Below are 57,196 nucleotides of genomic sequence, written 5' to 3' on the forward strand. Positions count from 1 at the left end.
AGCCCTCTGATCGGAAGGTCGGTGGTTCGAATCTGCGTGACGGGGTGAGCTCCCGTTGCTAGTCCCAGCTCCTGCCAACCTAGCAGTTTGAAAACATGCCAATGTGAGTAGATTAATAGGTACCGCTTCAGTGGGCAGGTAACGGCGTTCCGTGTAGTCATGCTGGCCACATGACCACGGAAGTGTCTTTGGACAAACGCCGGCTCTTCGGCTTTGAAACGGAGATGAGCAGCGCCCCCTAGAGTCGGACACGGCTGGACTTAATGTCAAGGGAAACCTTTACCTAAGAGTTCTTTGCCTAGAAATATCTTAATTAAATAAACATGCAAATCTTCCTTCGAGTACCCTTTTGTGGCAAAGTTCTCTGATAAGACCATATCACAAACCTAAGATGTTTGAACAAACATTCTGTGAGTATTTGAGTTAAAGAAATGACTGGAAAATATACCTAAAAGTAATGGCCTTTTTAGATTGATAAATGTTTGAAATAAATTATTTTGGTTTCTGCTAGCATTAAGGGTAGTGTAAAGCCCTGTTGTGGTAAACCTAATCCATCCCACTGAAGTTCTTCCTAGTAATCGCTGCTACTTTTTCTTCCAGCTTTCTAAGCCATGATGTGCTTTTCCCCTCATGATAAATGGGCAGTTGCTGTAGCAATGTTACAAGGCATCCAAATTTCCTCTCTTGAGGAAATACTTCTTTTCTGGAATTGCATTTCCCCAGCACTTAAAATACACTTAAAACTATTTTTTCCCTTCTGCTAGCATTCTTGTGTCTGAGATGATTGGACAATAATTGTACAGGTGTCACGGCTTTCTGCCACCTAATCCCTATGATAGCTCTGCTAATGTATAAAATGTGATGGTCCTCTACCCCCATCAACTTACTGCTTCCCCCTTTAAGGGGCTTATATCAGCCTAGCCTACTTACTTAAATACAATAAATCAGTAACATGCACTTGAATAAGCAGAAATTCCAGTCAAAACTTTATTAGTATTTTTAATTCCATCTCCTTTTTAAAACAGAGCATCACCAGAGAAGTCAGGAGTCTTTGTGCTGGATTGGAACAGAAGTGCCTGAAGGCTAATGCTGATCTGGCTGGGAGGCAGAGAGGTTACGTGAGTAAATGCCTACATGGTCCCATTCCATGCATGTTTACTTCTAAATGAATCATAACGAATAATACTAATTTTTGCTTAAATGAGCATGAAAGTTCTAGTTTTTCTGTGAGTCATAATCTTTTTTATGGCTTCCTCCTTTATTTAAACAGTGATGTGGCATCCTCTGGTTCGGCTGAAGCAGTAAAGAAATTTGAACGGCTGACATCTCTAGTTTGTTCTGTGTTAGAGGAATAGTTTCAAAACACCAGCCAGACCTACCTGTGTACCCCCGAGAGGCTCTGACTTTTAGCTTGTGAAAGAGCTTTTGCCAAGCACAAGGAAGGAAAAACCATCAGGAAGTAAATTGTTGGAGTGTCTCCAGGTGAGCTTTTTACTACCCTTTGTTAGAAGGGGCAAGCTTTGATTTGGCCTGGAAAATCTCTTGGAGAAGCTCTTGAATCATTAAATTAATATTTAAATCTCTAAGTTTAAACTTAAATCCTTCAGTTTCAAGTGGAGAACATATTTTAAAAAGGGGATCTCCTGGACTTTTCCAATTGTTCCCTATACTGAAGATAATCTAGATATTTTTAAAAAATTGTTTGCATTTGTGTCTATGTTTTCTAGGTGTGCCCCTTTAGCAAAGAATATGGTTGCTCGGAGAATTGGAGCTCAGGGGATCCTCATTCTCAGTTGGGTTTCCCTATGGGTAAGCTTCCCATTGAATAAACGGGACAGGCTATTTGAGAAGGAGGATGCCCGGCGTACAGGTGGCAACCTTATCCTAACACCACAGGAAGAACATTTCAATGACAAGCTCATGAACCTCAAAGAAACAGAAGTAATTAAAGCTATGCAAACTGGGCTGTTTCCACCTGCCATGCATTTCTTCAAGGCTAAAGGTCTCATTGAACAAAGTGCCGTTTTCAGCATCCTAAAAGAAATGCCCAAAGGTAAGGATCCCAACCTGGTCTCCCCTGGCATCTCCCAAGACTTTTGTGCTTAGTGGATAGACTGGATGGTTATATGGCTGCTCATGGATGACTAAAAGAAACTCTGTGGAGAAAAAGGACAATGAGTATTGTAGGTAATCTGCTGCTTTTCAGCTATAGAGCTTTTGCTTTCAAAAAAACTCTACCAAAATTAGTCACATTTTTTAAAACAAAATCAGCAACTTCAGATAAAATTATTTCCCCAGCTTGCGAGCAGGTTCCAGTTAAGCTACAAACTACAGACCAAAAGGCTGGATGTTTTCCTTTGATATTTACACAGTGTTACTTTATTATATGAAACATACACTTCTACTGTGTTAAACCTAATGTATACAACTAACCTACTTATCTGTGCCTAATTATATATATAGTTATAAGTGATAATGGCATAGTGAGACATGAAAAGTGACAATATTTAACAGTTACAAGTTTCCTTTTTCCCCTGAGTTTCTTTTAACTGCCCTCCTTTTATAGCAATAAAGGTCTCAACTCCTCCATACACAGCTGGCTGCTGTAGCTCTCCAACTGCAGGGGCAGTGGAATGGAGGGTGGCAGGGGTCTCGCAGTGTAGGGTAGCGAGCAGGACTGCAGCTGGTGCCAGACTGGGGCAGCTGCGGCTTCCCAGGATGTGGCAAGCAGCTCCAGAGCCATATGGTCACCCCGCAAGGCAGGGTGCAGGGCAGCCAGAATGGCAGAGATGGGGGGAGATAGGTGGGTGGGGGACTTGGAGGCAGCCCCTTACCTTATTGAGGCTTCCGGGGCTGGGAAGGATCAAGCCCAGAATGGCTTGGATTGGGGTGGGTCCTTGCTTAACGACCTGCGATTCTCAATTAATGATGGCATCTGGGACTGTCGGGATTGCAGTCGCCAAGCGATACAGTCACACGACATCTCGCTTTACAACCACATCGCTTAGTGACAGAAGCTTCCGTCCCAATGGTGGTCGTAAGTTGAGGGCTACCTGTACAGGTGTGGGTCTTTGCTCTCTTAAAGTCCCAGGGAACAATCCATAAGGAAGGAACACAATTAATAAGGAAGGAAAACTCAGGTCAACAGCTTTGAGACTTTCTTTTCACACAACTCCACTTGCTTGGCTTTTCCGTACAACAGGATTCTATAAAATTGGTTATCAGATAATGTATACCCAAGGTCCACAAGAATTTTGAAGAAATATTAATCCAAAATTGTAACCAATTTTTTAAAAAATCCTGTGTCATTTTAACTTCTAAACAAGAACAACCCCTATTGAACTAGACATTTTTTCTCCATTACTAGTTATTTCAGATAGATACTTAATGTGTTTAAATGCTACAACATACTGTATATCCTCTGGGTGATTCACAGAATGAGTTATAATTCATGCCTTTATTCATTGGGTACTGGAATGCTATTTTAAAGTAATGTGTATTTAATGGGATGGGCACACAAGTTACTCTGTTCGGACAAACTACAATGGGAACAGTAGCCTTCACAATATATTTCTGCCCTGCCTTTCTGCATACTAAGAATTCAGTTTGGTAGTACCGATAACAGCAGACTTTGCATGGCAAGTATTCAGATTATGTAATGGCCACTGATAGCTATTTTTGTTATTTTGTATTTAAAAGATTTATATGGCTATTTTTGTTAGTTATAGAATCACTAAATATAAGATTCTGAAATAACACGGGATCATCTAGTCCAACTTCCAGCCCGGTGTAGTACTCTGCTACTACAGTATCCCAATAGATGGCCATCCAGCCACTTCCACCAGTTCCCAAAGCCCTCTATACTGTTGAAGAATTTTACCCTGAAACATTTTCCAGGCTTGGGTGACCAGGGCTTGTGATATTTCATGGTATTAAAAAAGCGGTTTTCTTGCATTCTTGTCTCAAGTGTGGAACGTGATTGCCTTCTTATACATTTTATCTGGGCCTTGCATAAAATCTGCCTTCAGTAAAGTTATAGTGAGATCCCAACACAGAAAGAAGCTAAGCAGGAAAAAAAAGTCTTAGAGACAATATTGTGAAAGCTGTTCCCACACCATAATTTGTTCACTGCCTACAGTTAAAAATGCAAGTATTGCTAATTTTAAACAAAGAAAACCTTCCTTTGCTAAGCCTTTTGGACGATGATGCAGCCCAAGCATTGCAGCCTTTGCATGATGTTATTGGCCAGGGTCTCTGTTTACCATTTCAATCTAGCCTTGTGTAGGGCCAATTTATCTTTAAACAGAATTTCTTTCCCTAGCTTTCTACTGTTTGAGACAATTCAGCTAGTCAGTTACAGGCTTCATCACCAACACTAGTCAGTTTGCTGTATTGCACTGCAGTATAGATAGTTTCATTGTTCCAGCAAAACAATTCAAGCCATGGTCTTGTTTTCCTTTGTTCCACTTGCCTCTTCCTTGCCCACAGGTGGCCTTTTACATGTGCATGACTACGCTATCCTGAGTGCTGACTGGCTGGTATACGACGCTAGTTACATGCCTCACTGTTACATCTGCTTCTGCCCTAACTGGACTGTTCAATTCAAGTTTTCACATCCTTCTCCTCCTACAAATGTGCCTCCTTGCTCCAAGTGGATATTGCTGGAGACCTACCGCAAGAGTCTGGATGATGTGGCTGAATTTGATAAGAGGTGGGTGAAAGTATTTCTGATTGGTTTGTGAGAGAGTGAAATTGGGAAAAGTAGCTACAGCCAGGCAGCAACGCTTCTCACTCCATCTTCCTCATACCTTCATTCATTAACTTGCAATTTTACCCACAAGCACCCACACCAGTGTTCCAGCTGCCTGGCTAATTGAGCCACCACCACCACCCCGGCGTTTTCAAGGACCTGCTGGCATCCAGAGGCAGCCTCACCCCCCATCCAGACCATTAGCTTACAAAAGCAAATGCTAAGACAGCGTCTGTGGGGGCGGGCGGTGTAGGAGAAAAGGAAGTAGGAAAACAGCAAGCAGGCGAGGAAGCGGGAGGCGATGTCTGGAGATTGACAGCTATTACAGGCAGGCAAGAGGGCTATCAGTTAACTGCCAGGACCACAAACAATGGTGGGCAGCATGTCCTGGTGGGATTCCTCCCTGGAGCTCAGCTGGAGTGCCCCAAAGCAACACTGCTTAAGAGCAGAGTTTGGAGCTTAGCCTGGAGCTCGGCAGCAACTAGAAAAGGAACAACCACACTGAGGCAGCCCCTCATCCCAACTAGTGCAAGAACTTTTGGAAAAAGGCAAAGGTTGTATGCTACTTTATAGACTTTGAGACTTTTGTTTGAACTGAGTATTAAAAGACTGAGTATAAAGGCCTGAGTGTTAAAAACGTAATTACGTGGCAACGGCAACTTGCAAGTCCTAGATGGGTGGAGATGACCGAGAGCAATAGCCTGTTGTTGGGGAAGGTGTGTGCTGTAATAAAGCATTATGTACAGATTTGCTACGCTGTGTTATGTCCAGTCCTTGGAAGGCAAAGAACCCTCACATAGTTACAAGCAAATTACACGATTATGTTACCTCTCTCTTCCCCAACGTGGCATCTTCCAGATGTGCTGGGACTGCAACTCCCAGAGTTTGTAGCTATGGTTCCATTTGAAATGCGGCAGATTGAGGAAGGCTGGTTTGGAGCACCAGCTGGATAATTTTAAAGATGGAATACTTGTTCTGCATGTTTACTCCATCGGAGCCTCTTCCTGCATCTTTTAACCTAGAACCCATCACACTATTTCAGTGGAGCAGACATTGTGTTGAGGTTGTTTTAATCATATGACTCAGCATTTATACAACGTGTTCCCTAATTGCTCAGGGTGCCTTGCATTATCCTTACTGTGACCCCACATTAAAAATGTGGGGATGGAATGGTTGATAAGACAATATTTTAATCATCCATCTAAAGCTTCTTAGTGAATTAATGACTGAAGACAGAAAATTCAACCCTCACTTCTTTATAGATATATATCTTGCACTTCAAGCACATACTTTACATGCAGGTTACAGATTCAGACCCTGGTATCTCCAATATACTTAAAACTCTGGATAGTCATTGCCATTCAGGATCAACATTACTGGACTAGATGAATTAGTGTTCTGACTCAGTATAGTGGCTTGTATGTATCAGCCCTTTAGTTCTATTTTCTCAACATAAGGCAGCATTGTGCATAATGGAGCTTCGTCCAGGACATGGCAGTAGATTTGTCTCTAGAAACTCAACCAGCACTCGGGCTAACAACAGAGGAATCAAGGACAAGGCTGCTGGGAAAGGTACAGTATGTTGCTTTACTGCAGATACTAGAAAACCTAATGAAGAAGATCACATCTTGCAGAATCAAGCAGTCAAGCCCTCGTTAACAGCCCCATGGTTAAATCTTATAAATAAACATAATTCCCAATATATATGGGAATTGATTTTTTGCTGCTTATTTCTCAGCCTTGGATGTAGAGGGCATCTGCATCATGTTTTGATGACTGCCCTGCCGTGCCAGCCTCAGCCCTCACTCCAAGACCTACATGGTGTCATTGAATAATCTGTGTTCTGCATTAGTCAAACTCCACTTCGAGTTCTGTGTCCAGATCAAGGCATCTTATTTTAAGAATGATTCACAGAAACCGAAGATTGATGGAACTGGGTATATTTAAACATGGAGAAAAGGTGATAATAGCACTTCCTGGTATCATGCAGAAGACCAAAACTAATTCTGTACCCATCCCAAAGTACACAAAACAGAATGATGACCTTAAGTTACAGAAAGGGAGATTCAGGTTAAATGTTAAGAATATGTTCTAATGAGGCATTACTTCAATAGTAACACCAGTTACCTAGAGAAGCGGTAGGCTCCCTTCACTGGCATCTTTAAGTGGAAGATAGGCACAATCTGATGGAAGTACTTTAATCTGCATTCCAGCACTGTTTAGGTGACCCAAATGGCCTTTTTAACTCTATCATTCTATCATCCCAGCCAGACTTGGCCAGAAGAGATTACTGGATTTACACTGTTCACCACATAGCAACCCACTGGGGATTCATGTTGTCTCCAAAAATTGGTAACTCCAGTCTCTTGATCCAACACGCTGTTCTTCCCTCCTGCAATGGGCGACGAAGGTATCAAGCTCCAAATAAAAGATTTTCTTCCCCATATGAAAAGAATGGGTGAATGACAGCACCCAAATCTGTATTTCTCCTGCCACAAACAAAACAGAACAAAACAGAACAAAACCTTCTTTCTAGTGCTTGTAGAGTGAGATGAAACTTTTGGCTCTTTATAATGAACCACTCTTGTATTTCCTGTGACAAAGCTGCCTCCTGGATCAATGCTCAGTTTTTCCTGCATAGGATGACGCTTATGGTGACTTTAATCATAAAGCCATTTAGAAAGTCAGATTGACATAAACCTCATTATGCTCTACAGTTTGGATACACCAGCTAACTTAGAGGCAATAACTACAGTTCATGCATAGTAAGCACAGATAGCTCAGGAGTTTATTGCCTGATGAATTAAGAGGCAAATATTCAAGCAGGAAGTTATCCAAGAATCCATGGCTGGGTAACCAAGATGTACATGTTGATTTAGCTAGACTTTGTTTAGCTTTGTTCCGATGTTAATCTCTGCAAATGGAAGTCTTTCATGTTTTTGCCTGTATAATCTCAGTTGCTTGACTAACGAATAGGGTGGACAACACATGTCCTCCAGAATACATGTGGCCCTTGAGTTTCCTTTTGGATCTTCTAGAATTCACAGAAATTAGACCATTACATCTGATGACAAACTGCTAATTCACAGAGGTATATTTTCCCTCTGTTTTCAAAAGGAAAAAAAAAGGCTTTAAGTAGATTTAAGCCTCTAAGTTAGCTGGCTTATCTAAGCTGAAAAAAAAAGTTATAAAATCATCACCCACCCAAACATGCAAAAATCCCATTCCTGCCTACCCATATGATATGATGTCATTGTATTATAATCCCACATGCTGTGGCCTTCAACTGCTATTTTTTAAAGTCCTGCTGCTAGCTTTCAAAAACTGGCCAACTCAGCTTTACGGTTAACCAACCAGATGGACTTTCCATGAGTAATGGTTTATAAGTCAATGTTAGTTTTAAATGGGTTTGTGGTCTAGCATTCTAGCTGCCCACTCTTTGTATCTTTAGATAGAAGGGGCCTTATCCTCTGAGTTAGAATTAAGCACTATTCTCTTGGTTCTTGCAAATATGACCTCAGTATCTTTTCCTTTGATGGGTTTGAACAAGCAGGTTCTTGCAACTGTATTTTGTTCCTGAAATATGATTTCTCCAGATGGTTCACTATGTCCCAGTGAAATCCAAAAGACTTGTGTCCAAGACAGTATGTCTGGATGTAGCATAAAAATGCTGTTGAACTTTTCTGTAAAGATCGGAATGTTATTGCCATGTAGAAGTCTGTGTGTGTGTGTGTGTGAGAGAGAGAGAGAGAGAGAGAGACCCATGGTTACATCAGATACACAACATGCATTCACATTGGTTCAAGTCAAGCAAGAGTACCCAATTTATTCAGTCCAGCAAATGTCAATTTACATTCATATCCATCACACAATTCCCTTTCTGGGATAAGCAACTTAATCCATAACACAGAGAAGGAATAATAAATAGTAAGCAAAGGGAATGAAAGGCATGAGATAAGAAAAAGGAAAGGAAATACAGTTAAATCTAATTTATAGAACACTTAATTTCCCCTCTCCGTACTTTCTTATCTTTGCAAACCATCCTCAATTTAATTCTGTATACTTCAAATGTTGCCTTTTATTCTTCAAGTTTCTCTCCTTCTGTAGATCTCACCAACTCCATCCAGCTGCAAGTCTGATTCTCCTTCCTCTTGACCCATTCACTCCTCCTTCGTATATTTGTTTTGTAATTTAGTTCTCATTCATTCTTTCATTATGGCCAAACCATATCAACATACCCCTTTCACACTGATCACTCACTTTTGTGTTCAGTCTACATTCATTCTTCACCCATTCATTCTTGACCCCATCTCTTTTTGCTTTATCACACACACTTCTTAAGTACCCCATTCCCACTGCATTCAACTTACTTTTATGTTTCTTCTGACATTTCCAACTCTTCATGCTCTTATACCCAGCCAGTTTTGCTTCTTTTGACAAATGGGGATTCCTGACAACAAGCCATGTACAATCCACTCCCTTTCTGCCAGGGTTTGCATGCCTTAAAATTTCTCCATCCATTTTCCTATCCATGGTAAACATTCTGTGAAGGAATAAAAATTCATCATTTCTGTTTGGCTCACTTTATCTCAGAGACACCTTCTCTTTTCTGAGGAGAAAACCAGGGCAGCTTGATTCTGCAAGAAGAAAATGTTGCTGAGGTTAAAATGTTAATGGCAATACTTCCATACTTGGCACACATCAGTCCTAAAATTGGAATTCTACATTATCTTAGTAGGACTGAGACATGGTAGGACTTATTTTGAGTAAATATTATCAAGCTGCCTGAAACTTGTGAACAATTTTTTAAAAAATAACTGTACTTTAGGGTTCTCTTCCTTTTTGCCAGTTCTTTATAAATATCTCCCTGCTGAGCTGAAGGAGATTTTAAAATTATAAAATGTCTTTTAAAATTGCCATTCTTTGCAATTTTTTGGGCCCTGTACTTCAGATAACTTTGTAAAAGACGCCTCTCTGCACTTCATTCCTGGTTTCTAGGGTGATGTTTGCTATGTGGCTACATAAGCAGTTCTTCTCAGAATAGACCTGAAATGGCCGTTACTGCCACATATAAACTAGTAGAAGATGCTGCTGTGTGTGCTATGGTTCATTTCCTTTCTATTATGCTGCATTGTTTGTGGAGTAGTTTCTTGCATTGCCCAATCTTTTGTCTGCCAATGTAACGAAAGACCCCCATTGTCATGCACAAGAGGGCAGAGTTAACGTTGCTGTGGAAACCTTAACTTTGAATTCCCTGACTGGTAGACACTTAAAAAAAAAACACCCTGAGTGAATTAGGGCTACTGGATTTTTAGTTTCCTTCCCCACTCTTTTTAATCTAGTCCCCCCATCCCACTTAATAAGGGAACGAAACATTACATGTGGTTGAGAGCACAGGGAAGGACTTCATAGGTAGGGAAACAGAAACTGGCCCATTAAATGTGTGACAAAGAGACTCCATTTTGTGCTACCCCATCCCATCTGTTGACCAGACCCACCACTACCTTGGTTTATGATAACTGGCAGTGCTATCTCTTGCAAGTTGTAGGAGCACAAATAATAATAACAACAATAACAACAACAACACATCTGGAGTACCCCTTGAACACCATCGGCGTTGACAGAAACACCATCAGTCAATTGCAAAAGGCAGCTTTACTTGGAACAGCTTACATCCTGCGACGATACCTTTAATGTTATTAAATAACAACATCTGTCTATCCCAGGCCCTTGGGAAGGACTTGGTAGGTGGACAAAAATGCCAAATCCATTCTAAACATCCAGCTGACTGCGACCAACCATAATGATGGCAGAGATGATGTAGGAATTCAGTCTAGGTCTCACTTGTGTAATTGTGTGTACTTTCCATTGCTTAGGCTCTGATTAGGAAAGGCAGCAAACAGGAACTATTTTCAGTTGTCATAGTGAAAGAATGTGGTCTGGGCCCTGGGTGAGACCCTGGTTTATTATGAAGGGCTCGGATGGAGAAACAGCATGAGCCAAGCTTGATTTGCATATTTTACTGCACACAATGAGCATATTTGCATGTTACTCACTTGGGGGTGTGATATAAGTCAAAAGACACTTGATTGGCACATTTTTATGATGAAATAAGCCGGAATTGCTTCTTCCAAAGGAGAAAATGCAAGAGTACTGATGAAAATTGAACAATTGTTAACAAAACTTATCTATTCGGAGGCTTTAGAACAAATATATGTGAGTGGTAGAAATTGCTCAGTATTCAAACTCATTTTGGGTAATAGAATCATACGGTTAGATGGGATCTTAGAGGTCATCCAGTCCAGTTGCCTGCTCAGTGCAGGATCCACTCGAACATTTCTGACAGACCACCCAACTTCTGTCTCAGTATTTCTCAACCTTGGGAACTTTAAGATGTGTGAACTTCAACTCCCAGAATTCTGGGAGTTGAAGTCCACACCTCTTAAAGTTCCCAAGGTTGAGAAACAGTGTTCTACCTGAAGCCCTGCAAGAAAAATCAACACTTCATGTGGCAACCCATTGGGCTGACAGCTAATATATCCAGGATGTTCTTCTTGTCTTTCATTGCTAAGTATCAAGATAGAAACTAGAGTTAAACAGATGTGGTATATTTAATGGTACAATCAAGTCAGTTGAAGACCTAGTGGGTGCATTTGCACATTGTTTGAAGCTTGGTTAGTGTTAACCTTCCATATATTTTTGTGACATGATACATTGTCTGAATCTAGCCTATTTCTCTAGTTTATGGTTCATTATGTATTACGTGAATCCAAAATGTAGGCTAACCCAGTAGCTACTAGGTTTTACTGAATGTTTCACAGGCAGCTTTCAAAAGCATCTTTCCTCTTATTCCTTCTGCTCAATTTCCTAAAAAGAAGCTTTTCCCCCACCCCACCCCCAGAACCAACAGACATTAGCGCTATCTGCATTTTTACACCCTGATGCTAATCTCATGAGATGCTAATTCTTGCAAAGGAAGAATTAACTATGTGAGGGAGAAGCAGACCCTGGATTAAGTGGGTTGGTGCCTTCTGCATAATGTCTGTCTGAGGCTTCCCATGAGAAGAGCAGATATGCTTGATCTGGGATTCCCATCAGAGGTGGACTTCCCGCTGACTTGGTACCAGTAGGATCCTGAGCATTTTAGCTGCTGCAGCTTGGCTTATTAATAAGTCTTATTTCTGGCCAAATGTTTCTTCTGCAGTTCTATTTTTAGTAGCACAATTCTCAGTTTTAGCATATCTTGTGGTTTCTCTGAGCATGCTCTTACTTCTCTATAATTGTAATAACAGTATAATTGTTAGCAGCAGTAACAAATCAGCATTCCAGTTTACTTTCATGCAATTTAATCACCTTTTCTTTGGCTTCTTATGTTCCCCTCTGGACCTGAGACATGATTGTGGCCAGTTATTCATGTGGAATGGATTCTGCCCCATCTTCAGCATGACAGCCCCTAAGACCTTTGAGAACAGCTACCATGCCTTCCTGAGTCTTCTCCTCTCCAGGTTAAGATACCCAACATTTCCAAACTTTCCTCATAATCTTTTCTTTCCAGGCCACTTGTCATCATGGGTGTTCTTCTTTGGACCTACTCCATTGCCCAGAACTAGACACAATGTTCTACTGTAGGTGTCGCGTCACGCGACCAGTCCTTCGCCCTTCGGTCTATGGGATTCCCTGGGGGGGAATGAGCCAACGATTCCCTCGCAAGGGTGAGGTCGAAAAAACAACGGTAGGCACAGGATTCTTTTGTGGCGAGTGACGCTACATCTCAGGAGGTTGCTGGTACTGCCCCCTGGGCCACGCCCCCACCTCCTTTTATTCAGCAGTTCTATCAGGGCGGGGGAGTGAGTACAAAGAGAATAGGGAAATACAACTCATGCCCTTATAAGGGAATATACAGCATTCTGAGGCTACGTGAGAGACGTACAATCTAGCTGTGCAGTAATGGAGTCAGGTACGTCACAATTCCACCTTTTTTATTTAATTTTGTTCCTCCCCCAGAGGGTCTGAGTCGGGGAGCCAGGGACTCTTCAGTCCAAGGAGACCCATCCCAGCGTCCTCTCTCGGGGGGTAGTGTGACCGGGGGTCCTTTTCCACTTCTGATTCACTATCGGAGGACCATCCCAAGAGTGGTGTTTTCTCCATACCTACAGCAGAGACCAGGTGTTGAACAGCAAGCTTTGTCTCGGATACCTCTGAGTCCAATGTATGAAGTCTCTGCTTTAAGAAGCGGAGAACGCGACCCAGCACACAGGGGCCTATGGTGCATACGAGAATCAATAACAGGAGGGGCCCCAACAGAGCGGACAACAGTGTGGTTAGCCATGGAGAAATGCTAAACATATTTTGATACCATGACATGGATTGTTGGCGCTCCAATTCCCTTGTTTTTAAACGGGAATTGAGCTCTTTCATAGAGTCCAATACTACTCCTGAGTTGTCGGCATAAAAACAGCAGTCTTCCTTTAGAGCAACACACAGACCCCCTTGTTTGAGGAACAGAAGGTCGAGACCCCTACGATTTTGCAAAACCACTTCGGATAGAGAGGTAAGGGAATCTTGTAGCGCCACAATAGATTGTTCGATGGCGCGAAGGTCAGTGTCAATGATAACGCTAAGGTGACGCAGGTTCTGATCATTGACAACAAGGGCTGACACACCAGTGGCGGCTCCGGCCGCACCTAAGCCCAGTAGGACTGATAAAGTTACAGCAGTCACTACTTCGCGCTTAGCCTTGAGGGGATAATGAGGGGGCTCTAAAATGGAGAGAAGTTCGTCAGGGGAATAGATAGAAATCTTGGGGAGTAGGAGCACCTGAATACAAAAGGCGTTAGTTTGTAACAAGGTATCACCATATACACATGCGGTGAGGCCAGAAGAACATGCCCAAACAGAGTTGTTCCCAGGGATAAAGTATTGCCCTGTCAATCGGGCAGAGATATTACCAGAGGTAGTGTAGAGTACACCGTAGCCACCATGGCCGGTGTGACCGTTGATGTTCAAGCGATTTTTTGGAAGATAGAGGGCACAGTGATCATGAGAAGAATTAAGGCAATATTGAATATAGTTAGCAGGAACACGGCCAAGGCAGCAGCCCTGCCCTATTATAGAGGTGATAGTCAACGTGGTGTTTTGCCAGCGGCAGGAGGCGGCTGAGGTAGAGTTTCGGATAGGGTCAGGAGAACCGACTGCTTCATAGAATGGTGGGGAGGAAGACAAGCAAAGCCAACATCGAGATGTGTTAGAAGCGGTGTGAACAAGGGAAAAGGAGGAGTTAAGAAGAGAGACAAGGGGGTTTTTTTGTTTGGTGAGGGGTTTAAGAAAGGTGGAGTGAATGTCGTCGGCATTGGGCCCAACAGGTGGGGACTGAGGGAGAGTGACCTGTCGTTGAATGTAGAATATGTTGCCGTAATGATACCCGGGCCATCCGGCATATATACGACCTCCCCATTTTACACCTGAGTCCCAGGCATTCCCCTGAGCTTTTCCTGCAGCAGTGAATTGTACAATAACCGGATTACATCTATTCCAACCCCCCTGTCCTGCCGCATTCTTTTTGGTTGCGGTGCACCTAATGTCCTTTCTCAACCGAGTGAGGGTGATGTAATCAGTCTTATATGGAGGGATCCAGTAGATGTAGCCAGTGGAAACGCAGGACCAAGATTTGCAAAAGTAATCTGCTATGCCTCCGCAGTCGTGCACGTGATCAGGGCTGGTGTCATGTCCTGGGCACACATACAGGGGATACCTTTTAACGGTGGAGTGGCTGGGCTCTGGGAAGCCGTCCAGCCTCCTGTAGGCTGTCACTCCTAAAAGCATTTCTGAAAAGTCAAAATACAGGTTAGGGAAACAAGATATAATTGGGCTATAACAAAAGGAGGTATTCAGGATCTGTCCCAAGGCATCGCGGATTGTCCAGGTGATATTGTAAGGGCGATGCGATCCCTGGGCGTCAAATGCCAGTAGGCGTCGTCCCTGCCAACGGGCGGGCTCAGGAAGGGAGAGTAAAAATAAGGTGAGCGTAAGGCGAGATGAGGTGGCGAACCCCTTAATTAATTTTGTTATTTCACAGTGATATTGTCCTAGATCGGTCAACTGTACGTTGGTGATAGCAAGGGTAGTTTGGCGAAAGTGATAAGTGATGGAGTAGGAATCGCCATCTTGGAGAAGAGTGTTGTTGCGAAACCAGCGCCAGAAGGTGCCTTTTCTTTTGATGGGAGAGCGTTGAAGACATTCCATGGCGTTGGATGCTGAGCTGCGGCCAATGGTGGCAGGGTAGCGTAAACGATGGGTTCGAATGAGAGAGGTTGTTTTAGGGTTGAGCGTTGAAGACATTCCATGGCGTTGGATGCTGAGCTGCGGCCAATGGTGGCAGGGTAGCGTAAACGATGGGTTCGAATGAGAGAGGTTGTTTTAGGGTTCGTTGTGAGGGGAGCAGAGATGGAAGAGAGATAACAGAGAAGGAGGGTCAAGAAGGTGCTTGTCAGGAGGCTGCCCATGATATGGCCGGATGCAGCGAGCAGGAACCCAGAGCACTCGATCAGGAAGTTGCACAGCAGCGTAGCCTTTTCCCCAGGTGACGAGTTGCGCAGGGCCTTTCCACTCAGGGCTGGGCAGTTGCCTAAAATAAACAAGGGGACGGGAAGAGGGAACTACTGGCTTGGAAAAGTGTCGAGATGCAGCCGTAGCAGGGGGGGTACCGGTAAGATTAAGGAAATTCAAGGTAAACAAGGTGAGATTAAGGATATTTTGTAACATCGGGAGGCTTGGGGGGCCTAAGGCCTTTTTCCCCGTTTGCCGATCAAGGGCATTCTTTAGGGTCTGGTTAGCCCTTTCCACAATAGCCTGACCTTGGCTGTTGAATGGTATACCGAATCTGTGAGTAATGGACCACTTACGGCAAAACTCAGCAAAGGGAGTGCTGACGTAAGCGGGGCCATTGTCAGTTTTCAAAGTTTTGGGACATCCCGATGTGACGAAAGTGCGAATACAATGATTGATTACGTTTTTCGTGGCTTCTCCTCTTTGCAAAGTTGCCAGGATGAATCCCGAATAAGTATCCACAGATACATGGATATACTTCCAAGGTGCAAAAGAGGGATAATGAGTGACATCCATCTGCCATGTGTCACAAGCTTGGACACCCCTGGGATTAACTCCCTCAGGGATGCACTTTGCCTGCAAACTGCAGGTTGGACATTGTTGAAGAATGGCGGTAGCTTCTTGATATGTAATGCCAAATTGGCGCACCAAGGCTTTTTTATTTTGATGGAAATAAGCATGGCTGTCCCCTGCTGAAAGCGGCGGAGGAAGAGGGGAAGAGGCCATAATTTTGCAAGCCTCATCTGCCATGTGGTTGCCTTCGGACAGGAAACCGGGTAGCTGTTGGTGGCTTCTAATATGCGCTACAAACAAAGGGGATGTTCTGTCCTTCAGGAGAGTTTGAAGCTGCAAAAAAAGCGTCATGAGAGAGGGGGGGGTAACAGGGGAAATATATGCATCAAACATGGCCACAGCCATTTGAGTGACATACATACTATCTAATATAACATTCAAAGGCTGTTCTGGGAAAAGGGACAAGGCTAGCAAAAAGGCGGCTAACTCAGCCTGTTGGGCAGATGCTTGTGGGCCTGTTAGGCGTTTATGCCATTTGCAATTATTTTGCCATGTACAAGCCCCTATGGTTTTGGAGCCGTCTGTAAAAACAGTGAGGGCTTCCTTGAGTGGCTGCTGAACGAACGGCGAGGTTAGTGTGAAGGGTACCGTTCGCAACAGTTGCAATCGAGGATCAGGGGGAAGATGGCATGACACCTGGCCACACCAGTCCTCCAAGGCATCCTGCAGTGCAGTGGAGTTTTGTAGGAGGGGTTCCCATTGAGTAACCTTAAGGGGAATGTACAGGGTGGAAACATCCAGTCCCATTAGGGCTCTAATCCTCTTCCAGCCTTTCTCAACAAGAGAGGCCATTTGTGCTGCTCTGGTGATGATGGATGTCTTAGGTGTGTGTGGCAAGTGTAGCCATTCTAAAATATGTAGATGTTTGTTATCAGACGTTTGGACGATGATGGCAGTTAATAATTGATGTGTTGAAAGAATGGCAAGAGAGGGTGGTTTGTCAGTGAGCGCACGGTCCACCCATTGGGTCGTAAGGACGGCATTGACCTGTTGTAGGGCATGCAATTGTTGTTCTGTAAGGTATACCTTGTCAGCTGGGTTTGTCAAACCCACTAGCGCTTGGAATAAAGGTGATAACATGGGTGTAGTTAAAGCAAGGTATGCGCGGGCCCAGTTAATGACCCCCAGACATTGTTGTAATTGGACCAAGGTGGTCGGCTGGGGAAGCGTGAGCATAGGTAGAAGTGGGGCAGCTGTGGAGGCTAAAACTTTGTGGCCTAGATATTGCATTGGATAACGAGACTGGACCTTTTCTGGTGCAACGTGCAACCCTGCCGTTGCTAGGGTGGCTAAAAGAATAGGAAAAGTTTTTTGAACTGTCCCTTTCGGGCCCTCAGCAGCGACTAAAATGTCATCCATATAATGATACACAAGAAAATGCGGAAATTGGGATCTATAGGGTTGCAATGCTTTATCGACAAAAAATTGGCACATTGTGGGTGAGTTCAACATGCCTTGTGGGAGGACCTTCCACTGGTACCGAGCAGTAGGCTTTGAATTGTTAAGTTCCGGTACCGTAAATGCGAAAATAATTCTGTCCTTTTGTGCCAAAGGTATGGAAAAAAAACAATCCTTGAGGTCTATTACAATAAGGTCGTGTCCTTCCGGAATCAAGTTGGGGTTGGGAAGTCCACACTGCAAAGGTCCCATGGGCTGAAGGATGGTGTTGATAGCCCTAAGATCCTGTAGGAGGCGCCATTTGCCAGACTTCTTTTTGATGACAAATACCGGAGTATTGTATGGGCTGGTGGAGGTTTCGATATGGCCTTCAATTAACTGCTGTTGGACCAAGATATGTAAGGCGTCCAGTTTCTCTTTGGTGAGTGGCCATTGATCAACCCATACCGGCACAGAGGTTTTGAGAGAGAGAGAGAGAGACCCTGAAGGGTCCTGTAAAGCCATTAGGGAAGTTGAATAAAAGCGTGGAACTGTGAAAGCAAGTCACGGCCCCATAGGTTACAGTGCAAAGGCAAGATATAAGGCTTTAGATAAGCTGTAATATGAGAATGAGCAGTCACAGCAGAAAGCCAATGAGAGCTGACCTTAGCGGCCTGTGCTCCGCCTACTCCTTGCACCGAGGAGGCTTCAGCGATAGGCCAGGAGGAGGGCCATTCAGCGGAACGAATGACAGAGACGTCGGCGCCGGTGTCAATCAAGCCTTCGAAAGAGCGACCATTTAGTGTGACAAGGAGGGTGGGTTTAGAGGTTTGGACTGGTTGCTGCAAGGCAAACAATGATGGCATATCAGGAGAAGGGAGAAGTATGAGCGTGGCGACAATTGTTCCTTTATTTAAGGAAAAGCACCTATCTCCCACTCCTGCCAGAGCAATTTGTGTCAAATCTGATGAATCATACAAATAGGGAGCAGCAACCATTCCCTCAAGCGTAAGCGAGGAGTTGGGAATAAGCAAAGCAGGGGTAAGAGGAGGGAGGGGTTTATGCAGCGTGACAACAAGAGGAAGGGAAAGGACAGCCCCCGGATCGTCATACAAAAGATCCTCTGCCAACTCCACAGGGAAGCTGGTGATGGGTAATTCAGCCTTTGGGGCGGGGTTAGCTGACAACCCCCGATCTAGTTTTCCGAAGGCTGGTGAGGGGAGGAGTTATTGCGACATTGCGAGGCCCAATGATAGCCTTTGCGGCACCTGGGACAAGGAGTTTTAGGTTTGGAGGGGGGGGGCGGCCCCCTTTGAGTGGAAGGGGGCGCCCCACCTCCCCCGGGTGCACGGCATTGATTCTTAAAGTGGCCCGGCTTCCCACAATTGAAGCAATTTCCATGACGAGTGATTGCGAGGGCTTCCGGGGAATGGAGCTGAGGGGAGGGGTTAGTAGAAGGCAGCGAGGTGGTAATGGCGGCAGCGAGAGCGCTCACTTTGTGAGAGGTGGTACCAACGATTCTGCAGAGTTGCAGGAAGTCTGCAAGCTTTACACCCGGTTGATTGACTGCGGGTTGCAGAATGGTCTGGCAGTCATGATTAGCGTTAGAGAAAGCAAGTTTCATTAGCAGCTCATGTTTAGCCGTGGCATTATCAATTTGTCGGTCTAAAGCAATCTGAAGGCGACTTATGAAGGAAGCGTATGGTTCATTTGGTTCTTGCATTATTTTCAAAAACGTTTGGGTGGATTGAGAGTCGGAATCATCCACTCTTTTGAGAGCATTCATGGCGCACATGTGAATAATAGCAAAACAACGACGGGGGGAGTTCTGTTGCTGGACTAAGGTTGCGAATTGTCCCTTTCCTAATAATTGATTTGCGGTCACCCCTGCGGGAAGACCTCTTCTAATTTCTACTTCCACCCCTTTGTCGTATTCAGATTGCCACACAACGTATTGCGCCGGGGTCATAAGCATAGAAAAAAGCATTTTCCAATCATACAATAACATAACAGTGTTAGCAGTAACTAAAGAGTCTAAAACTCCCCTAGTAAAAGGAGAGTGCAAGCCGTAGGTGGTTACAGCATCTTTGATTTGTTTCAAAACCTTAAGTTCAATATTGTTATACAAATTTCCTCCCGCCGCCCCTAGGCCGATGGTCATGGGAAAGGCAGAGGGACTCTCCATTTCCAATGAGAGGGGGGAGGAGAGGAGTTCAGTGATGGCGCCTCCTAGGGGGTGGTGTTGAGGGGAGTCGGGGGTTGGAGCTGAAGGGGGAGGAGGAACGGCTGGGTATGGAGGGGGTGGTGGTGAGGCAGCATCGAGATGGGCGGCAAGAGGGGGTGGGGTTTTTGGGCCGGGAGGAGAAGGGCAAGTTTCCGGGGAAGACGGGGGAGGGGAAAGAGTGTTGATGGCCGCCATAACAGCCTTCCAGGCAGTCAGAATAGGCACGGGTGCTCGTGGGGTATCATGAAAATATTTTCCTATCCTTTCCCAAGTGGATGCTTTGAGCGACCCCTCTGAAGGATAGACAGGGCAGTGTCTGTCCATGTACAGTAGGAGTTGAGTCACCGATTTTTTTGAAATGGGAAAGATGGTCGTACCGTTAGCCTTTTGACAAGAGTTAGCCTTCTTCACTAAATCATAAAGTTCGTCCCTATGAACTGACGAAACTTTGGAGAGTGGGGAGCCCATTACTTACGATTGCAGAGCCTTTTCCAGGTGCGTAGTAACGAGAGTGAAGGCAGTGCACCTCTAGACAGAGATCACACCGTGAGACCGAAGGGATCCCGGACGAGCCCCCAGTTGTCGCGTCACGCGACCAGTCCTTCGCCCTTCGGTCTATGGGATTCCCTGGGGGGGAATGAGCCAACGATTCCCTCGCAAGGGTGAGGTCGAAAAAACAACGGTAGGCACAGGATTCTTTTGTGGCGAGTGACGCTACATCTCAGGAGGTTGCTGGTACTGCCCCCTGGGCCACGCCCCCACCTCCTTTTATTCAGCAGTTCTATCAGGGCGGGGGAGTGAGTACAAAGAGAATAGGGAAATACAACTCATGCCCTTATAAGGGAATATACAGCATTCTGAGGCTACGTGAGAGACGTACAATCTAGCTGTGCAGTAATGGAGTCAGGTACGTCACATGTAGGTACATTCTGGCATATGCAGAATGGAGTGGAACAATGATTTCTCGTGATCTTGACACTGTACTTACATTGACACAGCCTAGGATCGCATTTGCTTTTATTTGCAGCTGCATCCCACTGTTGGCTCATAGTCAACTTGTGCTCCACCAAAATAACCTTTTCAAATGTCTTGTTGCCCAGTATGGTGCCCCCCATCCTATAATCATGCTTTCCCTACCCAAATGAAGGACTTTTCATCTTGCTGGTTTCTGCCTATTGTTCCAGCTTGTCAAATCTTGATACTATTCCCACCTATACCACCTATCTTATCCCATCTTTGCAAATTTGATAATCATAATTTCTATCCCCTCATACAAGTCATTGATAAATAAGCTGAACAGCACAGAGCCTAGGTGGTGTTAAGCTGACCCAACACTGAGCACAAAGCTCTTGGGAAGTCTAATTCTTCCACATTGAGCTGCCTCCAAAATGCCTCATGAGAGAACATTGAGGACTGTGTATCTTCCCAGTCTTTTCTTTTAATTTAACAAGGATCACAATAGCTGGCAGTCCCTAGCAGACCTTGAACTGGATTGGATCTGGTTAGTGCTTGGATCAGAGACTACCAGGGAATGCCAGGGCTGTAAGCTGCCCTGGGAAGTAAAAAAAAAAGGACATATTCGTTTTTGCATTTTTGCAGGAGAACAATAGGGTTTTGTCAAAGTAATTACCAGGAGCCATGCTCAGCTCAAGAGAATCTTTATCTTTGCCCTGGAAGAAGTTGGGTTAGTTTTCAGCATCACCTTTTATTAAGCACCCATTAGAAGGGAAGCCAGATTCATCAGCAAGAATAAGCAATTACACTATTCAAGTGAAAGCTCACATCCATATTAATTTTTATTTATTATTAAATTAGATTTATATCCCACCTTAAATTTCTTTCTTTCTTTTTTTACAACTCGGGGCAGTGTACATAAAGTTCCCTCCTGTTTTCCCCACAACAACAACCCTGTGAGGTGGGTTGGGCTGAGAGAGAGTGACTGGCCGAAGGTCACCCAGCTGGCTTTCATGTCTAAGGTGGGACTAGAACTCTCAGTCTCCCCGTTTCTAGGCCAGCAACTTAAATCACTGCGCCAGACTGACTTCTCTCTTTTATTGAGCTAAATTCACATAACATATTCAAGCTATTATGTGGTTAGTCCAGTTTTGGTTTAGCATATTCTGGTTTGTTGGTCACGGTTAATGGGTAATGGCAAATCTAGTAATTGTGGTTAATTCACTAAAATATAGTTAAGTAACCATGGGGTGGTGGTTTGAATGAATTCAGTCTATATGTTCATCCTCTATACCAGTGTTTCCCAACCTTGGCAACGTTCAGATGGGTGGACTTCAGCTCCCAGCTGGGAAATTCTGGGAGTTGAAGTCCACCCATCTTAAAGTTGCCAAGGCTGGGAAACACTGCTCTGTACTGAAAACAAGTCTAACAAAAGAGAATGGAATTTATTATAATGCATAGGGCAGCATCCTAACCATAACACCTAAAACTTACTTGTGTGGAATGTCCACTGGAATTCATGGCATTTATTTATTTATTTATTCGTTCATTCATTCCTTCGTTCGATTTCTAAGAATACATATGCTTAGTTATGATGGTGCAAGAAGGGGCTAAAAGAATCATATTGAGAAAATGGAAATGTGGTATTATTCCAGATGTCAATGAATGGTTGTCAGAAATGTGTGATTTATTTTTTTGGAAAAGGCAGTATTTTCGACTAATCAAAAGATGCAGCAGTATGTGGTACTATGGCGGAGACGTGATATTTTACAATAATTTCTTGTACTGATCATATAGTAATGTATTCATTATGTATTCCAATGACTATTGGAAAGTATAAAATTTAAGGTCCAGTAGGTTTTTTCCCCTTCAACTTTCTTTTCGTTCTTAGTTTGTATTTTTAAGTATTTGTTTGGGGTTGTCTCTTTTCTATTTGTTTTTTTTTTAAGTTTAAAGATTGATTTGTTAATTGTGCATGGATAAAATAAATATTTTTTTAAAAAAAAATGGTGCAAGAAACCGATCTGTGGAATATCTAAAAACATACTTGATCTTGAGCTTGCATCCAGCAACAGGAGATATTATGATTATTTGTCACGTCTGGCCATAGAGGCAAACGTCTTATGTGCATTGTTAAATGGCCACTATCCGTTTCTTTCCCCCTCCCCAGTTTGCTGAGGAACCTAACGCTAGTAACAGATACTCCAGAGAAGACCTACCCAACTCAAGCTTTCATCTGGAAGAAATTTGAAAATATCTTCACCACTGCTTCCGGCATTATTAATTATGCGCCTGTGTTCAAATCCTATTTCTATCAAGGGCTGATGGAGCTCTATGAAGATAATGTGCAGTATGTTGAGCTCAGAGTTCTACTGACACCGGTAATACATTCCTCCTCCTCCTTTCTCATTTGAAAAAGTACTGCTTGGGAGCCCCTGGCAAAATGGAGAAAAAAAATGTACCCTTTTCAAATACGATTATCGAAGTTCAGAAACTACCAGAATGGTATATACCAGCCTTTCCCAACCTTTTGACCCTGGAGGAACCCTTGAAATATTTTTCAGGCCTCGGGGAACCCCTGCACATTCAGGCTCAGAGATAGGCCAGAAGTTACAAAATTATTCTATTCGTTTCATGGGTAGGCCTGTATGTATGCATTAACAGGGTTCTTAACCTGAAAATAAAGAATGAAACTCACCTCTTTCATGTGAGGTTGCCCGAATTTGAAATGATTTTAAAAATAAATTGTGATCTTGTGGGGAACCCCTAGTGATCTCTCAAGGAACCCTAGGGTGCCACGGAACTCTGGTTGAGAAACCCTGGTCTAACACATGGCAGGGGCGCCTGCATTGGCAAGGCTGATGTGAGTTAAGTATCTTGTTCCAAAACCTTCATTAAAAGGGAGCCTCATTAAATATATAGTCATATCTTAGCTCATAGGGGAGTTTTCTGTCTAGAAAGGCCAAAAACAGAAGAGTTGGAAACAGGAGAGTTAGAAAGGAAAACAGAAAAGTTACCTTCCCTTAAGCTCTCAGAGAGAGAGCAAGACAGAGGGAGATGGATGTTACATCACCCATATGACTTCCACCACTCCACATGGAGTAGGGGAAATGTCTCTGTTTTTATACCGTGTATATCCTGCGTGGTGCTTTTACTTCCAGCAGGCAGTACGTAACGGTTTTTGTCCTATACTGAGATTCGTCAGATGTACATAGCCAAATCTTATTCCGTGGGTTAAACCCCACAGAATAAGAGTTGGCTACGTACCTCAAATGAGTCCAGATTTACCACAAAATTGGTCGCATACTGCCTCCTGGTGATCTACATAAGCAAGGGTAGTGGTTTTTCTGTGGTTTTCCTGGAAGAGCTTTTTTTCACATGGTTTAAACTTTTGTGTATTCTTGTTTTGCCCACAGATATATGAGCTGGACGGAAGTCTGCATGATAAAGTTTGGTCTGTGGCAGCTTATGAAGAAGTGGCTAAACGATTTGTAAATAATCACCCTGATTTCGTGGGTGCAAAGATTATATACACAACATTCCGGTAAGGGACATCTAAATAGCTTTGTCAGCAGGGACAGGCCCATACATTTCAGTTTAAGTAACTAATATTAACTAGCAAGGTGGAAGGGCACAATTATAGTGGCATTGAAAGACCTGAAGGACCAGGCGGGGGATAGATTCTCTTGGGAAAAAAATCTGTGTGATTGCTAAGAGCTGACACTGGCTTGATGACACATCATCAATTAATCAGCATTAACTAGCAAAAATAAATTCATTTTTCATTTTTTAAAAATAAAACCATCTTTAGATAATGACTAAAAGCCCCAGCATTCTCTTTATAGGTGTCTATCATATGAGTATCTAGAGATGTGTTCCCTCTTGGCTCCACTAGGCCCAGAAAGGAGGGGAGCACTGTGAATCCATAATTCAGGTGTGGAGAACCTGTGGCCCTCCAGACATGGCTGAATTACAGACCTGCACCCATGTCATCATGGCCAGTGGCGAGGGAAATTTGGCAGCACTAGAAGTACCACAGATTCCCCATCACTACCATAACTCTTTTCTGGATGAACTTTTAACGGTCTCGTTCCTTCCTTTTCTTCAAGCTACTTCTTACTGCCATGAGGTAGAAACTAGATCAGTAGATACAAAGAGAGCTAAGTGTGATGGAATTTGTGGGCTCATGGGGGAATATTAAAGGGAAGGGGCTTGAAAGCTCATGGGTATGGGGCTGAGGTAGGATTGAGCCTTGTCACCTCTGAGTTTAGGATGTAATGAGTTCTTAAACTTCAGATGGATTATCCTAAAATATGTTGTAATGGTAGGGAGGAATAACTTGGCTTACTCCAAGTCAATCCTAATTGAGCTTGACATCACAATGAGCATATAGAAGAATTTCAGATGTGAAGTATGTGCATGGCACTGTAAAGGAATCTGTTTCAGCATGTTTCCCCAATCTGGTACCCTCAAAGCTCTTCAGGGATTGTGAGATTTATAGTCTAACATAGCCTTTCTCAACTTTTTGACCCTGGAGGAACCCTTGAAATATTTTTCAGGCCTTGGGCAACCCCTGAACATTCAGGCTCAAATATATGCCAGAAGTTACAAAATTAGTATATTGGTTTCATGCATGGGCCTGTATGTATGCATTAACAGTGTTCTTAAACTGAAAATAAAGAATTTAACTCACCTCTTTCATGTGAACTTGCCTGGATTTGAAATATTTTTAAAAATAAATCTTGATCTCCCAGGGAACCCCTAGTGACCTCTTGTGGAACCCCAAGGTTCCATAGAACCCTGGTTGAGAAACCCTGGTCTAACACATGGCAGGGGCACCTGCATTGGCAAGGCTGATGTGAGTTAAGTATCTTGTTCCAAAATCTTCATTAAAAGGGAGCCTGATTAAATATATAGTCACATCTTAGCTCATAAGGGAGTTTTCTGTCTAGAAAGACCAAAAACAGAAGAGTTAGACCATTCCCAGGGTGAATGCATTAGTTAGTATGCATATATAGTCCCGATAACTATCAGCAGATTAAAAATAAAATGTTGCTAGCAGACAATGAATGCCAAAATTGTATCAATACTTGATGGAGGTCAAACCATTTTTAAAATTCAGAAATATTATTCTTATTAAATCATGTACAGTTTTAAGTTACCGTTAAAGACTGGGGCTGGCTTCTGCTCTCTGCAAGAAAAGAATTGGGAATATGAAACAATTAAAGGGGAAAAGGGGGTTCAGAACACATGTGAACATGCATGCCACATAGTTATGTGCTGCTAAACATTTTAGAACTGGCTCTGCCAACTCCATTGCCAATGCTGCCACACCACTAACTGCGGAACAGCTGATTGGCATGCTAGGCATCAAGACGCACCTCTGCTGTCAACCAGCTTGCAAAACGCCAGAAAATTTAACAATCGGCTCTCACGAGCCAGCCCCAGCATGCCACTGATGCCACATCTATCAAAACTGCACTTTTTTTGGTCACTCAATCCCCAGAATGGATGGGGCACCTTTCAAGGTACTGACAGATCAAGAACCTTTTATGAATCCTCCTTCAAATCCAGATTGCTGCCCAGCCGTAATATTTTTTTTTCCACTGATTAAAAAGAGATATTTACATTTTTAATACAGATATTCCTACAAACAAATGGGTTTTCTGCTGGAGGTGAGCTATGCTTCCCCCTGGTTTTGCTCTTCAGAGATTATACAGAACCACTGTGATATACCAGATGGATTGGAGGTGGTTGACTTGCATCCACTAGATCCATCTGGCTCACTTGGTGACTTTGGGTTTTTCACCATTTCTCAGCCCTTACTTCATAAGGCTGCTTTGGTGAGAATAAAAATTAGGAAAGATGGAATGCCATATATACTCACGGATAAGCTGAGATTTTTAGGTGCCAAAATGCACCCCCAAAATTGGGTTCGGCTTCTCTGTAGATGGGCTTATCCGAAAGTATATATGGTATACATTTTTTTAACATATCCGTATTTCCCATATATATTCACATATAAGCCCATCTGCGGATAAGCAAATCCTCAGATTTTTAACCAAGATACCATGAAAAATGCAGGTGAGTTTATCTGCAGGCGGCACCATTTTTTGTGGTGTTTTGGTTAAAAATAAATAAATAGCCTTTCTCTGATGACTTCTTTCTCCATGTTGTAGGTGAGATGGTTAGGTCTTTATTTCTGTTTTTCAGGCATCAGACAAGTTTAGCCAAATATTTGCTCAGCATTTTTTAATCAAAGCAACAGCAACAACTTTTTTCCTTGATACTTTTTCTCCTGCTTTTGCATTTCAGAAAGCAGAGTGTTTCGCAGATCGAAGAAGCTATTCGTACAGCCATGGCACTCAGAACTGAGTTCCCAGATACTGTGGCAGGGTTTGATTTGGTAATTCCTGATATTCCTTACAGGGTTTAATATTTTTTATTTTGGAAGGAGCGCAAAGGGATGCAATACTGGGGAGCTAGATCATTTAAGCTGCAGTCCCATCATATGAATATCTGTTAGCCCTGTGAGGTAGTCCAGACAAGAAGCACACCCAGGAGGACTAGCTCTATCTTTATTGTAAGGTTACATTAACAGAATCTTGCAAGACTGAAAGTATTTCTCCCCTCCTTTCCTTTTACTCTCTGGAAAACCAGCGAGGGCCCCTTCTGAAACATTTCCCATGCCATTCCCCCATTCTGTGGGCTGAGCAGGGCCGCAACTAGGTTCTGTGTCACCCAGGGCAAACATGGATTCCGCACCCATTTCAGCGCCCCCCCAGTGCTCATTTTGGCACCCCCCCAGTGCAGTGCCCAGGGCACATGCCCTGCTTGCCCCCCACCCCACAGTTGCGGCCTTGGGGCTGAGACATCTTTTACATTCCATTTGTCCAGTCTGCAGCTCTCCTTCCTGTGTCCCAAGGTCATTCCCACATACCATTTCGTCACCTTATAAAGAAGCACCATTACAGCTGAACCTCAGACTTATTTCTGGGATGGAATGTGATAGACAAATAGCAATCCTTGTGAATGCTGCTTGTTGTGAGGTTTCAGCCAACCTCTGACTCAGAAAATGAAACTCTTTCTGAGTCAGAAGGGGAAACAGAAACTTACCAGGAAAAACCAGGAAGGCAAAACTCAGAAATGACTCAGCAGCGTGGAAAAAGTCACAGATGCTGATTGGCCAGTCTTTGGAAGAGGATTTGAATCCTCCAATCAGCGTGCGTGAAAGACGTCCAGAAAAGCGTGCGAAGGAGAAGGCAGCCTGATTGGCTGCAGAAGGGAATAGGCATGCAAGGGATCGGCATAAAAGGCAGCGTGCAAAGAGCAAGCTGCTGGAGACAACCGATCCTTTGAGCTCACAGCCCCAGCGGAAGAGTTCTTACCTGTGTCAGAAACCTCATCTGTAGCCAGAGGGGAATCACTGCCTGGGTTTCCTACTGAAGAGGACCTGTATCCTGCACCCACTGCCATAGAAGATCTTCTTCTTGCCAAATCCAGCAGCCTGGTGTCCAGCTTTGGACCTCGCTGCCGCCATTCTGTGTGTTCCAGGTGCACTTCCAGCCGTGCTTCCAGCTCCCAGCCTTGTCCAGAATCTCCAGTCCAGCTTTATTGTGCTTCTGATTTCCAGTCTCGCCCAGGATCTCCATCCAGTCTAGCCATGCTTCGGTGGTCCAGTGTTGTTCAGGAACTTCAGACTTATCTTGTTATGCTCTGGGTTCTCAGTCTTGTCCAGAACCTGCAGTCCAGTCCAGTCATTTTTGAGTTCGTCGCCTAGTCAAGACCCTCCAGTCCAGCCTAGTTGTGTGCCAAGCTTCCAGCCTAGTCCGGAGTCTCTATTCAAGTCCAGCCTTGTTTTGAGCTTTGTCCTGAGTCTTCAGTCCAGTGTACCCAGCCCAGCTTGGATCACCCAGTTCAGTCCAGCCCTGCCTCCAGAGCCAAGTCTAGCCCCATGGTTCCAGTTTGGTCTCGCCTAGCTTCCAGGTGCCAGTCTAGTTTGGGTGGCGTTTCAGATTGTGGACACTCACCTCCAGTTCCAGTTTCGCCACGCGTCTTCCAGTTCCATAGCTCTGGTCAGTGAATCCTGCCTAGCTGCTTTGTCACAGCCTCCTTCTGCAACCTTGTCGGTTCTCCCGTTGTTACCTGGGTGCTCTTGATCAGAAACAGCCTACCTCTTGATCACAAAGAGTTACTACTGTAAATAGTTGCATTAATAAAGAGTGTTTTTTTTGATGATAACCCTGTCTGGCCATCTCAGAGTCTGAACAGGACCCCTGTACTGATCAAGTAAGAAACTGAAGCATAGAATTCCCATTCTTACAATCTTTCATCACCGTTGGGTTGGAGACTGCTTCACAACCCATTTCATTTGCAAGCCTTTCCCAACATAACAGAAAGCCAACCCACTTCACCTCTGCTTTGCCTTCACCAGTTGCAGGTCGCAAATGCCTTCAGGTGCTCACTACTGCTGGCTGAGGAATGTGAAACAAACTGGGAGGCAGGGGACATGGCAGGCAGGTAGGCAGTTTGCCACAGTGAAAGAACGGGAAGGACAAGTTAGCTTTCTGAATTTGCAAGCATCCAGTTGCTTGTTATGGGCCACTGCTGGTTTGCCCTTGGTGCCATGCTATGAATGGAGTGGATCTGTTTAGAAGGGTTTTTTATAATAACAGTTATTGATACATTAATAATATCTAAGTACTGAATGCTGATCCAGAGCAATGCTCTTTTCAGGTTGGTCGGGAAGATGATGGATACTCTCTCTGGGAACTGAAAAAAGCCTTAACTTTGCCAGAAACTCTAGGATATCATTTGCCGTATTTCTTTCATGCTGGTGAGACAGGTAAGCACAAATACATCACGGTGTGCATTTGAAGGGCAAGAAGTAAGAAGGAAATTAATTCTGCAAACTTCTATGTAATTACTTCTGAGTTGAACCTTCTGAACACATAGTAGATACTTCTAAGTAAATATAGACTAATATTTGATATTCACTTATAATGCTGAGATCAGATTGCTCCTCCCAGGAATTCTCACACACTTTCATCTCCAACAAACAGAAGGATATAAGAAAGCCAGTGTGATGCAAAAGACAGGACAAGTGGGGGGATCATTGAAGATTGCCAGTTGTTTGGCAACTTTGGGCATATGGTTTTAGTTCAGTCTCATGTAGAGTCTTGCTCCATTGATAAAATGAGTATATGATACCATTGTGACTTATTTTGAGTCCTTGAGAAGTCTAAAAAAACCAGCTTGTGAGAATTCTTCATGCTTCTCAACAGAAGATACCAAAAGCCTTTTCCACACTGCATTAATGTTTTCTCTTTCAGAATAGACTTTTGAGAGAGTTGACCATGATAGCCATCATTTTGTAAAGGTATAATAACTTTTTTTTTAAATATTACTCAGACTGGGAAGGCACGTCTATAGATAAAAATGTGTTGGATGCTCTGCTGTTAAACACCAGCCGGATTGGTCATGGATTTGCACTTGCCAAGCATTCAGAAGCTAGGAGGTTGGCGTTGAAGGGGACTATTCCTGTAGAAGTCAGTCCTATTTCTAACCAGGTATTGTTCAAGTAGAAGAGAGCTGAGCAGTGCTCTAGAATCTTCTGTGGTGGGGCAGGAATGGGAAGAAGACCTAATTTATTATTTCTAATCCTCTGTAGGTCTCATAAGCTGCCATAGAAAATAAAAATAGCAGGTTTTATTTGGGAATATGCCTATCAGCCCAGGGGGAAAAAAAAGATAAAAGATAGGAGATTGGGGAGCATCCTGGATGTTAGGATTAGGTTAGATGTGATGGCAGAGAACTATAGGGAAAATCTGGAGTTAACCCCAGTTGGAGCCCCTATTTAGCAGAGTATATGTGTACAAATAGCCCATTAAGAGTATTTAGAGACAAATGATTGGGATCTAAAAGGAGAAATTAACTTTAACAAGGAAATTGTATGCTTAGGTAGAAACACCATATATCTGAGCTTTCTATCCACATGGTAGATGCAGAAACAGGAAGAAAATACACTAGTCTTCCTATGGCAAGCAGGTTGAAGGGTAGAGTGTCAGTCTTCCAATCATGGGAGAGCAGATTAGTTAAAAACAAGATACCACCCTTTCCTTGCTACCTCTGTTCATAATGCCCCTAGTAGTGAGTAGGATAAAAAGTGCAAAAAGTCATAGTTTCTGGAGTTGCATTGTGAGGACTGGAAACAAAGAGCCTGAAACCACCCAGGACTATCATCAAAACATGGTGCAGATGTTCTCTACATTCAAGGCCAAGAAACAAGCAGCAAGAAGTTCATGACCATAAAAGGATGGGAGAAAGAGAAGTAAGATTTAAACCCTGAGGCTGTTACTGTACATATAATGGATCTGATTGCCAGATTCTGCAGGAGCTGATCTTCTGTACTGGTAGGGCTTCTTGTATCTGCAATGAGAACAAGTTATCTAAATCTATATTGGTTTACATTGAGTTTTGTTTTATTCCTTTGCCTGTAGTGCTCTTAGACATAAGCACACACCAAATAAAAACACTACTACTCCTACTGCTACTACCCAAGCCTTGTCCTGTCTCATTCACTGCTAACTTCTGAGTGTAGTCTGAGTTTCCAAAGAAAGACGTGTTGCCATGTGCTGAGTGCATCTCTGATAGCAAGATCAACTACTCTACTCCCAAGCTCATGGGAATTAAAAATGTACTCAAGAGTCCAGAGTAAAATCACAGCTACGAACCGTCGTGCAAATCTGTTGCCCTCATTAATCACTGAGTTAACAAGTCCATCTAGGTTGCCATGTGGCTCTGATACAGAGCATGACATTGGCAACCTAGATGGATTTGATAACTCAGTGAGTCAACTAGCCCAGCAAGTGGGGCAGAATTCTACCAGAGGCTATTGTGGACACCCAAGATCCAGTGGTCATAGTGGCAGCAGTAGCAGTTCTCTAATGCCAAAGACATACCTCTGTGCCTGATGAATACAGTGGGAGTACTGGCAGATTTGCTAACTTCTTTACTCTGTGTGATTTATACCTATCTCTAAGACCTCAGAATTTCCCGGTGGACCAATCTTGTGTGTAGAATTTATTATTGGTCTCTTGATAGAAGGGGCTTGTGAGAGGAAGGATGCAGGGTGAAAATAATGCTTCTGCTCCTCCCTCTCCTGCTCCCTTTTAAGAGCCTCTCCATTATTTGGTGTACAAACCAAATAGGTCCAGTTGAAGAGTAAAGGGTGGTGGAGAAGGGAAGAAGTGGTGTGGTGGTGACTGAGAAGAGGAGATCTGAAGAAGATAGATGGAAGAAATACAGAAAAGAGGAAAGTATAGTTGAGAAGAAGAGAAAAAAGAGTCCAGAGGCCTGAAATATCTATCCAAGACTTGTTGACTCACCAGTGGTTGATTCCTGAATACTGGTTGAGTTTCTGGAGAGAGGTTTATTGCTGTACCCTGGTGGAAGCTCTGAAAAGCATCTCCAATAAGAATAACCTCACCAATTTACTTTCTAGTAAAATTGGTGTTTCATTGCTAGCCATATCCAAATGGCAGCTCTTTTGTGTGTAGGCAAGCCCTCCCTGTGACAGTGTTTTTGTGTACAGTACATCCAGAGATACATTCTCAGAATTCTGAATGTTCCCTTGTCCCATTGGCCTGACAATCAAATGTAGGTTTTAAATAAAATGACAATAACTCTTTGCTTATGTGTTCCTCTTCCTCAAGGTCCTGATGCTAGTATCAGATCTGAGAAACCATCCTGCTGCTTTTCTGTTGTCAGAGGGCCATCAGATAGTGGTTGCCTCTGATGATCCATCCATCTTTGGAGCAAAGGGATTATCCTATGACTTCTATGAGATGTTTATGGGCATAGGAGGGATGAGTGCCGATTTGAAAACTTTGAAGCAACTGGTGCTCAACTCTTTAAAGTAAGTGCATCTCTCCTATATACTGATATTTAAGGACAAAAAAAAAAACATATGAGCAAACATATGTCCAAGGAGTCAGGGCAACAGAAGAGACAACTTTTGGAGCCAGCTGGACTTTTCCCAGATATCACCCCCTAGTTTGTACCAGCATTGAATTTAGAGTCAACAGAATTTAGATAGGAAGTCCAAACATGAAACTACATCTATCCTGCCATCACATGTTCTTTTTGCATCAAAAAATGAAAATACACACTTTGCTGACCCAAAATATTGAGGTACTTGAGATGGAACCAGGTAGAGTCCTCTGCACAGCCATGCACACTATAAAGAAATTCTACAAGCACTACGAATTCTCCCCTTTGTCTATTTCCTCTGCCCATCACCTTCTTCCTGAGGGTGCCAATCCTACTAAAAGTCCTACTGAATTCAGTAAGGTTTATTTTTTGTTAGATCTGCCAAAGCACAGTGGTGCATATCTTCTGCCTCTCTGGCTCTCTCCTGTTGGTGCCATCTCTGCCTCTGCTCCTCACTCCCTGGAATGTCTGCATGGGAGAGTTGAGCAGCAGGCTTTGAGACCTACTGGTGCTTGTGAAGAGACAGGAGTAGGACCAATGCGCTGCACAGCTGATTTGACAACAACAATACCCTAAAGCAAGCTGTTCATTCCTGCTGCAGGACAGGACTGATTCTGGATTAATTATTATGCCAATGTAAGAAATAAAGGAACCACATAATTACGGAAGAAATGTCATTTTCTTGTTTTGTGGAAATTTGGAATGGCAGTGATGATGGATAGCATATGCGAGCATGAAGGCAATGTTTGAAGGAAGATGCTGGTGTTTGGGGGAATACTGAGAAATTTTCTGGAATTTCAAAAAGTTAGCATTTTGCTACTACAAGCAGTTTTAACCTCGATTCTAGTGCAAGGAGAAAATCCACCAAATCTGTGTTCTGAAAGTGTATACCTTGAATCTGCATATCATAACACAGCAAAGCTGGGAACTTTGAAATGTGCAATCACATGATGTCCTCAGACTTTTTTTTTTCACCCTAAACCTTCTCTGACCCTGCTATCAAACTTCAGCCTCTAATTTCCTGCCATTTTGAGGCATGAAAGACAAAACAGTAGTGTAAAGCTTACCACATTAAAGGGAGAAATAATTCCAGAAATGTTTGGCCTTGGCTATACACAGTGGGAATAAGCCCTGTTGAGTTTAGTGGGAGTCGACTTTCCCAGTTACAACAGACACCTGATTTCCCTCCAAAGGTAATGGGTGATAAATTCTAACAGATCTGACTTGGAATAAGGTGGGGAAATCTACTTTAATGCTGGTACAGTTAAAGATGACTTCAGCCTTCCCTACTCATAGGACTGGGGACAAGATCAAGGCAATGTCATGAGTACAAGGCAGAAAAAAGATGTTGCTGGCCATGTTGGCACCACCATTAAGTGCAAGTGAGAATGTGGCTTTAATATGCTCAATTGGGAAGCAAGCCAATATTCAGTATTTTCTACTTGAATATAAATGCATTGAGTTTTAAGAGTATGACTTTGGGGGGCTGCCTACATTCAGTTCCTAAAAATATCTTGCTATCTTTGACTCTTTTCCCTTTGTAGATACAGTAGTATGAAATCTGATGAGAAGAACAAGGCCTTGAAGATTTTGCAAAAAAAGTGGGACCACTTCATAGCTCAGTCACTCACTTAATAGCAGCTTCATTCCAAGGGGCTGCTGGAAATAGCCTAAGGTAGAGGTATTGTACAAAACCTTGCTTTTCTCAGGTACTTTGATCAGATCATTGCTCCTTTAGCAATTCTGCAAAAGATAAAAATGATTGAAATCTGAATGTACTCCATAAAGGTGGAGTTTGTTGTATTGAGATTGAATAGAAGTAGTGATCTTTCCCTCTCTAATAGTGGAAGGTCTTCTGATTTTTGGTTATATTGGTAATTGTTGTTGCATAATTGTTGTGGGAAAATAGGAGGCAGGAGTATTAAGTACAGTATGTTTGCTGCCTTGAATTAACCAAACATTTATTTAAAAAGAAGGCAGGATAAAAATATAATAGTAATAATAATAATAATAATAATATGATTTGATTCTTTTTATTGCATTGGGCTGTATGTTGCTCAGAGTGGTTCATGATTGGAACAGCCCATAAACCTAGTAAAATAAATAAAGGAATGATTGAATGATCGATCGAACACCTGTAGATTCGTAACACAGATTAGAGTTCTTGGCTCTAATTGTAAAATTGCTCATGACTACTTTTCTTCATCAAACATGTATCATATGAACTAACAGAAGAGAAATAAATACCTGCCTTTTGGGCTAGAAAAATTTAGAAAAACAATCAAATATCTATACATCTTATGCTTTATTTTGAAAAGCCAATGTTTAAAACAATACACAGCCTAGTTTTATAGCATATAGCAGAGATGAGAACCTTGTTGACTTTCGGACAACCAGTGATGAGGGATGTTTGGAGTTTAGTTTGGAAACATCTGAAGAATCACACATTTCTCACCACAGTTATACAAATGTATTTATTTATTTTTATTAATTTATCAAATTTTTATCACTGCTCATCTCCCCCGACATGTAATGTTATTTATTGACTTTATATATTCCACTTCATACAAAACTGAAGTGGTTTACAAAATTATAATAAAGTGTAATGTAGTAACATTATGGATACTACTATCTAACAATATTTTTATCAGGACACAAAACCATCAGGATAAAGCAAAAGCCTGGGTTTTTAGCCACTCAAGACAATCAGTGAGTATATAGCCGTACAGGTAGTCCTCAGCTTATGACCGCAATTGGGATCGGAACTTCCATCACTAAGCAAGGCAGTTGTTAAGTGAGTCATGCCTGATTTTACGACCTTTTTTGCCGCACTCATTAAGTGAATCACCCTGGTCATTAAGTGAATCACATGGTTGTTAAGTGAATCAGGCTTCCCCCATTGACTTTGCTTGTTGGAAGCTGGCTGAGAAGGTCGCAAATGGCGATCATGTGACCGGAGACACTGCAACTGTTATAAATACATGCTGGTTGCCAAGTGCCTGAATTTTGATCACATGACCACAGGGATGCTGCGATGGTTATAAGTGTGAGGACTGATTGTAAGTCACTTTTTCAGTGCTGTCTTAACTTCAAATGATGGCTAAATGAATTGTCATAAGTTAAGGACTACCTGTATTATATATTGAGTTAGAAACTGATATTAGAGTTGAATACAAATTATGTTTTATCTTTTTCCCATAATTAGCAGCAATACAACAAATTATAAAATGTTTTCTTAATTTATTGCCAAATTCAGAATTTTTCTCCCTGGCATGTGTATGTATATATGTTTGATGACTATGAGAAGGGTTGTTCTCTAATTAATAACCTCTTCAATTCATCATTGGAATTTTATTTGACTAATCAGATTTGATTTTTGCTATAAGTACATGAATAAAGCACATTTTCTCTGGAGGAAAATTTTTTTTTTATTTTAGACAATGATTGCATATTTTGTAGCAGACACTTTGTCAAGAGGCATTCTTTTTTGTGTGTATCAGAGATGAATACTGTTCTTGTGCCTGTTTATACTTTTTATGTATATTTATTTTAAAACTTCCTTTGTTAAAATGCTGATGATCAGTTATGAACCCACTAATCATATAATGGGGTGTATATGAATCTTACCTTACTCTAATAAATATTTCTATTGTATACTGTGCTGAAGTTAATTTTCTCCACGCAGCAATAAGAAATTGACAAATGAATTAAATGTGTCTTTAAAAAAGACTGTGGCCTTATAATCAAGTAAACAGAGCAGTTTCTGTGCTATATATCAGTTGGTGAAGTGGAAGTATTGATGATTAAACTTAAACGTGCTGACTGAATAATCTCAGTCTTAAGTGTGTTTACACGTAATGCTGTAGCATTTTAAATGAGCTCCAGTCCAAAACCTCTGCTAAAGCAAAACCTATTAAAATGCTAAAGGTTGGCCGGACCTGAGTTCACTCAAAGCATAAACTGAAGCTGAATGAGCAAGAAGTAAAGAGATGGTGATAGATCTGAGTTTGTATAACACGCTAATTGGTGAGTTAACAGAACCATGGTTTATTGAATTAACCCAACTGTCTGGATTTGCAGAACACACTGAATCATAAACTAACCTTGTTTGCTGGCTTTGCATAATACACTGAGCCAAAAACTAGCAATTTACAATTTATGTTAGTATGTTGTGCAAATCCAGCTTTTATATTTGGAACAAAAAAGAGGCTCTTTCCTGGTATAAACATGCTAAGCCATGATTTGCTCAATGATGGTTTATTAAATCGATCACATTTGATTAGGTTAACAGAACATGCCAAACAATAAACATGATTTCACACATCCTCGTGTTTAGATTTTGCCAAGAACAACCAAAAAGCATGGTGGCATAGATACAGTAATCTCGCCAATGTTCTCTAAGTCCAAGATCTCAGTACTAGCTCAGCATCCATGTAACTACAAGTTTTACTTCTTTTATTTGTTATTACAAAATTACACCTGTGAATCATGCTTCAGTCTGAAAACTGACCATGTCAGAATACATTTTCGATGCTGCTTCCCTGAAAACAGCACTGTGTGTCATAGTGATAACTGTAATATGCAGTGATTATTACACATATAATCCCACTTTCAAAACATTGTTCATTACAACCAATCATAGTCTAGTATGCAAATAAGCTAGACAGGTCAGGAAGAGGAACAACTAATTCATGTCTTAGAATAGTATGGAAGAGAAAACTGAGCTAGACCAAAAGGTAAGTTGGAGTCATAGTTTCAGTAAAGGTAAGGGCAGGACTTGGAATTGTAGGCAAAACACAGCTGAAAATTAGATAGAGTAGACTAGATAAACCATAGTAAGATACTTTTCAGGATCCTTTTTAGGTCTGAGCAGCTTGTATCCCCAAACCTGCTTGTTGTTCTACATCCCCAACTTCCCTGATCACTGTCTATGATGGTTGTAACTGATGGGAATTGGAGATACATGAATTTCGTACTTTGCTTGAGGTTACAATAGGTTTTAAATTATTGTCTAACATTCCTAAGCAATATAGGTTCAAGTTCCCTAGGACAAGGAATATTAAATATTGTTACTGTAAAGACCATTTTGTCATAAGAAAACCACTGTCTGATCTAATCTGCCAAGCTAAACCAGCTTGCTAGCAGAATGTGAGCTTCCTGATTTATAGGTCCTCAGGATCTATTATATGTATGAGAGTCCTCCAGTTTGCTATTGGGGATATTAAGATCTTCTGCTGATTTATACCACAGTTGCTTAAAATGAGATCCCAGAGCAGTGTCCTACTTCTGGATCTCCAAAGCTTCCCCAAAAATTTCCATCCAGGTGTAATCTTCAAACTGGGAGAAGATAAATAATTGTACACATGATGAGAGAAGCCTCACAAATGCTAAGTGTGGCCTCCAGTATGAGGGGAAAAAAATGTGAATCCCCACTTTGCATATCTTTGCATATCTAGTTCTTATGGATAGCCACAGGACAAGTAGCCCCTGCTTCATCCCATTTACACTATGGGAATCTGACTCTGAAGATGTAAAATTCGCAAGTGATTGTCTGAAATGACCTCCTGACCCAGGGAAGCATTGCTTCATTTAGATTTTGGTAGCAATATTTTGTGTCCTCTGCTAGCCTTGTCTCCTCAAGATGCTTTAGTTGTATGCTTTATTGCTATTCCTGCCTCTTCAAGATGCTTTATCCCTAATTTTAGAGCCCAGCAGGGTTGATGGTTATATTGTCAAGTGCCCTGAGGCATTTTGCCAACCATATTGTGTTAACCCACTCTACCGCGAGAGTAGTGATCGCTTGACTGCATATCTTCTTGACTGTGTTTTCAAAATTGATACCTTGCCTCACTGGGGCAGCTTATTTTGATAATAAATAAATGCAGTCTCCTTCCCCCGGCTTTATAACTAGGCTGTTCTGGGGCCAGGTTTCATGGTGAATATGATTTGTGTGAGCGCCTTCAAATGAAATCATCCTGCAGAGAATGATGTTCCTTTGCTCAATGGCTGTGACCTCCATTACCAAGGAAGTTGAACTCTATATTAGTCATGTGGAGACATGGGAATGGAATTGGTCTGGCCCTGAAAGTACAGTAGTGTCTCTTCCTTGAAACATCAAAGAACTCATTCCAGAACAATATTTTGAGAGAACCCAAGGAGAGCTATCCCATGCCAATTCCATTTTTTTATATTGATGTGATCCATAGACAGTAAATGCTCAAGGCAGTGTATGATGAATGGACTGCTTTTATAACAAGGAAATACGCATCTTGAACTCTGATCTCTTCAAGATTTAATTTATTAAATTTGTATTGCCTAGTTTGGAGGCCTGGAATCGTGGAAGTATTGATAAAAGTTTTCCATTACTGTACTTAACTTTTGGCAACAAAGGTAGGGAGTTGGAAAATATGTGGAATGAAGAGAGTAAATAAAAAAACCCCATGTCATTTAAAAATAGAATCCTGGAAAGGAATTCTAGTTTACTCTGTAGACTTTTACTCTTCATCTATAACATTTAAGGCTGGCAATGCTTTAGATAGGAAATTATGCTTTGGGGTTCCTATAACTTTGCAAACACCATTCCATTACATGTTTACAATCCAACACGTGTGTCAGGCAGTTACACACTTTCAAGTATCTTCTATCTAAATCCCATTAGTTTCAGCAGTGTTTATTATGTCATACACACAGTGAAGCCCACTGAATTCAGAGGGATTTTTATCTGAGAAAACAGATGGAGAATTGCATTGCAAAGCACTTTATTCACTAGGATGCTCAAAGGGCTTAACTTTGGATAGATCCTTGCTTACAGCAATTGAAATTTATTGTAAAATTCTTTTGAGCTTCTGCTTTGGAAGTAACATAGGACATTTATTATAAACATGAATAATATTTATATAATTTTAATTTTTAAATGGTTTTGTCATTAAGTTATATTTTTGCTGCTAGCTCTCTTTCCCATTTCCCAGACAGATACCTTTTCAGTAATGTCATCAGTTGTTCTATTTAGCATTCACTGTTTTATTCTTTAACTCTGTCCATGTGGTTGCTAACAGCTGACACAACACATAATCAATTTAGTTCTTTACATGAAAGGGCAAAAGTTTGTTCATGAGTCTGATCCTGCCTAGTTTCTAAAAACACATAGCCAACAGCAGTGTGCTAATTTGAGTAGTACTGCAGCTTGGCATCAAGAAGTTCATGTTTTATGGCACAAAGGTGACCTCTTCTGGATGACCAGAAGAACTTTAGGACTGAATATCTAAACTGCTATGCTTTCTTGAGGTTTGTATACCACATTCAGGAGTGGATTCCTGAGACAGGTCCACTTGGAAACTTAACACATATTTATTACACATGCAGAGCCAGCAAACACACTTGGACACACTTTAGTCCATTTCACATTATATAGTAATCCAAACAAGAGCACCCCCTAAATTAATACAGGATTAACAAGAACAGGAGAAAACACCAAATCCATACCGGGCACTCAAACTAAGAATTATGATCCGAAGAAGTATTTAGACTTCCTGACACTTCAGGATGATTAGGCTTGAATAACCAGTGATATTCCTGCAAAGTAGGGAAGACCTAAATCAATCTGATACATGGCACTTGTCCTTCAACACAGTTCTCAGTCCTCTTTTAAGCTATCCACTAGATCTTCAGATGGCCACCTCTTCGGTCCAAACCGATATGTGCATACTTGTGACTTTCCTTCCCTTGTTCTGGACATTTATTTGTTTATTCAATTTACATGGCTGCCCCAAGTTGCAGATGTGACTCTGAGCACCTAAAATTGGACAATTAAAAAAATCCTCAAAATAACAGAGATAAAAACATAAGACATTTGAGATTAATCTCAGTCAATCCAATTTATATATTCTAGAGCAGGGATTCTCAACCAGGGTTCCACAGCACCCCAGGGTTCTGCAAGAGGTCACTAGGGGTTCCCTGGGAGATCACGATTTATTTAAAAAATTATTTCAAATTCAGGCAACTTCACATTAAAGAGGTAAGTTTTATTCTTTATTTTCAGTTTAAGAACACTGTTAAAGCATATATACAGGCCTACCCATGAAACAAATATAGTGATTTTGTAACTTCTGGCCTATATTTGAGCCTGAATGTGCAGTGGTTCCCCGAGGCCTGAAAAGTATTTCAAGGGTTCCTCCAGGGTCAAAAGGTCAAGAAAGGCTGTTCTAGGGGGTTCTCAGCAATTGATTACAAGCTTGGCAACTTGAGAATTCTTCAGAATTACTTACAACTTTTTGCATGCGGTAGTATTACAAATTGCTGAAAGTTTGGGGTCTCTCCATGATGCCAATTTGGTTTCCTAGGCTTTGATCTCCCAGACTCAGCCATCTCTGTTATTCATCAGGCATGTCTTGTGGTGCAAACCAACATTCCTTTCTTCTCCCAGACAGCCATTTCTCTCTTTTTCTCTGCATATCCAGATTTGCCTGGTCTACTTTTCCTTCCTTGTCCTGCCCTGGAACTACCTTGGCTGTCACCTTATCTTATTTGGGCAGCTTCTTTGAATCTGTGGTCCCATCTTTTTTTTTTACTATGCATTCACATTGTAACTTGGTTTCTTACTCTGCTCCCACATTTCAAAGAGAGGCATACATGTGATAGATTATTATTATTATTGTAATTATCATAAACACTTCAAATTACAGAATCCTATGCTCAAGCTACTGAAACAAACATGCATATAATTCCATACCTTTCTCCATCTGTTCCTTGATCAGTTGTGACAATGTGATTGGCTGGGTTTAAACAATATGGAGGCCTTGGTGCTCTCTGAGCCTTGTTGTTTTCTTGCAGACATTTCATTGCCAGACTAGGCAACATCTTCAGTGCGAAGAGGGTGTGGGCCTTGCTATAAGGTATATAAACTGAGAGCAAGGCCCACGCCCTTTTCGCACTGAAGATGTTGCCTAGTCTGGCAATGAAACATCTGAAAGAAAACAACAAGGCTCAGAGCGCACCAAGGATTCCACAGTTCAACCCTGAATTTAAACAATAAACTTGACTAAAATGTGTTTGACTAGTTAGTATTATCAAACTCAGATAACTATAGTTTGTTTATGGGTCAGTGCATTGGAATCCAGGCAGTTGGATTAGTCCAGAAATCTATGGTTCAGTAAAAGAAATGCCAACATGGGTGAACATAAGAGTATTTATTTTATTAAATTTCTATCCTGTCTTTCATTCACTCCGCAGAAGCAAATCGTCTTTAGTAAATGTGGACTTTGTGGTGACTCTCTGTTTGCCTAATAAAGAATCACTACTATGAATTTTTGGAATTTCAAATTACTGGTCCATTATAGGATCACATAACATACCTGACTCAGAATGGACAGTGATGGATGTTTCAGAGGAAAGGAAATTGCATAAATCTATTATTTGCCATATGGATCCTGTAACGGTAGCCCGAATGTAGAACTAGAAGTATAGGAAAGGTTGTAACATTTTGGAACCGTATTCTAGTTATCTGGAAAAAGCAAAGATTTTTAAAGTTCTAAATCAGGGTTTTAGTGGTCAATACTGACCCCCAAGGGTTGATGGGACTATCCAAGGGGTCTATTAGTAGTAGTAGTAGTAATAATAGTACCATTAGTAAAAGTAGTATTTATTAAATTATTTTCATATAATAAATGTTTGCGGGTCGATGAACAATCTGAAACGTCAGGAAGGGATCGGTGAGCAGGAGTTTTGGGACCCCTGTTCTAAATGTTTGCTTTACTGAATTAATTGCAGGCGTGTAGCATTAACTGAGTAATCCTTAGCTTAGAGAAAGAATGCCAGTCCGAACACGGTTAGATTCCTAAAACGTAGTACATACGTATTGCCGCCGGAGTTAAAAACACACAAACAAAAACACCCCCTAAATATAGCCCGAGCTCTGCCGGAAGGGCTTTGCATTCTGGGAGATGTAGTTTTGGGTTAGCCAATCAGGAACTTATAAAGTGGATGGAAGCTGGAACTACAAGCTCCAAAATGCATCAGGAAAATAATTCCAAGACTAAGTTTATAGCCGACTGCGCTTTCAGGTGAACCGGGTGTGAACCGTGAAAGCGATTTGGCGCTGGACTTGAAGAGGCTGCAGGAGACCTTGCTCAGCTTCGTGTAGACAAGGAACGTCGCTTTCCTTCTGGGGGTGTCACTGAGAAATGGAGTAGTGTTCCCCTTGGGACGAGCATCCCTGGCTGTTAAGTTGTGCAGAACTGTAGGAGGGAGGGAATAGGGAGAACTTGGAGAAGCAGCTGGTCTAGTCTCTCAACCTTTATTTTTTTTGGCGGGGGGAGGGAAGAGAACATGTTTCAACACTGATCCGGAGAAAACGTACTGAAAGAGAGATGCATTGCGCAAAAAGTAATCTCTTCCTCTTCCTCTTGAGGAGGCTTGCGGGAGGACCTCAGTTGTTAAGGTGCCGCGCGTCTTTTTGCGGTCCTTTTTTCTATGCAAATCCTGCTTTGCACCCTCTCCTAGCTGGTCTGCAGACTCTTCTTTTAACCCAGCGGTTCTCAAACTTGACAACTTTAAGATAGGTGGACTTCAACTCCCAGAATTCCCCAGCCAGCAAGGCTGGCTCGGGAATTCTGGGACTTGAAGTCCACTCAACTTGAAGTTGCCAAGTTTGAGAAACCCTGTTTTAATCCAGCGCGGTTAACCAGGTGACTCCGACGCACCTTTCTACAATGGGCTCGCTTGGACTGTTCAAGAGTTCATCTATTCCGCAAACCCTTTTCTTGGGTTCCTGCCTGACAGGTTCAAGAGGAGTCGCTTTCGCGCGGGGGGGGGGGTGAGCCGTCCTCCGCCTCCCCCACCGCGAGCAGCGGAACCTGGGAACTGTAGTTCCTCGCTCCTCCCAGCGCCGCCGGCTCCCTGCGGGCCATGTGATCTGGCGGGGATTGGCTGCCCCCAGGCTGTCGGCGGGGACGGCCGGGGAGAGCGGCGGGCGGGCGGGCGCGCGAATGGCTCTGCGCTGCTGGCGCCCGGTGAGCAGAGCCGCGCTGGGAAGGGCGCTGCGAGCCGGCGCGGAGCAGAGCGGGGCCGGGGCCGGCCGCCCCTCCGGCCTTAGCGGCGGCTTTGCGGCCACCGCCTGCGGGCTCCGTCAGGTGAGAGGAGCCTCCGGTCGTCCTCCCGAGCGCCCGCGCGTTGGGGTCCTCTTGGCCGGTGACCTTTCCAAGGAGAGCCTCTCGCCTCGGCCTGCAGGGCTTCTCCGCCGCCGCGCCAACGCTCTCGCGCCCAGCCGCTGTTTTTCCGGGGGCGGGGGGCTGAGCGGCCACGATTGCAAAAGGGATCCGTCCGAATCGCAGGCATTATCATAGTTTTCCTCGGGCTGGTGGCCTCCAAATGCGTGCGAGCACCGTTCCCGGAATTCATGGCCCCGTGGCGCGCTTTCCTTTGCCTGGCATAACGAAGCCGTCCCAGTTATTAAATGGGTTGGCATAATGACGTCATCCATCAAATTCACTTTTGTGGCAAGATGCTTAAGACGGGTGGAAAGGAAATGTTAACTCTGGTAAGCGCTGTTTCTTACTGGGTCTGCGTTGTTACTAGTGCATCCAGCTGGTCTAAGAGTGGCGGGAGAAGTTGGAGATGATTCTCATTCAAAGATTTCTTGTCTTGCTGTGACTTTGATTCTCAGCTGGAGTGTGTGAAGGTTACTGGGTGCAGAAGATGATCTTGTAAAACGCGGTCAGATTATTCCCCTGGTCTGGATTTGAAGAATGAGCGGCCCATGTTCCTTGACCGCTCTGTGGCCCTCAAGGCTCCTCTGCTCACCACCTTCCACCTGATGAACTGGTTGTGGGGAATAGATGGCTGCTCCCCCCTGTTGACAGGAGCTGAGAAACATTAATCTGAAGAAATACCGCTAGGAAGCGGAATAAAAACTTTAATTTTCCCCATGTCCACACTCCAGATTGCTGTCCCCCTTCTGGAGTTAGTATACAGATATCTCGACCTGACCTTCTTATAACATCTCTTATCTATTAATATACTTTGAGGTCCCAAACCATATTGTGAGCATAAACTTTTCGGTGAGGGGCCTGGGTTTCTGGAATAATTTCCTTCAGGAGCTTAAGATACGTATCTCATTCCTGACTTTTAAAAAATCAATTAACGCCTACTTCTCTGGAGACCTTGTGAAATGAATTGGTTTCCTAAGAAGCTCCTGTTAACAATTGATGATGCTTTCTACTGTAGCTTTTTTATTGTCTGTGCCTGAGTTTTTAGTGTTAACTTTTAAACAGCATTCTTGATTGCTACCTTGAACATATGTCAGAAAGGTTAAGATATATCAAATAAATGATTGGAAATTTTAAACTTGCCTTTGTTTATCTTTTCTTGGAAGCATAGTCTTGATGGTGCTACTAATGTGACTCATTCTCACTCTTGTTCTTAAAACTAAAATTGCACATAATCCAATTCCTTTGACTCTTTGTCCACTACAGCTGACATCTCCTTCATTTGGATTCCTCTTTGATATTGATGGAGTGCTTTTACGAGGCCGGTTAGTCATTCCTGCTGCTAAGAAGGCATTTCAGAAACTAACAAATGTGAAGGGCCACTTCCGTGTGCCAGTTGCATTTGTAACCAATGCAGGGAATTGTTCTCGGGACAGCAAGGCTGAGGAACTGACTGAAGCCCTTGGATTTAAGGTATTGAGATTATCTCTGTTATCAAGTCAATGGCTGACTACAAGGGTCAAATTCTGAAGTTCTAAGAAGGTCCTTTGTAAGGAAAAATAAACCTGTATTGTCTGATTGTAAACTTAGAGCAAGGGTGGACAACCTGGTGGAAAATGTTTTGGACTGCAAATCTTCTATTCCCTTGTAACTGGCTGTTGCTATCTGAAGTTGATGGGACTTGATCCAAAACTGGTAGGCTCAACTAACTGAGAATCTCACTACAGAATCAGTTTAGTATAGCTAATATTACAGTTTAGTATGGCTAATACTGCATGCACAGTTTATATCCATTTGTTGGATGCATTCTTATTCCCAAGCTGATACATTGGTAGTAGGTACATATTTTTCCTAGTTATGAATAGATTATAATTTAAAAGAAATAAACATCTGATGTTCCTATTAGTGTGTTCCTTCAAGTGAAATGTAGCTATGCAAGTTCGTAAAGAGATCCATATTGGGATTGTGATGCGTATTTGGGGTCCTCCTTCCACCACTAAAATCATCAGAAATTGGTGTTTCTGCAGTCTGCCCTTTTTAGTTGTTGAGTTGAAGTTCTAATATAAGATTTTCATGCAAGTTCGTTTTGTGCTGCGTCTGATATTGATTCAGTTCTGAAAAATGACCTCATTAACCCAGATTTGGATCCCAGAAAGAAAAAAAGAAAAAGAATTAATCAAGTGAATGTGTGCCAGAAAGAAAAAAGAGAGAGAAAATAGTTAATCAAGCATGTGTGTGCTTTCTTTTCCTATTTATTATTATTTTTCATTTCAATTGGACCACTGATAAGAGTTCTCCAAGCAGATTACAAAGCCACATACATAGATTCGTGCATACGTAAAAGATAATAACACCTTAAAATAGCTCCATAAATCACACAAGAAAAAGAGCCCTCATCGTAACATATTTTGTTTTTTTTTAATTTTTTTATCCTGCTTTTATTATTTTTACAAATAACTCAAGGCGGCGAACTTACCTAATACTCCTTCCTCCTCCTATTTTCCCCACAACAACAACCTCTGAGGTGGGTTGGGCTGAGAGAGAGGGACTGGCCCAAGGTCACCCAGCTGGCTTTCATGCCTAAGGCGGGACTAGAACTCTCATACCATGCCTGATTGGCTCTTGGGCTGAGAGAGAGGGACTGGCCCAAAGTTATCCAGCCAGCTTTCATGCCCAAGGCAGGACTAGAACTCCTAGTCTCCTGGTTTCTAGCCTGGAGCCTTAACCACTGACCAAACTGGCTCTAACAGCAGGCACATCATTCCAAAATCAAAGCCATACATCTCAGATTGCTGGGAGAAGAGGAATAACTTATCCCAGTGCTAAAGAGATAACAGTGTAAGCACCAGTTTGGTTTTGGGGAGGGGGGGAATATTCAAAAAGTGGGTTGCCATGATTAAAAAGGCTTTCTTCCTGGCAGCTAGGAGGAACATGCATATAGGGAAATGCCTGTGATGGTGATGCAAATGTCTCAGTCTGTACGTACAGGAAGAAAAGTTCCTTGAGATAATCTGGCTCCAAGTTGTTCAAGACTCTAAATGGCAGCATCAACACTTCACACTGGCCTGGAAAAAATTGGCACCCAATAAATCTGATGATGTAGTGGCGTTGCGTGATCATATTACTCAGTCCTGGATTTGGGCATATATACGTTTCTGAGCGATGTTTAAAGGTAGCTCTATGGTCAATACAGTACAGTAATTCAACCAAGAGATAACCACAGCATGTATATCTCTGGCTGTCCAGGTGTAGCTGGTAGCTGGAATATGAGCCAGACTTTCCTGTTTATGTATTCATTTATTTAAATAAATTTATGAGGATGTCCAACTCTATAATAATCCTAGCCCTGGGGTTATCTGTCCTTTGCTGAAAATGTTGGACCTAGGAGCATCTCAATTTTGCAGCTGGCTTCTTCAGTCCACTTCAGAATGGGTTGGAAATGATCTGGGCATTACCCAGGCAAATGATTCATGTATGGCAGTGTTTGTAACAGCAGTGTAAAGAGTTGGTAGCTGTTTTGTTGTCCTTTCTTTTTGTTTTCCAGGTATCTTCTGAATGGGTAATCCTTTCCCATAGCCCACTGCAACATTTCCATCAGTTCCATGACAAGTGTGTGCTTGTGTGTGGACAGGGTCCTGTGGAAGAGAATGCCAGGGAGTATCCTTTCCTGTTTCCAAAATTTTTCTTTTCTTCTTCCTCCCACTTCCTTAGCTGCATGTTGAGAGCCACTGTTGTGTAATGGGTGTATTTGTTTGCTCTATTTCTATCCTAACATCCCTTGGAGAGTTCAGGATAGCAGACATAGGGATTTCCCCTTATTGTTCTCCCCACAAAACAATCCTGGCAAGTAAGTTGGTGGAGATACAGTGAGGGGCCCAAATCACCTAATCAACTCCATGGAGGAATGGCAACTTAAACCTAGATCTCACTGGTTCCAGGCCAATAGTGTAACCACTATGCTACTCTGGAATAGTGAGGAGATGGGGCTGAAGTCCCATGTCACTCTATAGGTGATGCCAGGCAAAAGAGTCTTGTGTCCTCATCTGTTTTGCAGACCTGTGAGGAGAAGATAAGACTGTGATGGTTTGAGGAACATATTTTTGCATAAATTCATTGATTATGTGCAATCAAGTCATTGTTGACTCTTAGTGACAACATAGATTTTCTCCATGACAGTCTGTTCCTAGGCTGTTCTTTCAGGTCTTCCAAAGCTGCACTCTTTGCCACTGTAACTTAGTCTATCCATCTTGCTGGTCATCCTCTTTACTCTCTTTTCTCCTTTCCCAGCATTAGAGCCTTCTCTAGAGAGCTGGGCCTTTACATAATGAATAAATGTATTAGCCAATGTCTAATGGAGGAGATAAAGGCTTCCTGTTGAAGGAAGATTATTATATCTCCCCAAATTCTCCCCAATAATGGAAAAGTTCTCACCTCTCCAAATTAGTGACTGTAAATGGTAATTGATTAATCTATATATACTATTTCTGTGTAATTATGAGGGAATCAGAATTGAAATACACCAATCCCAAAATAATCCTGAAAGATGATTGGTCATATATTTCTCCTTCCAAATGGAGCCTTAGGTTTCAAAATAGGACATGGTTTGCTTACAGATTGAAAAATGGTGCACATTTTACACAATGTTTCCATCAGTTGAAAAAGTCTGTCAGTTAAAAATTATGATAAATGGCAATATAGCAAGAGCAATCACATGAGGGAAACAAAGTTGGGTTGTGGGATTTTGGTTACCATTTAATGCGTCTTAAATGGATTGTTGGGGTAAGAATTTCAGTAGCAGTGAGTTCAAAGATGCTGAATTAAAACTCCAGGCACGTCTCACAGGATAAATGGGGAAACAGAGTTGAGAAAGCTTTCTACTTTTGCCCTTTCCTAAGCTCCTTGGAGTACCAGTAAAGTGTGAAGATTAAAAACTAGGCTTGTGCAAACTGTTCTTTTCCAGACAGTGAACTTTATGGGAAACTCTGGATCATTCCATTTTCTCTGGATCAGACTATCCTTGCTTTTCTGTGGTTGTCCAACAGTTTTAATTAGTCTTCTGGAACAGGAAGTAGTTGGTGGTTTTTTGGATGTTCTTCAACCCCAAAACATTTTTTTTCCTAGATCATTCCATCATCAGAACTAAATGTTCTGCAGATTACCCAGTAAAAATTAATGTGTTTCTTCTTGTCCTCCCCTTTTTTCTAGTCTGACAAGAGAGTGATGGGTTTTAAAAAGGTTATGATTTCTGCTCCATTATGTGGGTTTCCTGTTAGTAAGTTCAATTATTTTGATCATTTTTCTTTGAAAAAAAATGCTGTTCCTTGACCTTCTGAAACAGCTTGGGATTTAAGCATGTTCTTACCATTGAAGACATCAGGAAAGCGTTTCCTTTGTTGGATATGGTTGATCAGAAGCGGCGGCCTAAAGACCTGGCAAGTATCAACCTGGGGTGTAGAAAAGTGTGGTTGACTGAAAGGACCTCCGTCGTATGTGTCTAACTCTAATTGGTATTTTGCTATTTACTACAGCCTTCTCTTGATGACAGAATTCTAGTCTTTCGGTATTCTCTGATGGATGAAATTGTGGGGAAGAAAGACAGCTGCTTCTATGGTTGATGTGCACACGCACACACACACTTGCAAACACAATTATTAGGAAGAGGGAGAAGTAAGAATTAATAGTTTTATCAACCCATGGTTTCTTCTTCTAGCAAGCCAGAATCATAAGCTAGGAAGAAACCCTGACTTCTTAAAAAGGAATTGCACTTAATACTAAACAAACTTGAACAGAGCCTTCTGGTTTGTTTAGCTGCTCTTTCTGGCCAGAGCAGCTAAGTGGGAGGTGTTTAAAACCATGTACCAGCACATGTGTCCAGTCACAATAAGCCAGAATTCTAGCTGTTACATTGGACTAGTCCAGTAAGCATTTTCTCCTGTGTGAAGCACAGTGTTCCTTGAATAGGTGTCCACAAAAGGAGGAGCAAATGATGAAATGTATGTCACAAACTGCATACTTTACCTACTTGTGTGCAATGTTGTAATGCAAGTATAAAAGGGCAGAGCTCTCATCAGATCATCATCATGTTTGTTTCATTTTGGCATATTATAATTAGCAATAGACACTACGGGTGCTAGGTAGCTCACTGTTTAAAAACCAGAATATTCTAATCCAGAAAGTTAAATTGTAGGGACAAGTAAGTGGAAGAAAATTATTAGGATAAAGATTCTGAATTTGTTTAAGAACTGGCCATACCTTCTTAAATATGATATAAGAAAAGCCCTTAAGGACATCAGGGACAGGGCTCTGGAACAGAGAAGTCCTATCATCTAATTTGAAGCTTAGTCTTCTGCTACCTTCGATGTGTCCTTTCTCTTAGGAAGGGAGTGATTTTGTTTTTAGAGTTTTTTTTATCCCATCTTTATTATTTTTATAAATAACTCAAGGCAATGAACATACCTAATACTCCCTCCTCCTATTTTCCCCAAAACAACAACCCTGTGAGGTGAATTGGGCTGAGAGAGAGTGACTGGCCCAAGGTCACCCAGCTGCTTTTGTGCCTAAGGCGGCACTAGAATTCACAGTCTCCTGGTTTCTAGCCTGGTGCCTTAACTGCTAGACCAACCTGGCTCTGGACTAACTGATTGTTCTGTTGTCCTTTGTGCAGAAAAAGGAAATGTTAAGGATGGAATTTCTGTGAGGGAAGTAAGGTCCAGCTGGACCTCTCCCACTTTATGGACTTGCAAAATTTGATTCTAAACACGCTTATTTTGTCTGGCAATATCTTGGCTCATTTGTTAACATTGCTTAAAATTTGCTTCTCCTTTGTTTTGTTTTACAGCCTCCTCCAACTGTTGACTTTCCCATCGTAGAAGGTAACTGTCATTGGGTACCTTTGCAGTTTTAAGGATACAGTTTGCCCTCCTTAGGTCAGACTTAATTTAGGTCCTTGATCAGGCTTACTAATGAAATAGCACTAGAAAATAAGAAGTGGACAATCTAATGAATAACATTCTAAAGAATTTTAGAAAGTACGTCATACAGTCATCCATTGTTTAAAACGTTATCTGCCTTTCTCTATCTTTAGGAATAATTCTGTTGGGGGAACCAGTAAGGTGGGAAACTTGTCTTCAGCTGATTATTGACGTGCTGTTGAGCAATGGGAATCCAGGAGTAGATTTAGCTTCTGTGCCATACCCTCATCTACCTATCCTTGCTTGCAACATGGACCTCTTGTGGATGGCAGAAGCCAAGATGCCAAGGTGAGAGAAATGACTTGTGGGGACATTTTTAATTGTTTCTTCCCATCCATCCAAATATCTTTAGCATTCTCAGTACATCTCTTGCTGAAGATGCTTCTTTCCCAGTTAGCTTGCATGAGTTAAGAACCTTACTATTACCCAATAGATAAGTTGGAACTTGGCATTATTTTAGGTAGGGTTTTTTTGTCTATAGAAATTCTTTCCTAGATCATATCTGAAGCCTGTATTTAATTCTCAGTCTAACTAGTCTGTGAATTAGCAAGTCATTACAAGTAAAATTAATAATATTTCAACAAAGGATGATGGAAGATTACAGTGTGGAAATGCAATAAATAGAACACAATTTAGTAGATTATAGAGATCATAAGAATGTTCCAAAGAGAAAAAAAGGGTTTTATTGACTACTTTGAAATGCCATCATATATATAAAAAAGTATTTAAACCAAGTAGATCATCTCCTCTCAAACAAAAAACTTTGCTAGAGCAATAAATGGAAGCATTGTGGGCTGCATTTTTCCCTACCAGTTCTTATTCAGTTTGATGCCAAAAAAAAAAAAAGCTTTCAAAATAACTTTCAAGAGGAAAAAAAATCACAACGATTGTTATGGTGTAACAGTTAAATTGAAACAACACTTTCCTTCTTCACTGCACATCTGTTCTGGTCTTAGCCAGAAACCATGCTTTCAGGAAGTAGGTGAGTGTTATATATGCTTGTTGAATATCGGTATGATTAACGAGATGTATGCTAATACAAAGAAACAAAACATGTTACGAAAATTATACCGATTATACAATGTTGGAAAACTTATGGTAAGACCATATTAAGCTCTATCCGGGGTGGTATTTGCCTTCTCTTGTTAAGAGTCAAGACCAAAGGAGACAAAGCCTGGTTAAGCCTCAAAGAGGGCTTAAGTAGATACAACAGCAACCTATAATAGCCTATTCAAAATGCATCTCCCCAGCAGCACATGGCCATAAAATATGTACTGATAAGGGCATATCTTAATTTATAGTGCCCCCCCCCATTACACATGATCATAATGTGACAGTGTGCACAATCAGATGCATGATCAGGTCAGAATTAATAATGGTTATAATTAACCTGGTAAACAGACAAGAAATAACAGTCTCTCTTTTCAGAGGAACAGGACATGTTGACCTAAAGAAAACATCATAAAGTTTCACCCCGTCCCTAGGTTATTGCTGGTATGTTAGAAGGAAGAAAAAAAACACAGAGTCTGTTCTAAAGGTGCAGTTTAGTACAAAAGACTATCAGAAATTATTGTGAAATAAATTGAGAATATTAACTTTTGCTGGATAAAATATGGGTTAATATCCATTACAATCCAAGCAGATACAACTGGAAAGAATGATGTATTGCGGCTGACTCCAAAGTACGACCTGGATAAGGGTACTTCAGTGTGGTGGGGGTAAGTCCCACGTATAAAGAAGCATCAACTATTCAATGGACTCACCCACTTACACCCTTGCTGAATTTTAGATGTTCCTACATGGTGTCTTCCTTTGAACACATGGGAAGCCAAGAAGGCTGCAGACCTCTAGAAAAATAATAGCACCATAAAAGGCAAGACATTCACCCCCTCGTACCCCTTGGCCACCTTGTAACTATGTAAATGCAAGAATGCTACTTCCATTGTTGGAACTCCTGGCCTTAGCAAGCTTAATTGTGATCCACTTTCTGGATGAACAGGACCATGCCTGTTTGCTTGCTTCAGTTTGGATTCTCCTTTTGAAACAATACATCTCAGTCAAATAGATCTGCTAGTGTCATTCTGTGGTGGTGGTGCTGCAAGTAGTGGAACCACTGAAACATTGTGTCTCCAGTTCACACTTGACTGAGCAATGTTAGCAATCTTCTGTGATCAGTAGTGTCAGAGATTGCTGAGAGCCAGAAGAATCAACATGGTAGCATTCCCTAGGCCTCTCTCCCAGTCAAGAGTCGTCAATCAGGGCAGGTAAGACTGATGGCCATCAACTCGCTAGCACCTCACTCAAGAAAATAATATTTGCAACCATGTAGTAGTTATTCAGAACCTTAAGAGTTGAGGGAAAATGTCCTCGGGGTGAGTCCTACTTGCAGAAACATCACCAGAGAGTGGCACTGGCAGATTTCTGTTTAATTATTGATTCTTGCATGATATCACAGCATTCTATTCTTTCTCTGCTGCTGTTCAATATTTATATAAACCTACTGGAGGTAGTCATCCAGTGACTTGGAATTTGGTGTCAACAATAGCCAGATGACATCCAGTTCTGTTTCTGCTTTCCACCTCAATTAGGAGAGACTATTCAGATGATTGCTATTTTTGGAGTTTATAATGATTGGTTGATTTTACCAAACTGAAGCTGAATCCAGATAAGATGGAGATAGTTCTCAGGCCTGGGAGGTAGAAAGGTAGCAGGTACTGGATGAGGTGGCGCTCTTTATAAAATACCAGAGTGGTACCTTGGGTGGTTTCCTTCATTCTAATCAGTCACTAAAAGTGCAGGTGGTCTCAGTGGCAAGAAGGGTTGGTGCCCAGCTTCAATTGATGTGCCAGCTATTACCTACCTGCACCAAGATAACCTATCTTCTTTGATCTTTCGGTTTCTCTTATTACTTTACTGCAATGCATGGGCTTGCTTGAAGTCAATCCAGAAGCTACAACTGGTGGAGAATGCTGCTGCCTAATTTTTAAATGGGGCCATATAATTCTGGTCCTGAAAGTACTGTACATTGTTAGCACCTGTGAGCTAGTGGGTTCAACTTAAGGAGCTGTTGTTTGTCTATAAAGTCCTTATAGTTTAGGACTCTGGTATTTAAAATATCACCTTCTGTTATATCGTTCAACTTGTGCAGTCAGATTGCTGGGAGGGCCTTGCTTATGATCCCACCAATGATGGCTCACAGTGTGGTAGTAGCCAGGAGTAGAGTTTTTTTTCAGTGATAACATCCCCATTATGGAACTCTCTCCCAATAGGTGTCACTCTGTTTTCTTTCATAAAGCAGTTGGAATCATCCCTTCATGTCCAGGCATTTATGAATTAACGATAAATTGTTACAGAACTTCTTCCCCTGGAGAAACCCAGTCACTTTTTCCATCCAATAGGGGAGAGTTTTGAAAGAATGTTTTTAATAGTCTAATGGTAACAGACCAAATCATTACTGTAACAAGGAAACACCAGCAACTGTTGAATCTTGCCAGACCAGATATAAGTGATGAGTGGACATCCCAGTGCATGCCATGTGGCAAGTAAGAACAAAACCAGCCTGGTTCCTGCTGACAGCATCTATGCAGTCTTCTAGGCAGTGCAATGGAAGTGGTTTTCTGTTGTCTTTTCTAGGATTTTTTTTCTTCCCAGTTTAGCCAATAGCCCTGGTGATCCCCCATAGAAGTACTAACCAGGCCTGATCCTGCTTCCACATGCTGAGGCCAGTACTTGGACATTGAACTACAGTATTTCTAATCCAGGATATTTATAAGGCAAGTTGTTATGCTCCAGTCAGTCAGCATATATGTTGATGGCTTCCTTTTCCCCCCTCTCCCCCTGTCTCTTCCACTGGCCAGGTTTGGCCATGGCACCTTTCTTGTCTGCCTGGAGAACATCTACAAGAAAATGACTGGCAAGGAGCTGAAGTATGAGGCCCTGTTAGGCAAGCCCAGCACCCTTACGTACTGTTATGCTGAACATGTGCTCAAGCAGCAAATGGAGAGGTGTGGCTGGTCATCCCCTCTTCGCCAGCTATATGCTGTTGGGTAAGCAGCCATCTTCTTTTAGCTTGGAAAGGGGAAGATTTTGCCATAGTGCAAAGAACAGTGAGAAGAGTTGTGTTGCTCATTGTTGGTTTTGGTTTAGCAGGTTGTGTGAACCCAGCCATTGTGTGTAAACCATGGTTTGTGGCTAAGCACAGTACACAACAGGGCAGTGTGAGAAGTCTCTGTTCTTGCTGCTGATCTTGGATGTAATATCTCTATTTATAAGCAGTAAAGTGCATGGTTAGTGTATGGATAATAATATTAGATGGAGACAAGTATACTAATGAAGTATTTCCTATTGTGAATGTGCCATTGGCTGTGCTGCATGGAATTGGGGAGTTTTGGTCGCAACACAACTGGAGGACAATATGTTGGGGAAGGGTGATTTAATGGTTGGCAAAATGTAAATACTGTCATACATTAACTACTATTTTAAGTTTGTTCCTCCCCCATCCTGTTCTGTTCTTATATCTTGACTCTACTTACAGGGACAACCCAATGGCTGATATTTATGGTGCCAACCTCTACAACCGCTACCTCCAGACTCAGGCTGAAGTAAATGTAACTGCTATGATGGCAGAGAATGAGAAACATCTGGAGATCCTGAGAGATTGCAGTATCTCAGTCAGCTCTGCAAAGAGCTGCCAGTCTATACTAGTTTGCACTGGGGTCTACAATCCTCATGGAGACATGCCTGCTGACCATAAGAACATATCCCATGGGCATCGCGATTTCCATTTTGATCCAACCTTGGTGGAAGCTTCTCATGTTGTGCATGATGTGAACGATGCTGTGGAACTTGTATTTCAAAAAGAGAATTGGGAACAAGAATGACCAATCCATGCTCAGCAGCATCGGATGTGGGAATGCAAGAAAACTTGATCTTTTTCTTGTTTAACTCATGCCAAAGTGAAAGAAAATTCTCCAGTTCTTTTTTTTTTTTTTTGGTAGGGATTGTACTAATGAATTTTTCAAACCCCAAATTTGTCACCCATGCAGTTTAAAATTAATCTCCTTTGCTAATGTTGGCTTGGCCACAGAGGTGTAAGGACTTCTTAATTGAATGGATCTCTTGGTGATCCCACCAGATACACATTGGTGAGATTTTCAAACTCTTCTTTTTGCCTTCAATACAATCAGCTATTAAATAATCCCAGTTTGTGGCTTTGTTTCATCCATTATTATTAGGATGGGGAACCCTGTCTAAATACTGTGATCTGTTATCATGAGTGCTACTACTGTACACTTTTTGTTTTTTTCCTTTCTTCCAGATGAACTTATGAGTTCACATATTAAATATGTGTCATAAGTTGATTTATAATAAATTGAATGCTTGGAAGCTATGGAACCTCTTGTCACAGTAGGAGTGCTACTTTATGCCATATATATATATTTTTTTAATCCGTTCAATCATGTCCAATTCTTGGAGACTGCCTGGACAAGTCCCTGCAGTTTTCTTGGCAAGGCTTTTCAGAAGTGGTTTGCCATTGCCTCCTTCGTAGGGCTGAGAGAGAGGGACTGGCCCAAGGTCACCTAGCTGGCTTCGTGCCTAAGGTGGGACTAGAACTCACAGTCTCCCAGTTTGTAGCCTGTTGCCTTAACCACTGCACTAAACTGGCTTTCAACTGGCCATATAAATTAGAGGATCATAATTGGTAGGTACCATAGTAACTAATTCAAACTTTATTCATGACTACCTCATTCTACTAGTCCTGAAATATTTATCTCTCCTTGACATAAGCAGCGTAACCCCCCCAGATTGCACTTTTGAAGGTTTTGCATATGTGCTCTAAGTGGGTAGAAGACCTATTTAGTCATTTCTTGCAAAAAGTAAAATACAAAACTGTAACAGGTGTGTCTTTTTAAAAAAATAAAAATAAACTGGTTTATTTAAACAAGTTGAAAGGGAAAACTATCCAGAATCTTTTTGTTTGTTTGTTTTAGAGTAGTTTACCGCTACCTAGGCAGATTGTTCTGCATATAATAGCTGCACATTAAAAAAAATAAAATTGTCCCTGGTTGTACAACAGTTAAAAAAAGTTAAGGCATGTAAGACTTCAGATTTTTTTAAACAGCAAATTCAAAATAACTTACTGGAATACAAAGATAAAAGTGGAAGAATTGGATATTTTCACAGTTTGTTTTTACCATCCTTTCTCCATATAATGATCAAAACCAAAAATTGGCCATTTAGTTCAAAAAATATTCACACGTGTGCATGTACACCAATTACTTTATTTGCAATAGAAGGAATAAGAAAATAAAGGAGAGAGAGCTATACTGCTAGTTAAGATGGCCGAACCAGGTCTCTCTTTTTTTCTAACTGAATACGTTGCCTGTGGGAAAGGAAGTTTGGTTTTCCCTTCTGGTACGTGCCTCCTGTCTGCTACTGGAACACACCATTTGCATCTTCATCCTCCATTTCCAACTGTTCAGGTGTACTGGTGTCATTGACTACCCATCAAACTGGAGCCTGATTTACTTCATTGACAAACCCTGTCATT

At 42.0% G+C, this 57,196-nt stretch overlaps 2 protein-coding genes across 2 annotated transcripts; both read left to right on the forward strand.

Moving 5' to 3' along the window:
- The first annotated feature begins 904 nt into the window (after positions 1-904).
- Positions 905-34,871, forward strand: ADA2 (adenosine deaminase 2). The gene is made up of 11 exons (XM_063308131.1): positions 905-1,118; positions 1,271-1,482; positions 1,742-2,053; positions 4,489-4,711; positions 22,654-22,864; positions 23,900-24,027; positions 26,799-26,889; positions 29,220-29,328; positions 29,895-30,052; positions 32,198-32,400; positions 34,019-34,871. Exons 3-11 carry the CDS (start codon positions 1,750-1,752, stop codon positions 34,107-34,109), a joined length of 1,518 nt encoding a protein of 505 aa, XP_063164201.1. The 5' UTR covers positions 905-1,118; positions 1,271-1,482; positions 1,742-1,749; the 3' UTR covers positions 34,110-34,871.
- Positions 34,872-43,419: 8,548 nt separating this feature from the next.
- HDHD5 (haloacid dehalogenase like hydrolase domain containing 5) lies at positions 43,420-55,854 on the forward strand. The gene is made up of 8 exons (XM_063307997.1): positions 43,420-43,600; positions 44,942-45,148; positions 47,220-47,332; positions 49,014-49,107; positions 50,514-50,547; positions 50,760-50,934; positions 54,504-54,692; positions 55,181-55,854. The coding sequence occupies exons 1-8, from the start codon at positions 43,457-43,459 to the stop codon at positions 55,524-55,526; spliced, it is 1,302 nt and encodes a 433-aa protein (XP_063164067.1). The 5' UTR covers positions 43,420-43,456; the 3' UTR covers positions 55,527-55,854.
- The last annotated feature ends 1,342 nt before the right edge of the window (positions 55,855-57,196 follow it).

Source organism: Candoia aspera, chromosome 7, assembly GCF_035149785.1.
Source record: "Candoia aspera isolate rCanAsp1 chromosome 7, rCanAsp1.hap2, whole genome shotgun sequence".
NCBI classification, from domain to species: domain Eukaryota; kingdom Metazoa; phylum Chordata; class Lepidosauria; order Squamata; family Boidae; genus Candoia; species Candoia aspera.

Coding starts and splice junctions, on each gene's coding strand:
- HDHD5 (XM_063307997.1), top strand. CDS start 43,457: ATGGCTCTGCGCTGCTGGCGCCCGGTGAGCAGAGCCGCGCTGGGAAGG. Junction 49,108..50,513: donor AGCGGCGGCCTAAAGACCTG/GCAAGTATCAAC, acceptor TTTGTTTTACAG/CCTCCTCCAACTGTTGACTT. Junction 50,935..54,503: donor GCAGAAGCCAAGATGCCAAG/GTGAGAGAAATG, acceptor TCCACTGGCCAG/GTTTGGCCATGGCACCTTTC.
- ADA2 (XM_063308131.1), top strand. CDS start 1,750: ATGGTTGCTCGGAGAATTGGAGCTCAGGGGATCCTCATTCTCAGTTGG. Junction 4,712..22,653: donor GTGGCTGAATTTGATAAGAG/GTGGGTGAAAGT, acceptor CCCCCTCCCCAG/TTTGCTGAGGAACCTAACGC. Junction 30,053..32,197: donor TCAGTCCTATTTCTAACCAG/GTATTGTTCAAG, acceptor CTCTTCCTCAAG/GTCCTGATGCTAGTATCAGA.